At 42.5% G+C, this 72089-nt stretch overlaps 1 protein-coding gene across 2 annotated transcripts; it reads right to left on the bottom strand.

Annotated features, from left to right (window-relative positions):
- Positions 1 to 13721: 13721 nt before the first annotated feature.
- OGDH (oxoglutarate dehydrogenase) lies at positions 13722 to 69614 on the bottom strand. 2 transcript variants are annotated; one of them, XM_075207250.1, is made up of 23 exons: positions 69513 to 69614; positions 57988 to 58243; positions 40261 to 40449; positions 32711 to 32804; positions 25612 to 25727; positions 25308 to 25462; positions 24450 to 24596; positions 24175 to 24265; positions 23902 to 24081; positions 23681 to 23809; positions 23255 to 23434; positions 22141 to 22293; positions 21863 to 21965; positions 21528 to 21656; positions 21299 to 21449; positions 19981 to 20108; positions 19225 to 19403; positions 18613 to 18684; positions 18157 to 18282; positions 17674 to 17746; positions 16812 to 16975; positions 16378 to 16532; positions 13722 to 15289 (listed from the first exon to the last, which is right to left on the bottom strand). In XM_075207250.1, exons 2-23 carry the CDS (start codon positions 58207 to 58209, stop codon positions 15169 to 15171), a joined length of 3057 nt encoding a protein of 1018 aa, XP_075063351.1. In that variant the 5' UTR covers positions 58210 to 58243; positions 69513 to 69614; the 3' UTR covers positions 13722 to 15168. The 2 variants fall into 2 exon arrangements, with proteins under 2 accessions (XP_075063351.1, XP_075063350.1); XM_075207249.1 differs by lacking the exon at positions 32711 to 32804 and adding an exon at positions 32369 to 32471.
- Between the last annotated feature and the right edge of the window lie 2475 nt (positions 69615 to 72089).

Here is a 72089-nt window from a genome sequence, read left to right as displayed (position 1 = left end):
CGCAGACATTGCAAATTATTTAATTCACAAACTTCTTTCGTTTCTTGTTTGAAACATTTTTTTATTGAGATTATCAGAAGAATTTTTTTTTTGGTGGGGACAGAGGTACAGAAGCAAAAGAGAAAGGAGAGGTAATGCAGGGTATGGGACGTACAGCGCAATTCAAAATATAGTAATAAAAACAAAGCTGTATGGGAAATGAATCTGACAGACAACATCAAACATTTGTCTTTACAGACGAGAGGAGAAGGTATCAACGCAAACCTACCTTAAAAAGGTATTTTCCCTAGTGAAGGATGAAGCAATGTCAGTTCTGATGCACATCTACGTCTAGGACTCCAGAGTTATGTTGGATTCCCAGCTCACATTCCCAAGCAAGCTCTTGAGAATCTGTAGGCAGAGACCTGAGAGGGATTGGTGGATAAAAAGCCCCTAGCAGACGCCTACAACCAGCAGTGGGACTCAAGCATAGCCCGCTGGGGAGGAGTGTGACCGCTGCAATGCTTGATGTAGAAGTGAAGCAGTTGAAAATATTGAAATGGACGTGTGTCTGGGATGTGTTAATTATCCCTAATGTCTGCAAAGGAAGGGAAGCCACCATAGAGGAGTAATGTCCATGTCACACATAGCACCATCCATTCATTCTGATCTCTGTTCGCACTGGTCTGAGCTGAGCATGCGCACACCTGGTAGTTTCAAAACTCCTTGCATTCATGTGATTGGCTAATTGCCTATCAGCCCTGTCTATTTAAAGCACCTGCCCCCCTTACCTGGGTGCCAGATCTTCAGGTTTCCTTACCTGTTAGCATGTCTCCTCCTCTAGATCCTGTTTATTGCTTCCACCTCGTTATTCGTTAGATTCAGCAACCACGTTACATATCATTGCGCATCACCTCTGATCCTTCTCCAGGGCTTCCAGCTCATCAGGACCTCAGCACTCTGACATATCTGCATTAACACCTTTATCTCCTGTCCATCCATTTAGTCTCGATCATCACCCCCCTAGAGGACCACGACCTGCGGTTAGAAAGTCGCTAAGTTCATATCCCCTTGTGGGGACCCCTAGTGAAAACCTCTCTTCTGTTAGACTCAGTGCCTCTCTGGTGGTAGTATCCACCTGAGCAGACTTCAAGGCCCATCCTGACTCTGAATCCGTGAAGTAAGATCTGGTCAAAAAAAAGGGATGAACCATTCACCAAGGATATGTTACAACACCTTGTTGGCCGAGTTGAACAGCAGGATGCCACTCAACTCCAGATTCTCCAGTGCCTGCAAGCCCTAGCTACTCGCTTGGACTCCCTACAAGCTGCTCTGTCAGCTTCACAGCCTTCTGCTGCCCCTGAACAGTCTGCTCCTGCATCTACTTCTATACGTTAACCAATTCCCCAAAAGTTGACTCCCGTTTCTGTCGGGGATTCTTGAATCAATGTTCTATCCAATTCGAGTTCCTCCAACAGAATTTCTCCACGGATCGCTCCAAAGTTGCCTACATTGTCTCACTCCTGTCCAGCCAGACTCTAGCATGGGCCTCCCCACTTTGAGAGAGGGATGATTCTATTCTTCTGCGGCTTTTATCTCAGCTTTTCGAAAAACAAATTATGAGGCAGGTCGTGTTTCCTCAGCCACTTCCAGTAAACTCAGACTCCACCAAGATTCTCACACCCACACCCAGGAAGTGATTGAGTTCCGTACTCTTTCCTCAGAATTACGGTGGAACAATGAAGCCCTTGTCACTTCCTTCTGGCAAGGTCTCGCTGATCGAACAAAAGATGTATTGGCCTCTCAAGAATTGCCTACAACTCTGGATGCTCTGATCTCCCTCTGTCATCGGGTGGACATTCGCTGCCGGGAAAGGTCCTCAGAGAAAGAGTCCTCTCAGTGCTCCTACTTGAACTTAACACCCCGTTTTTGAGCCTATGCAACTGGGGTGCTCCTGACTTTCTCCTGAAGAAAAAGAAGGATCTGTAACAAACTTTTTATTTAATGTGCTGAACTGGGACACCTGCTGGCCTCTTGTCCTAAACGCCAGGGAAACACCAAACCCTAATCTGTTCTCGGAAGGTCAGGTTAGGGACATTTAAATCCTCCCCTAAACTTGGTAACTCTTTGATCTGTGCTATTCCTGTTACCCTTCATGGACCCTCAGGACCCTTCATTTCTTCCTCCTTAGCAGAATCCTTGTCTCTACTCACCTCCTCTTTACCAAGCCCTGTGGTTCTCACGGCCATTGACGGGAGTCGGATCTCCAGTGGTACTATTCTACAACAAACTGAACCTCTTACCCTCCAAATAGGAGCCTTGCATTCTTAGATCTAATTTTTTGTCCTGGCAAAAACCACTAGTCCAGTTATTCTGGGCCTACAGCAGCATTCACCTAAAATCGATTGGAACCATTCTCAAGTACTAGCCTGGGGTACTTGCCATTCTCTTTGTCTCACACAGGTGAAACCGCTATTTGCCTCCTCCACTTGTTCTAAGACCCCCGAGGTTTTTCTTGCACCTCAGTATGCTTCCTTCGACGATGTGTTCAACAAGGGTAGGTCAGAAGTTTTGCCTCCGCATCGTCCTTGTTACTGTCCTATTGACCTTCTTCCTGGTAAGACTCCTCCCAGAGGTCGAGTTTATCATCTGTTATTTCCAGAAACTCAGTCCATGACAGAATATGTCAGTGAGAATCTCCAGCGGGTTTTATCTGGTCCTCCAGCTCGCGCTGTTTTTCTTTGTAATAAAGCAAGACGGTACCCTACGTCCCTGCATCAACTATAGGGGTCTTAACACCATCACCCTCAAAAATCGATATCTTATCCCATTGCTGATGGAACTCTTCGATCGCATTAAGGGAGCCCGAATTTCCACTAAACTTGACCTTAGAGGTGCTTTCAACTTTGATCAGAATCTGTGAGGGAGATGAGTGGAAGAGCGCCATCAACAGAGACGAACATTGTGAATATTTGGTAATGCTCTTTGGTCTCAGTAATGCTCCAGCGGTATTTTAGTTTTGTCAATTACATTTTCATAGACCTTTTCTACTCTTCAGTGGTGGTTTACTTGGACAATATTTTAATCTTTTCCCAAGATTTGCCCTCCCACCGTTGTTATATAGCTGAATTACTTTCCAGACTCCGGGCTAACCAACTGTACCTTAAGCTTGAAAAGTGTGTATTCGAGACCGCTCAAACATTTTTCCTGGGTTATATTGTCTCCGGAGAGGGTCTGCAAATGGACCCCGAAAAAGTTCAAGCCATCATCAATTGGCCTATCCCCTCAGGACTAAAGGCCATTCAGCGGTTTCTGGGGTTCGCCAACTACTATAGACAATTTATCCATGACTACTCCTTCATTGATCTGATCCGGAAAGGAGCCGACACCAAGACCTGGGGGTAAATGTATCATACCCCGGTTTTCTCAACTCGCTGGAGATCGGCGTCTTCGCAGCTTAAATTTAAAGCGGCGCTGCCTTGTAAAGGGAAGGTATGATACATTTACCCCCTGGTTTCCAAGTGCCATATCCGCCTTCACCACCCTTAAGGAGGCATTTTCTACGGCTCCTGGTCTTAGACAGCCCAACACCTCTCTGCCGTTTTTTGTCGAGGTAGACGCCTCAACAGTAGGAGTTGGGACAGTTCTATCCCAGAAGTTTCCCCCAGAGGAACAATTCCATCTGTGCCCCTTCTTTTTGCGCAAGTTTCTGCTGACAGAGAAAAACTATTTCATTGGTGACAAAGAACTCCTGGCTATGAAATTGGAATTTGCAGAATGGAGGTACCTCCTGGAGGGGGCACGTTTCTCGGTCATTATTTTTACTGATCACAATAACTTGCTATATTTTCAATTGGCCCAGTGCTTGAATACACGACAAGCTCGTTGGTGTCTCTTTTTCTCTCGCTTTAATTTGCATGTCACTTTTCGAACCGGATCGAAGAACAAGGCTGATGCCCTCACAGGCATTTTCCAGTGACTCAGAATTGGCAGACTCCACTAACTGTCCCATCCTACATCCAAAATTTTTCAGTGCCTCCAGCTCCTTCACCACCACTTGGGAAAAACTTTGTTCCCCCTAATCTAAGTAAGAGACTTGGTTGGTTCCAATGTTCCCGATTTTCCAGTCATATGCTGGTTCCTCCAAACTCATTTCCCGTAATTATTGGTCTACTTTAAGTTCCGATGCCAATTTGTAGCAGCTTGCAAAACTTGTACACAACACAAGACCTCCCGTCAAGATCTTTCTGGACCTCTGCTTCCACTTCCTCTACCAACCAGGCCATAGTCACATTTATCCATGAATTTCGTTACTGACCTCCCTCCAAGCAAAAAAATTTAACACCCATTGGGGTGTCGTAGACAGATTCTCAAAATGGCACATTTTATTCCCCTTACTGGTCTTCCTTCTGCTTCTCTCCTGGCACATCTGTTCATTCATCATCAGCTATTTATATAGCGACACTAATTCCGCAGCGCTGTACAGAGAACTCACATCAGTCTCTGCTCCATTGGAGCTTAGTCTAAATTCCCTAACACACACACAAGCAGACATAGAGACTAGGGTCAATTTTGATGGCAGCCAATTAACCTACTAGTGGTTTTGGAGTGTGGGAGGAAACACACGCAAACACGGGGAGAACATACAAACGCCACACAGATAAGGCCATGATCGGGAATCGAGCTCATGACCAAGTGCTGTGAGGCAGAAATACTAACCACTAAGCTACCCATTTCCACCCATTATTGTTTCTTCTGACCTTTTGATCACTGGTACCTTAAGCCAGTGTGAACTGTCCTTATCAGGGCACTTGAGCGAATAAACATCACTTGCTTCAAGATCCTGCTTTCACAATTTCTTCCCTGCTGTATTTCCTGTATTCAGTTTCCAGTTGTTCTGAGGTTTGGACCCAGCTTTCCGGTACCACCACTCTGCCTGCTACCCAGCAGCTCTGGCCGGTGTGATCCAGCAACAGCAACCCTGGAAGATGAACAGCAGTCGCAGCAGATTCCATCTTAACTGCATTGGCACACCCGGTCCATGAGATATAAAGCAAATTCCATTTATGAAGATCAGTTACTATGTTAATAAAAAGTGCTGGGTGGTTCACTGATTACAACTGGTTGTTCAGTCTTCTAAGAAAATCTGGAGGATTTGAGACTATACTGTATTCCACTGAAATTTCGCTACCAGTTGACATTTGAGTTGAAGACGCAGATTAAGGTCTACTACTTCCGTTTTTGAAGTTTGAGATTTCACAAAGGAAAGGACCTCACACTCTAGATTTGGTAATGTTATGATAGGGTTTGTTAGTCAGTAAGATATCTGGCAATTACAAGGAACAGTGACCACGAGAATCCACCAATGCTGTACTTGGGAGGTTAAGACCCTTTGATTTAGGAATGAAACCTTAATACTGTAACTGTGTATTTTGTGATGTCACTATTTGTTTTTAACTGTGCAACATATAAATTGTACCCCTCTGGCTTTAGAAACCAGAGCATTCTGATTGAAGCTTATGCTAGTGCTAGAAGGAGCATGCGTATGCACACTAAACTTTGTTTTATTATACTTTGCAAATAAACACATTGTGCTTTGGAACCACAGCGATCGTAGTGGACAGTCTTCATTGGTGACGACAGTTGCGGACGTAACATCTACTTTGGGCATGAACTCCATTGAAATTAGTGGGAACCAATTATAGACTAGGACTGAGGTTCAAAAGTGACTGTATGATGTATCCTTTATATGAGAGGGTTTAACACAACACCCCATCAAGGTTGTCCTTTCACAGTTACTCATTTTAAATTAAAGATAAAATATAAAAAGTCTTATTTGGCTATTGGTAACTGGAGGAAACCAAATGATGGGGTGGGATGTGGTAGGGATAGTTCAACCTGGATACTATTGTGGAACCCGTGATCACTAAAATGGACAAAGCCTGCCTTCCTTAACTCATTGTGTTCCTTCTAAATCACATAAGCTCTGCCATTGTTACCCATGGGAAATATTTGCTGAGGCTCCAGCCAGAAATAACATAGCACCCCTTACAATTTTTACAGAGTATAAGAAAGGCACCATCACAAAACAAAATGTATATACATTTCACTTACATTTAAAAATAGAAAAATAAACCCATAAGTCATGACACTGCCCCTTTAAAAGAAGATCCTGGTACAAGACATTTATTGTGCACAAATTAGAACACATTAGGACATGCAGTGCACTGCCACTGTGCCCCTAGTCAGCATTTTAAAATGTCTCCATAAAAAAAGTTTGTGATCATTAGCTGGATTGCCACTTAAGGGGCTGTATTTATATTTTATATGAATATGTAAAATCAAGCACATTTACAGGTAGAGTACCACTAAATGAGTGCACTCCTAAATGCAGTCTGCCTCCTTTGAAGACCATTAGTTTTGCTTTTGCATTTGGCAGAGAATCCGGAGCATTACTTCGGCTAGGTAGGGTGGCAGTCAACCCCAACCCCGATTCATCCTATTTTGCTACTCCGTATTTGCTGGTAACGACAGGCCAAGCCATTTGCTTACCTGTGAACAGACACGGAACAGAACAAATATAGGCACATATCACAAAACTAGATGTAATTTGCATTGTGGGTCCACATTTTTTTTTTTTTTGGGAGGGGGGACACACACACACGCAAATTAACTATGGTGGGGTATTCATAATGTGGAGGAATCTGAAAAAGAGGATTTTTGTACTTGCGTTAAATCCGTTTCTCTGATTCCGTCTGGGGGACACTGCTTACCATGGGGTTGTGGAGGGGAGCACGGGAGTTGACACCCAACTAGTTACCTTTAGCACTATTGACAGACCCCTCCCCTCTACAATCCCCCCGCCTCTTCCTCTTCAGTTAATTAAGAAGCCCCAAGAAGAAAAGGCCAATCAACCAAGAGCACACAGAGGAAAAGCAGAAAGCAGAAGGGATGGATCGCAGTGTCCCCCAGACGGAATCAGAGAAACGTATTTAACGTAAGTACAAAAATCCTTTTTTCTCTTTCATCCAGTCTGGGGGATACTGCTTACCATGGGGACGTTCTAAAGCAGCCCCCTAAGGGTGGGACCGCTCTGAAAGCCCCGCTCGTAGAGCACTACGAGTGAAATTTGCATCCGCGGACGCAAATACATTAAACTGATAAAATTTTGTAAAGGTGTGGACAGAGGAGCAGGTGGCCGCCCTGCAAAGCTGGTCCTCAGAAGCCCCATTTCTCGCTGCCCACGATGCCCCTACCGATCTGGTGGAATGGGCCGCAAGTCTCTCTGGCACAGGACGGTTAGCCCTTATGTAAGCTTGCTTAATGGTTGTCGTAATCCATCCTGCAATAGACTGTTTTGCGGCTGGCCAGCCTTTTTATTAGAATCATAAAGAAAGAACAGAGAATCTGTATGCCTAATCTGGGAAGTTCTCTTAACATAAATATGGAGAGCCCTAACCACATCTAACTTTTCCATAGACTGCTGGTCAGAATGAGAGGGCATTGAAAAGACCGGAACCACAATTTCCTGGTTCAAATTGAAAGCCGAAACTACTTTTGGAACAAAAGAAGGGAGAGTTCTTAATACCGCTCTGTCCTCGTGAAACACCACATACGGTTCCCGGCAAGACAGAGCTCCCAATTCTGAAACCGTGTGGGCAGATGCAATCGCTAAAAGAAAAACGACCTTCCAGGTCAGACACCTAAAATCTTCCGCAAGTAATGGCTCAAAAGGAAGTCCTTTAAGCATATCAAGTACCAGGTTAAGATCTCATGGTGCTGTAGGCGGAACGTAGGGAGGCTGAATATGCAAGACTCCCTGAAAAAAAGTCTTGATGTCTGGCAAGTCCGCTAACTTCAGGTGAAAGAAAACTGAAAGCGCTGATACCTGAACTCTTAAGGAACCTAAACGGAGACCCGCTTCCAGCCCATCCTGAAGAAAAGCCAATAAGCGAGGGAGACGAAAAGAAGACGTGTGACAGGACTTATTTTCGCACCATCCGATATTGGCTCGCCAAATACGGTGATAGATGCGAGCTGAAACCGGCTTCCGAGCTCGCAGCAGAGTGTTCACTACACTGGGGGAGAAACCCCTAGCCCTCCAAAGCCTGGTTTCAACAGCCATGCTGTTACACTGAGCTGAGGTAAGTTCTGGTGACGAAGGGGACCTTGCAGAAGGTCGTCTCGCAACGGAAGACGATGTCCTTGTCCTACCGCCATGGAGATTATGTCCGCGTACCACACTCGACATGGCAATGAGGGAGCTATTAAAATTACCGCCCTGCCTCACTCGTCTGAGTACTCAAGGAAGCATAGGAATCGGGGGAAACAGATATCCCAACCTGAATTCCATGATATGGTCATCACGTCCACCGCTACCGCTAAGGGGTCCCTTGCCCAAAACCTGGGAACCTTTTTGTTGTGTCTGGAGGCCATGAGATCTATATCCGGAAGACCCCACCTCTGAACTAGAGACTGAAATACTTCCGGATGGAGGGACCACTCCCCTGGCATCATCGCATTGCGACTGAGGTAATCGGAATCACAATTCTTTATTCCTGGAATGAACACTGCCGAGATTGCCGGAACATATTGTTCTGCCCAAAGAAATATCCGAGCTGCAACTCACATTGCAGCTGCACTCCTGGTTCCTCCCTGTCTGCTGACATATGCCACAGCCGTGGCATTGTCGGACTGAACCCTGACTGGGTGGCCCTGAAGGAGGGTCTGGGCCCCCCAAAGAGCTAAAAGAATTGCCTTCAACTCCAACGTGTTGATGGATAGGGCCGATTCCTGTACTGACCAAAGCCCGAGGAGCCGGAGATGCAGGACTACAGCCCCCCAACCTTTTAGGCTGGCGTCTGTTGTGGCTATGATCCATGACCATGGAGCAAAGGACCTGCCCACCGACATGTGATCCTGAATCAGCCACCACTGAAGCGATTCTTTCGCCCCCGGAGACAGCGAGATCCTCGTGATCCAAACGTAGGTGGGATCCTGACCATTTCGTCAACAGATCCCACTGGAAGCATCGTGAATGAGCCCGACCGAAGGGGATCGTCTCGAAGGAGGCCACCATCTTTCCTAGCAGGCGCATGCACAAATGCATTGAGGGACTGGGAGAGGACAAGACCTGAGATGCTATACTCCGAATTGAACTGATCTTCTCCACAGGCAAGAACACCTTCTGCTGACTGGTGTCCATGATGAGTCCTAGGAAGACCATGCGTTGGCACGGAACCACCTGGGATTTCTTTAAGTTTATCAGCCATCCATGGCTCTCGAGGACCGCTATGGTGAGGGATAAGTGCTGATGCAAGCAAATCTCTGAGGAGGATTTGATGAGCAGATCGTCTAAATAGGGCACGACCTGAACCCCCTTTAAGTGAAGACACTCTGCCATCACCGACATGATCTTCGTGAAGACCCTTGGAGCCGTGGAGAGGCCGAAGAGAAAAGCCCGAAACTGATAGTGGGAGGCCCCCACTGTGAATCTCAGGAGAGGCTGATGACCGCTCCAAATGGGAACGTGGAAGTATGTGTCCTTTGTCTATGGAAGCCATAAACTGATCTTTCTCTAAGCCGTTTATTACCAACCTCAGGGACTCCATTCTAAATTTGTCCACTCGTAAGTGCACATTGAGGTCCTTTAGGTTTAAGATGGGTCGAAAGGACCCATCCGGTTTCCTGACCAGAAAAAGATTTGAATAAAAACCCTTTCCTTTCTGGTTGTCTGGGACCCTGCAAATAACTCTTTGCGAAAGAAGAGAGGCGACACAACCCTGTATCGCCTGTCTTCTTTGTGGATCTCGGGGTAGCGGGGTTACAAAGAACCGATGTGGTACTGGACCTAGCAGGTCTATCATGTACCCCCTTGATATAATGCCCCGAATCCAAGGGTCCTGGGAGGACGCTGCCCACTGTTCCTGAAAGAGACAGACGTCCCCCCACTGGCGCCACCTCCTGGAGAATAGAGTGGCAGTCAGGACGCAGGCTTTTCCTGAGTTTTGGAGGCCTGGCGCCTAGCTGCAAACAAGGACCTACCTCTGACTGAGAAGCCTCGAGCATTCGGTTGCCTACCTCTGAATGACTGGCCGCTAGGAAAGGAGGTCCCCCGAAAGGACTGCCTAAAGGAGCTAAACCGCGGGGCCCGGACCCTACTTGCGTGCACCGGCAAAGAAGTGCTTTTGCCACCCGTTGCCTGGGAAATCATAGTATCTAATTCCGGTCCGAACAAACCTGCTGCTGAAAAGGGAATGGTTTCAAGGGATTTTTTAGATTCTGAATCCCCCCTCCCAGGATTTCAGCCATAACGTTCTTCTTGCTGAAATTGATGCACCCTGAATAGAGGAGAGACGCTGAGTTCTAAACCGCCTCATAAAGGTACCCCGATGCCTCTTTCATATGTAAAGCTAGGGGAAGTAATTCTGAGCTCTGTAAGGCCTCTGCCAGTTGTTCTGTCCAAGCTTCCATGGCTTTAGCAACCCAAGCTGAAGCAAATGTGGGTCTAAAAGAACCCGCTGCTACAAAAATAGATTTTAATTGAGATTCCACTCTGCGGTCAGTGGTGTCTTGCAGAGTTGCTGAGCCCGGGACTGGTAGTAGAGTGTGTCAGGCCAAACGGGCTACCGGAGTATCTACTTTAGGGATTCCCTCCCAGCGAGCCACGTCCTCTTCCTGCAATGGATACAGGGAGGAAAATCTCCTTGGAACAGAGAACCTTTTGTCAGGCTGTTTCCAGGCTCCCTCTGCAATATCTCTGAGTTCTACAGAAGGAGGAAACTGCATAACCTTTCTTTTGGCTTTCTTAAAAAGACTTCTGTCTCTAGGACTAGGATCCTTCATTTCTGGGAGGTCCAACGCCTGTCTCACTGCTAAAACCAAATCATCAATATACTGATATCTAGCGTTTTCTTCCTGTTCCAAAGGTTGAACCTGGTCAGGATTAAAATTATCTTCCCCTTCCTCTTCTGAAAATCCCTCAGAATCTGCTGACAGGACCATAAAAGGATTAGTGGATCTAAGCCGATTTCTATTAGCAGGGGGCAAGTCTGGGGATTCAAGTAACTGGTTTAGCCTGTCTAAACCCTTTATAAATGCTGAGGACCATGCCGGTTCTGTCAGAGCAGGAGGCTGATCCGTAACTGAAGAGGAAGGTCCTGCTAGAGCCGTTACAGTAGAAACTGTGGCAGCGGGAAGCCCCAAGGGTGTAACAGCATTATTAGACACCGCGGTGGCTGCCACACTTGTCAGTAACTGCGTAGATTGTGAGATAATCTGTGCTAAAGAGGAAACCGACTGTGTCAGAGAAGCCACCCAGGCAGGTTCCTCCGTCAGTGGAGCTGGAGTGTGCTGGGTTTGCGCAGAGAGGGCCCACCCTTCGCAGTCAGAGCAGAGCGCCAACGGGTCCTTCTGCCCACATGGTAATTTAACCTTACATCTAGAACATGTAAAATATTTAGCCATAGGGCCTTTTCCTGTCAATTTTACAAAGGAAAGGCATACCAAAACACACCATAGTTGAGAGAGATTGAGAGAGACAGTGAAGAAAACAAGCAATCAACTAATCTACAATAAAAGTTGTACTTGTACTTTTTTTTCTGTGAGACAACAATGTGATAAATTTGGCAAGTAGGAGAACTACAATATAACCCCTACTAGCCCACTTTATAATCAGACCAAATACAGTAAATGGTTAAATAAATCAGATACTTAGCCCACAGGCCAAACAAGGGAGAAGTCCAACAGCAGTGTCCTGGTGCCTGCTCCCACTGATATGTCTCCTTTCCCGGGCTTCTCTTGGCGCCAAAGACCGGGCTAGTCCAATTTTGCAGAAGAGCTCTATGTTGTCTTAGCTCCCCCCCTCCGATTATACTGTCTCTCCTTTGACTTTTTTCACTGGTTTCCTCGTTACCAAAAAATAAATAAATGAGTATGCGGCAGAGTAGTGGAGACCTCAAAGAGTTGAGGTCTCCGCAGCGATTCTGTACCCCGATGCCCCCTCCTATCTATGAGGGGGGATCTTGGTATTGCCCCCTTCTGTCCTCCTCTCTCTGTCCTGTTCCCCCGCGGATCCAAGATAGCCGCCGGCATTTGTTATCCGATAACCGGCGCTCTTTGCCTGCAGTGGCAGCGCCGGTTATCGGGGAGGCTCCTAGAGTGACAGCGGTCCAGAGAGACCGCTTGTCACTCTGTATTCAGGCACCCTAATTCTCTGCCAGTGAGAGCCTCTGGCTCTCATCTGACAGAGTAGTGCCTGCGCTGCTATATGCTCTATGATAGAACACACTCCCAGGTCTGCCACCAAAATAAGAGTCCTATAGGAAAAATTAACAAATTAAAAGTTAAATAAGAAAATAAATAAAATTTAAATGAAAAAACTAGCATTTAAATAACACACAGCCCAACTCCTTGGGCACCTAGAAAAAACTGAAGAGGAAGAGGCAGGAGGATTGTAGAGGGGAGGGGTCTGTCAGCAGTGCTAAAGTTAACTAGCTAGGTGCCAACTCCCGTGCTCCCCTCCACAACCCCATGGTAAGTAGTGTCCCCCAGACTGGATGAAAGAGAAATATAGTTATATCTGATGGCACACCTATACAATTTGATAGATACTGTATTCTATTATTTATCTAGAATGTAAAAATATTTTTCTTATCCGTTAACTTGCTCTGAACCGGCAAAGGACATTTAGTTACTTGTCATTGGGTTGGCTTTGTGCCATGTTGCCATTTATGGTGGCCAAGTGCTCTGGCATGCAGCCACATACCAGACAGCTGGCTGTCTCCGGGTTCCACAGACCTGGTACCCAAAGTGAACACTATATAACCACGCCATTAGGAAGCCTAGACTTCACCATTGAATACAGGAAATCCTATAACGTTACTCGTGGTCCAGCACTGTTAGATACAGGATACCTTGCATCGAACATTTGCTGAGCTGGTGTTAGACCTCATTTACACTAAATTGATCAATGTTGACAAATAGGAAACCTGTTTTTAAAAAAACCCAACCCCTAAAAATTAAACAAGTTTTTAAAATGTTGTCAATTCTGATTTTTTTCTGTACAATGACCTAAATACGAGGAAGCTAAAAACTGAATACTCTTCCATGCATTATGCAACCTATTTTTATAATAGCTCTCTATTCTCTACAGATGGGATAATTACTTGTGATCACATCAGATACAATACATAAAATGACTACCATTGAGCATATTCTACTAATGTAACGTTTTATTGTGGCGTTAGCTAAACCACACTTGGTATTTAATCATTACCATAATTAGAGGCGGAAGTGGAGAACAAAGATGGACAATACTAGCAAGGTTAAGGTGAGATTGCAATTCCTCCTTTTTTATAGAACACCCCTCTGCTGTGAATGGATATCTTAAGTTGTACCCATATAATTTTCAATTGTTTATCATGAAGCAGTTAGAGAAGTTACTATAATTAGGTTACTATCCAAAGTGGCTTCTATGATGCTGGGGTCCTGTAGTGAGATATGAAGGCCCATTGGACACAGTCAGACCCTTGTACAACACAGAAAGCAACTCAGAGATTGTAGTGGGTAGTGCAAGGACAAATATCTAAAACGAAACATACACCTGTAAATACCATCCGTTGAAAATATATCAATACTTAAAAACAAAACAAAAAAAAAACTAATTGAATCCTACCAATAAATAACTCTTGGGACAGTACCCAAGTAGTATAATGTTTTCAATTAAAGATTTTCCATTACACTTTTTATGTATATATATTTTTTATTTATTTTAACAAAATAAATAAGATTGATTTATGTCAGTGGCCTCTTTATTGTATTTTTTTTCTTTCTTTCATTGCCTTCTTGCTCCTGGGTAGGGTTCAGAATTTGGCACATGCAATTGGAATGGGTCAACTATGTTCAATTCAACCAAATGAGTATCTGTGTTACTAGAGGGTGGCAAAGAATAGATCATCTAAAGCAAGCAGCAAAGGATGCTGGGTAAAGTGTCCAATTTGAAGGTTCGTGGGTAAGTGATTAACTTGTGAATCACTAGCTTGTGCGTTCAGAAGCTTATATATCAGCATGGCTGTGGATAAGAAATAGTGTGGGAAACAGTGGTTTATCATTAAAATGGTATTTAACTGTCTATGCGTTACACATAGCATTAAAGGCAAAATATTAATAAAAATGGATATTAAGGTGCTTCCAAAGTGGAAGAAGGTGGCAAATAAAATACCCCCCCCCCTCCATGTTGCCAAAATAAAAACATAATTAAAATGACTAATTGTTAAATTATTGCTATTCCCAACAAGGCCGTGCGATTGCTGTCAGTTTATCAACTACAATTTTGTCTAGAAAATACAGCTGAGGGAGTTATACAATTATCTGACGCCAAAAAGTGGTTCAATATAATGCAGTCATCTGAATTTCTCCATGAACAGAATACACCATACTTTTAGTAGAGAAAGTGATTCTTCCCATTTAATACATAGACCAGATGTAGGTAACCTTTAGCGCTACAGATGTGGAACTACAAGTCCCAGTACGCCCTGGCACTCTTTGGGATCATTAGGAGACCTTTTAGAGTGAAGGTGGGGCTGGGGGAGATTTTGCACCAATATATAGATCACAAGTAGGCAAGCTATGGCTGCCCAGCTGTTGTAATCCAAGTCACAAGTTACTCCATATGGAAAAATAGGATCACACTGCTATTTTGAGCCCAGATTACTGTGTTTACTACAGCAAGGGAAAATAAAACTTTTTTTTTTACTTGTATAAAACACAGGCATAAAAAATACGTAGCCCAAAACCCATCAGTCTGTAGCCGGGATCTTGTAGCTAGTTAGTGCCTATCAGGAACAGCAGGCAATGAGAGGGATTTTATGCCAATCATCTCATGGTTCTCTCTCTTTTTTTTTTTTTTACGGAATAAAACCAGAGCCCCAGCACATGTCATATTTATAAACATGTATTCTTTAGGTGTACTTTGATTATCTTTGTTTTCTTATAAACTAAACAAAACTGCTTTTCATTTTGCCCCACTAAAGTGATCTAATAGTGGGCAGTTGTCTAGCAGCAGAAAGCTGCTGTAAGTGTACGTATTCTCTGGCCAGGTAAAGCAGACACGGAGAGGAGAGGGATGTCCTCTGTGAGTGTATGGATGGAAGGTGGGGAGTGCAGATAGAGGGAAGAACCGTGGCCAGACTAAGAGAAGCTCTTGTACGAATCCAGATTGAAAGCCGTGTCCAAGAGTCGCTTTAGTTCTGTGGTGTGGGTTTTCTTGTTGCCGGTGGCTGGAGCAGCTGCGGGGTCTCGACCAGCGTACCTGGAGCACAGAAAAGAGACAAGAGGTGTAATTAATGTGTATATGGACGCTGTGTATTACAAGCATATCACAGAGCTCAGACGCAATGTGCCCTGGAGGATATATATTATTGCAGAAATTAGGAAGCATTCAGATTAGCCTAGTAAATAGTTTGAAGTGGATCTGGATACAGTCATTTATATTACAAACCAATATATTTCCTATCCACGCACAGGAAACTAGTGACATGATTGGCATCACTCGCTCATAGTGAATGGATTATTGCTTCATCCACAATTATAAGTGACAGACTAAGGAGTCGGGTAAAGGTTCAACCTGATGAAGTACGTAGAACAGAACCTCAATAATTACACAAAAGTATATTTTCGTTGCTCCTGGGATTTCTCAGTCTGGTCATCATTCACTAGCTCATCTAATAGTGGAATAGTATAGCAATTTCCAACTTTACATTTATATACACAAATCTTCCTTTTACAAGGGGTTCTTATCCAGTGGCTCATAGATGGGCTGCATTGTGTCTATGAAGAATATGAGCACTGTGCTATTTTTCTCTTTCATTTTGTTACTTTGAATTGACAACTTATATTATTGCTGTATTGTGTCACTCAACTCTAGTGGTGGTGGTGTGTGATGCTATTGTGAATGGTCAGGTCTCATTGGTTAGAACTAAAAAGATTTCATGTTGTTAGTAGTGACAGAAAACATATCCTGTTATTATGATGGCAAAATGGTTAAACTACAAAGTGTAGCAAATCAGTTATTTCAAGCACCGACTTGCAATTATAATCATAAAGCAGTCCTTGAAAACATGACAAATGTCAAACTGCACCAGCTACTTGATCACTTCAATATGGTTTCTGCTTTGAATTATCTCAATAAAAATATATTGAAACAGAAAGACAGTAAATGTCAACAGGTGAACGGTACAGACAACATGCCGGGCAGACTGGGTTACAAGCTGGGTATAAGTTATTACTAGTTGTTTCAGGCACATTATTTAGCTCAGTAATACACAGGTTTATATGAAGTAGTGAAGTATCTGCAACATATTAAGGTACTCCATGTATGAGGAGGGATCATGTGCTCACCAGACAGGTTTATTGCGTTGTATGGTCGTACGTAATCTTGGTTTCACGTAGTCATAATAACCCTGGTTTTTGTGTTCCTCTTGGCACCAAACAATGTCTGCATTGGGGTACTTATTCACTTCCTGCTCCAATAGGTCAAACGGGAATGGAGACAGCTAGAGAGGCGAGAGAGAATGACAGGAATGTACACATTTAAATAAACAGACCTCAGAGCCATGTAAGATAACGTGTTCCTTAAGACAATGGTGTGTAAACAATATTTATCTGGGACCCAAAGAGTCAGTGTGCCACTGTTCAGGGACCCCAAAAGACACTGATCCCAATGGATGTCTGGCACATCTGACAATCAAGGGATCCCGACTCAAAGGTTGTGCACCCCTGCCTTAAAAATGTTAGCCACAGACTACATATATGATAACGCAAGGCATTCTCACCTGCTCCACACGGGTGATAGCCACCTCAGTCTCCATTCCTCGCGTGCTGCGCTCTTTGGTCAAATCATAGTACACTTTTCCTGCGCAGAAAAGTATGCGCTTCACCCCAGCAGGATTCTGGGAGGCTGGCCCTGCTTCTGGGATTATCCTCTCAAAGTGAGTGCCTGCAGTAAAACAATGGTGGGCTGTATCACTTCATAGTAACAGATATACAGATCAGATCATATCCTCACTGTTAATGCTACATGCTCATGCTCTTTTCTTATAAACAAACAAATGACCACATGACTGGTAATCATATGCCTATCAGGAGCAATCGGTGATACTGTGACCTAATGACCAGACAGCTGCTTGTGCAGAAATCTGTGAATGTCACACAGACAATCCCAAACAAACAGGAGGTAGGGAATTTAGGGGAAGTCACTTCACCCCAATTTTTTAGCTTACACTAGATAAAAAAAAAAGTTATTCCCTGTGAAATCAACTTCAAAACACAAAAAACTGGTCTAGTAACCAAAATAAACCCTCCAGTCATTATGTGGTTATACAACAAATCTAAAACAGACAGGATATAAACATAAGGCTACATTTTACTGTGTTATAGGAGTATAGCTTCTCCTGTATTCTCCTTATTAAATGTCTGCATTATGTTAGCCACCTTCTGCTTCAGACACCAGCATGGTGACCGGGCCACACAACATTCAGCATAAGGAGACCTCACTACACTAAGGCCACATGAACACCAGCCTACTAAGATCTAGAAGAATGAGTTGAGGACCAGTTATAGAGATTATGACCTTAGAGGCAACTAAAAATGCATAATAGCCGTCATAACCACCTAATGAAAGACACTGCATCTTACCTGCCAACATGTCATCAAAACTTGACCTGGCTTCAGGGTGACGCAGAAGGGACTTTGGAGTGAAGATGATCAGCTGTGAGACGGTAAGAAAAAGCAGATGGAAGAAGGGACCATAGGTGAACAATGATGGAATTATATAATCGAGTAAAAGAATAAAAACAGAAAATATACATACATAGGCTACTGAGTAAATTACAGAAAGGCAATGTTAGCAGTAGTACAGGAGGACACGTCAATGATATTTAAACGGGACTTCAAGTTGAATCCACCACAAAAATATTGTACTATACTTAGTGAATGTTGCTGGAAGGTATGTATAAGCCAATAAGCAAAAGTCATCTGAAGGTGAATACCCATCAAAGAACTGTTATGATTAACAACATTTTAACTTCTGCAATTTATTTCCTCAACTTGCAATTATTTTGTTTAACACAGGTTATTCACATTGCACATTAATAGGTAAGGAGAGACGGATTGCCATACCGGTTTACGGAAAGGTAGCAGGATCTGTCTGCGGAGAACATGGAAGTAATTGGCTGGAGTGGTGCAATTCACAACAATCCAGTTACAGTCATACAGCTGACGGACAGCAAAGTCCTCGGAAATTTTCTGTTGGTGAATGAAACAGCGAAAGAAATAAATCACACTGCGGACTGAAAGCATAGACCACCATTTACACTCTTCTCCCCCCTTCCCTACTTCTAGCAGCGTATGGCAGCCCCCCTTCATATCTCAGTCCAGTGATACAGCCCCCACCCCTCCTTATCCCAGTCCAGTGATACAGCCCCCACCCCTCCTTATCCCAGAACTGTGATACAGGTTTCCCCCTCCTTATCCCAGCAGCACTGTGATACAGGTACATCCTATATACAATGTAACACAGGAGGCAATCTCCGAGTAGCATAGTGCAGGGATGGGTAATTAATGAAGATGACTTACGGGGTACACATCTGGGTCATCATTGCACATCTGCAGAAAGCGCTCAGGTCTAGCCGAGGAATGTTCAGGACCCTGAAGTATAGACACAAAGAAGAGTTACACACACTGTGTAGAACGTACCTTCATACATTTACTCACATTACATTCTCAACACCTTATCCAAAAATGGCTCCAGAACACACCTACATATAGGTGTACATATGGAGAAGGCTATACAGAGAGAAGTAACACTAATATGTAATAGAGACATGGGAAAGTAGGCAGTAGAAACCACGTCAGGTTTCAATCACTACAAGCTTGGAATGGTCATAATTATACACTAATGCAAGTGTATTAAGATATTTTCTAGTAGGTAGGAATACTACGCTATATATAAAAGCAGTAGTGGCCATGTTCTATGAACAACCCCCCCCCCCCACAATACAAACATTACTAGGTGCACTCTACAACATACTTCAAGAATTTGAATTCCAGTTACACGTTAATGTTGAATCAAACACACACACACACACACACACACACACACACACACACACACACACACACACACACACACACACACACACAGAGTCAACAAGCACACACACAGTACGCAGTGAATCCCGCTCTTACCATGCCCTCCATGCCATGGGGTAGTAGCAAGACGATTCCATTCTGTCGCACCCACTTAGCCTGTCCGGGGGAAATGAACTGATCGATGATACACTGAGCCGTATTGTTGAAATCTCCAAACTGGGCCTCCCAGAGAACCAGTGCATTTGGACTGGCCATGGCAAACCCAAGCTCAAATCCTGGTGGAGAGAGTGTAACTTCATCAGCGTGCACCAACATAAATACCACCCACTTCCATTCAAGAGGACTTGTCTAATTCATAAAAAAAAAAAGAAGTAATTCATATAAATCACACAATAGAGTAGCGCTTGCTATATTGAAATCCTGAGCAGCTTCCGGACAGCGCTTGTGATGCTGGGGTTGTGATATATGAGCAAACCTGCCAGGAAGGCGCGCCAGTTCAACAAAGAGGCCGACGTACAGCATTTGCATATAGTGCACATCAACATATCGTGCTCCTCTCAGAGGGAGGCTCAGGAGAACCTAGTGCACAAAGCTCTATGTAGAACTTCACAACCTTCTTTGATTCCATGTAGTGCACACCATCCGTGCACTTTACACTACACACGTGTTCCAAAACCCTTTATTCCACTGACAAACACCAGCCTTTACTTCTATATAGACACTAATAGCATCATCTCTATGCATAACCTTATGAACCATTAGGCTCCTATGTACACTAACCCTTCTCATTTTGTTAGTACACTGTAAACCCAGAATCACTTGTATAAAGTGGATCCCTGCGTCACAACTCACCCAGTACGCCATACTCAGACAGCGAGCTGTTGCAGACTGTGTATGGAGCTTGGTTGGGCCACAGGTGGTTCATAGGAATACAGGTTCTCTTGTCTACATTTTGGTCATGTAAGACGTGATGCCGATGGCTGAAGAAGAGAGATGGGGTGAGTATGAGGGCATATACATGCAGTAATACAGCAACATATTTAACCTGACCGAACTCTGCTACTTGAACACTTCCTACACCAATACATGTAACTAATATCAGACACAAACTACTAAATATAGAACATATAAAGGTCAACAGGTATAAATATTGTCAATCTGCTGCAATAAAAAAGTGGCTCTGACTATGAAGAGATAATAATGTGTTATCTACCTGGTACAATTAGATGTTGTACAATACAAAATCTGCATTGGATTGCATTAAACTGCAACAGACCCAGTTTATAAGTGTCATTTTCGTACGTGTTTCCTATGAAAACATTACATGGGTATATTGTTTGCTTTGTTGAATATAATGCACCTCTGTGTAAGTGAATGCCTTTATTTTAATCAGAAAAAGAAAAGCTCTAAAAAACAGTAGTTACATTCATATTTTTAGCATCATGTCAGTTCAGCTTTCTGGTTCAAGTTGATGATTAAGAAAGAAAAAAAAAACAACTGAATTTTATTAGTAGAACTAATGCTTTAAATATGAATGAGAATAATTCATTGTAACCAAATTCCACGAAGTTTGTTAACAAGTGACCACTTGTTAGCAGGCAATAGTAGATTAACTGCGGGCTTTGGTTTTATAACCAAGGCAATGTTTTTTCACGTTGCAGCTTAGAGGCATCTGTACTCTACTTTTTACAGCCCCATCTTTATTCTAATGCTGTCACTGACAACTAAAGAGTCCCACCAAAAGGTAGGGGGCCAAGTAAACTGTCCCTCTGAGTCCCAAAGCATGTATACAGATCGCAGGGTGTGAATAAACCAACACTTTCATATTCAATGACAGGGGAATACTGGCTATCCTGGCAATGTTGGAAGAATATGGGAGGTCCAGATCAGATCTTCCCTGCCTATAGAACTATTAGATCCAGTAACTCGCATGCAAGATAGCACCAGATCTAATACTATTAGTGTGAACGTTTTACAACTAATTTAATATTCATTACATAGACTGGAAGCACAAGATGCCACACAATGTTTTTGGTTTCTAGTAAACTGATGAGCTGTAGTCTCGTGAACACCGGTTCAGACCACAAAGTGGCATTCCCTTACTATACAGTCTTTGGTATAAAACAACTGCACCATCATTTGTATAAAGGAGAGAACATTGCCACAGTACCTGAAAGTGCCCCTCTCTACGTCTTGCCCGCTCAGACGTATGTGGATGCCTTCCTTCAGGAGTGACCCAAATGCCATATACTCCCCCAGGGCCCAATCAACAGCCCTGTTCTTCACCATCTCCCCTCGAGCTTTCAGTATGCGGCTGAGACCTGGGGACAGACAGACAGTTAGTTTACATGTACAGATAAACAGTTTTCTGTGCAGACACAGAAGTCATAAGTAAATACCTCCATGAATAGTAAAGTCCTCTACGGGGACCGAGCTGGCCACACTTCCGATGTGTGACAAATCCTCCTCACTGAGCCCTGTAGAAGGACAGGACATACTGCGAGGCTGGCCATCCAGAGTGAAGAAACCTGTGTAACAATATATGTTAATGGTACCTCAATCCAACTTACATCTAGAACACAATCCTCTAGTGCTAGGACTACTGAATTTGTGCTGAGCAATTCGCTAGCCATTATGTGTTCTGTTCTGCTACAGCAAGACTCAAATTAAAGACAGACATGAAATCTTTGCACTCTGTATGACACTGTGGATAGACAGAAGGCTGCATACATACCAGGCCATGGGGAGTCCAGCCAGTGCTTAATATGAAGGATCTTCTTATCTTTGGAGTGGGTAAGTGCCTCCTCGCAGATTTTGTCATACTTCGCTATCTCCTCCTGTAATGTATATTCTGTGTTACCTCTCTCATAACTCTGCCTGATGAATAAACCTACACCCTGCCTCCTCCTTCAGAAACGGTCAACGTTTGTAGATATTCTCTTTTCATCCTACAGCTACTGGTTCTTTCTTGTACACTCCAAAGCCCTTTACTAAAAAAACAAAAAACTGTACCTCGTATTCAGGCTGGTTGACCACTCCTTGTGACACCAGAGTCTCTGCGTATTTCTGCAGCACAGGCTTCTGTTTGCGGATCTGCTTGTACATCAGAGGCTGTGTAAACATGGGCTCATCCATCTCATTGTGTCCATTGCGTCGGTAGCACACCTATAAAAAACGAAACGCCTGTGAGAACACAGCTGGCACAGCCAATATTACATGATGACACTGACATTATCACACACACATTTCATATAGGAAAATGTTTAGGGAGTGGAGTCGTTTACAAAACTTGTGCCTGTTTGTTCACGGCTTGCCCCTCGGTCTGAGAAATAAACAGTCTTGTTTACTCAACATTTGGACTCCTCCTCCTCATTAAAAGGCCACTAAACTTAAAACAAATTGATTTACATAAAAAGCTATTAACATTCACACATATATGAAATCCTATGACGAAACGCGTTGGTGTGTGGCTTACAGCAAATTTTAAACGTTGAAGTTTGCTGCTCGTGTCCATCAAAACAACAGCTACATCATACAGCTTTCGCTGTGATATGCTTGGCTTTATAGAATTTCTGCTACATGTCCAGTTTTCGGGGGAAGGGAAACTAGATTGTAAGCTTCAATGGGACAGGGATTGATGTGAATGACTACATATCCTCTGTCCAGGGATGTATAATTGGACATGTTCTATATAAACAATAATACTAATGCCACCCCAGAGGTGATATTAATATCAATGACTTTGCAAAACATCTGTGGCAGCAGCAAAACAGGGGAACTCCTTCAAGGTTCCGAGAAATTAACTGCTCATTGTTCAAGAGTTAGAAAGTCTAATAGAACATGAGATAAGAGTAGTAGTGTATACTTCACATTACCTTTAAAGATAAAATACACAATCATTAACACAGCAATAATTACATTAGTCACCCAAGTTGTATTGCAGAGTACAATTTGAAGTGCATAGAACCGCTCACTCTTCTGTGCAGAAAGAAAAATACATGATCACGGAATCAGTGCCACATTAAGCGATTTCCACAAGTCCACAATATGCAATCATAGTTTAGAAGGGTCTGAAATCTGAATAGGTTAGGACAGTTTGTGAGGTGAATACAGGAGACCCACGTACCAGGTCCACTACCACGTCCTTGTGAAAAGTGCTCCTCCATTCTGCAGCCACATTACACACATACATCACAGCCTCGGGGTCATCAGCGTTGACATGGAAGATTGGAGCATTGACAACCCTAGCCACGTCTGTTGGGTAAGGAGAGGAGCGTGCCATTCGAGGATCAGTGGTAAAACCAATCTAAATGTAGAAACACATTGCACTTAGTGATAAAATAGCACAATTACAAATAAAATAACATACGTGGCTTTCCCGATGGCTTATTGAATAAGTCCGAATGACTTTAGAGGACATAGTGGAAGGTTGAGTGGAAACATGGAGAATGCCTACTCTCATGAAACACTACAAATAAAGGTTGGTGGCAAATAATGTATGTATCCCTTATGCAACATACTCTTCCTGCAGACCTGCCAGAAACCTTCATACCTGGTTGTTGGCCACCACATGCACAGTGCCGTGTGTAGTGTAAGACGGGAGGTCACTCAAGTGGAAAGTCTCATATACAATCCCTTGTCCTGCGAACGCAGCATCTCCGTGTAATAGGATAGACATCACCTGTATTATTACCAGACAGAGGAAACGTCTGAGTACCAGGAGTCATAGTGAACCAAAATTCCCGCTTACCTCCTCCATGTCCCGTCACTCACCTTTTTGCCCTCTGTATCGCCGCAATAGAACTGCTCAGCTTTAGTTTTGCCTTGAACGACGGGGTCGCATGCCTCAAGATGGGACGGGTTGGCAACCAATGACAGAGTGATGTTTCTGTCCGTTACCCTGTTTATTCTTCTGTGGTACATTCCCAGGTGGTACTTGACGTCCCCAGAGCCCTACAACAGACACAAGAGCAGATATTACACCGCTCAGAAAGGCTATTTGCCTTCCCTTATCCTACATACAAGGTCAACATTAGCAAAACTTACCTCATCTGCAGCTTCCAGCTTGGAGTCAAACTGACAGAAAATCTGCTCAAGCTCCTTCCTGATCACATTGGCCAAGACATTAAGACGACCTCTGCAGGACAAACAGAACAGAGGAGGTGTTACGCAGTGAAAATATGGATTCATGTGCGACATACGGAAAATGGCAAATGTGAATGTACTGGGAAAGTTGGTGGACACGAGAAACAAGACTACACACTAGTCAGAGAATGTCACACATGCAGTTCCCATGGATCCATAGATAAATACATAGGTACCTGTGTGGCATCCCCATGATTACATAATCCACACCATTCTCACTGGATTTATCGATGATGGTTTTCAGGGCAGGTATTAACACTTCACAGCCCTCCAATCCAAAACGCTTCTCAGAAGACCATTTACGGTGAAGGAACTCTTCAAATCTGCATGTAAGAATCAATATTACGCCAAAACAAATGACCACTGACGAAAAAAAACCCAAAAAAAACAGGAACAACGCTATTACTCATGGGGCACACTGTAGTCCTAATCTCTGTACCACTATATACTCATAGCTAGTCCTCTTTATGCTCCTATCCATATCCTTTCATTAAAGCCATCATGGCTTCCTTTTAGATACCAACTGCTGCTGTTGGTCCTTATTTAGTAATCTAAGCACATCAGGGGTAAATTCTAGTCAAATAATAATTCCAAGCTATACATCTAAAGGACTGTTATCACAAATAGAGAAAGGTCCCTGAAAACTTAAATTGCAGAAAAAAAGTCAAGTAATACAAATATGTAAACATATTGATATTACAAAGTACATTTCTCTAATTCACAAATATTGAAGAGCAAGTGATTGTTGGTACTGCACACAAGCTGCTGCATGCGCCGCAGCTAGGAACTTGATGGTATATTAGAATTATTTTTTTTAAAATTCAATAAAAAGTAGAACATGCTTTTCTATTGTTTTTTGGCAGTTGAGCGAGACTGGACATCTGTAGTCATTGTTACAGTACAAAGTTATTTCTTGCTATTAGTAGAAAGCTGGAGTAATGAAAAGAGATTCTCATCCCCTCTTATCTGGGGTAGAGATCAGGCCATTGTGCTAAAGGACCCGGACACACCCACAATTACATTAATCACTGCACCTTGTTGACCGAACAAGCCTGGCGAGCAGAGTGCGTTTCTCCTCATTGGTGAACTGCATGATCCCCGGAGTCTCAAACTTGTGCCGGATCCACTGACATTGCTCCAGGTCATTGATAAACATGAACTCCACTCCAATGTGCTGGCAGTAAGAGGTCTGCACACATAAAAAGCAGATGGAGCAATACATGCAAAAAAGGGGTACTCCATATATAGAACAAAGCAAGGGTCATGTATTCTTTTCTTTTTTTTTTATTAATTGGGGCAGGGCAAAATCAACTTATAAAGCAGGTGATCTCTACTCACCTCTAGCCTCTTAATGATCTCTCGAAGGGGCAGTGCTGTCTCATTCCCTCCAATGAATGTAGTGGTTGGCAGATGGAAGACTTTATCCAGGTCAGATTCCTCCAGCCCGTAAAACCCTGCGAAGTGCAGTGGTCAGAGACAGACAAACGGAGGAGGCGTTCCAGAAGGAGAAACATAGTGCAGCCAGCCATGCAGACACATAATGGAAAGGGTACAGTGGCATTGGTGTGATATGCAGCGGGATAGGGCAGGGGGATGACAGCAACACACAGGACAGGCGATGGTACATATGGTTCCATTGGAGCATGATTCGGGTTTGGAAGAGAGCGATGATACGAGAGGTAGCGCAGTGGAAATGACAAGAAGCAGATGATGGGAGCAAGCAGGATGGTAGGTGGTGGAAGGGGTAAAAGACAGACATTAGTCTACAATTCACCTGAATGTACATCTCATTTCCAACCACAGCAAACATTTTCCATTACATTAGAATCAATCCATACAATCTCCAACTTCACACACTCTCAAACTAAACATTGGTAATGTATTACTGATGATGTAATGTAGGCACATAACACCTACAACTGATGTGTTAAGTCCTCTGTATAACATGTATCCATGTGACCCAACTGTCCAGAGAGCAGGAGAAACCCAGCACCACTTTCATTTTTATACAGAGCTCTTTCATGTTATCCGGATAGTAAAACACTGTCTGATGACAGATCCCAGCATGTCATGTTCACCAAACCTCATTATTATGTAATGTACTTTAAGTTTTGCACTAACCAAAGACTTATTAATCCTTGCAATCAGGAATAGATAGTAAGCATTCCTTCCAGTATACAGAATACGTCAATAGAGGAAATTTCTCAAATGGGGCAACTGTTTGTTAAGATATTCCAATCTCCTACATAGTTGGTTTTAGATTTACCCCACAAGATACAATGAAACTAAACCTACCCATCTACATGCGGCGCCTTATAGCACCTCCCCCACCCATCTACATGCTGCACCTTGTAGCACCTCCCCCACCCCAACTACATGCGGCGCCTTGTAGCACCTCCCCCACCCATCTACATGCGGCGCCTTGTAGCACCTCCCCCGCCCATCTACATGCTGCGCCTTGTAGCACCTCCCCCGCCCATCTACATGCTGCGCCTTGTAGCACCTCCCCCGCCCATCTACATGCTGCGCTTTGTAGCACCTCCCCCGCCCATCTACATGCTGCGCCTTGTAGCATCTCCCCCACCCATCTACATGCGGCGTCTTGTAGCACCTTCCCCACCTACATGCGGCGCCTTGTAGCACCTCCCCCACCCCATCTACATGCGGCGCCTTGTAGCACCTCCCCCACCCATCTACATGCTGCGCCTTGTAGCACCTTCCCCATCTACATGCGGCGTCTTGTAGCACCTCCACCACCCCATCTACATGTGGCGCCTTGTAGCACCTCCCCCACCCATCTACATGCTGCGCCTTGTAGCCTCTCCCCCACCCATCTACATGCGGCGTCTTGTAGCACCTCCACCACCCCATCTACATGCGGCGCCTTGTAGCACCTCCCCCACCCATCTACATGCGGCGCCTTGTAGCACCTCCCCCACCCCATCTACATGCGGCGCCCTGAAACACCTCCCCCACCCATCTACATGCGGCACCTTGTAGCACCTCCCCCACCCATCTACATACGGCGCCTTGTAGCACCTCCCACACCCATCTACATGCGGCGCCTTGTAGCACCTCCCCCCACCCATCTACATGCTGCGCCTTGTAGCACCTCCCCCACCCATCTACATGCTGCGCCTTGGTAGCACCTCCCCCACTCATCTACATGCGGCGCATTGTAGCACCTCCCCCACCCCATCTACATGCGGCGCCTTGTAGCACCTCCCCCAACCCATTTACATACGGTGCCTTCTAGCACTCCCCCCATTAACCCAAGGCTACATACAGTGCCTTCTAGCACACCACCACCCCCAAGGCTACATACAGTGCCTTGCAGTCCTATGTGGAAACTCACATCTGCACCCAGACACACAAGAATTTACAAGGACATAACACAATCTCAACCTTGAAATACTTTAAGTGCTAATTACAAACAACTATGTAATTATTACTACATAAAAATCTGTATGTCCAATAATAGCAAAGGGTATCTGTGAACTAGAAGATAAACTGGATGATCTTACAGTCATTAAGTCTATAAGGTGATGTTTAAACTAGAGTGGAAAGAACTATTAGAAGAGAAGCCCAGATATACTGTATGTCAGACCAGTGAGCTATGTAGAGTAGAGCAATACTACTGTATTTATCATCCTTGTTGTACTACAAGCATTTATGTATCCTTCTTGTCAAAAGACTCCTATTAGATGATTTTTCCTGTCACCTCCAGTCATAGAACAGAAAAGCCTCAGCAGCAGGTAGGACTCCTAAAACACAGACATGTGCCCATGTGGAGAGGGGGGGGGGGGGGGGGGGGGGAAAGAAGGCAGGGGAGGGCTGTTGAAAGTTTTCCGTACCTCCCACAGTGAGAACACGAAGTCGATCCAGAAATGCTGACAGGTCTGAGTGGGTTAGGAGAAGAGGTTGCAGCATAAGGGGTCAGGTGTTAATGGGGAGCAGAGTGCAGCATGGGGAAAAACAGAGAGGAATCTTTAAATCTAGAAATTCAACACCACAAACAGGGGTGGGGACAAGCCGTCAATGTGACAATCTGAAGGAGGGGAGAAAAAGAAAAAGGAAAAAAGGAAAAAAGGAAAAAAGGAAAAAAAGGAAAAAAGGAAAAAAGGAAAAAAGGAGAAAAAAAAGCACTCTGGCACACTGCCATGCTCCCAACCTGTAATGGGCACACTGCGTTGTATACTGCCAGACACCCCACTATGTGCTTAGTTACAGGCTCTTCAAACACCCTCACACACATATACTAACAGAGGTGGTAACAGAAACACAAGAGCAAATTATGGACACAATGTACATGTAAAGGAAGGATTTCCACAGGAGCTTCAGTGCCCAAATGCAGCTTCAACTTGATGATGTTGCCTGAATAGTGATGTTTGATGTAAAATCAAGTTGCTATCATTTATCCACTACAGTCTATAAAATGATAGCTAGAATCTGATTGGCTGATATGGACAACACCTTCACTTTTCCTTTTGAGAAGTCACCATCAGGACACACCTTAGTAGAAGCATTACATTGGACATTTGGTGCTTATCCTGTTGCTTGCATTGTATTTTCAGCCACCTGTAAGCAAACACTGAAGTCAGGTATCCCTATAGTGTACAGAGTGTCGGGGTGGGAGACCCGACCATGGTATGAATGGGGAACAGGTTCTTAAAAATTCTGCAGTTGATCTTATTTTGTCTTCTTTTTAATACACCATCACTTGTTTTCCCATCAATGATGCAGCATTCAAATGATTTAATTTAGAAACTGCTGGAGACAGCTGTGCTAGCAGATATACTCACCTTGTGTGTTAGTCCATGACCCCAATATATACAAATGTCCCATATATAATATGCTTGTATTGTATACCTATAGTCATTATTCAGTGTCTAATGCTTTCCTAAGGGACAGGGGGTAGGTAACCTGTGAAGATGTCAGCATGCCTTGCAAGTTACAGAAGCACAGATCGCCCAAGCCTGCTGAAAGACAACACTGTGCATTGTTTATAGCTGCGATCCCACCTTACAAATTTAAATAAAGGTCCCCCTTCCTCTAGCTAGAGCTCTGCGGGCGACTTATGCAGCTGTTTTTTTTTTTTGGGGGGGGGGGGGGGGGGGGGGGGGGGGGGTCTCTGTCGATTCTGTAATACACAGTCATCAAATCGGGATCTAAGAAATGAAGAGGGAGTACCAATCACAGGCCGCAATCACTACATGTACCAGCCCCTGGGGCTCTGGCCAGGGGCAGGAGAACCTTAGTAAAGATTGTCAGCAGGTGGTAGTGCATCTTTAAAACCTCCAGAAGTGGACTGGAAAATGCTTTATGAAAGCAGGTACGTACACAGGAAAATGTGACATTACCCATAGCAACCAGTCTCATGTTTTTACATTTTACATAATAAAAGCATCAGTCTGATTGGTTGTTAGCGGTTACAGTATAAATTGAACCTGTCCTTTTCTTGTTGTTTTACAAACTTGCTAGCTAATAGAAGTGATTCAGAGATAACAAGAATTTTAGTGTTCTCATTCACTTTAACAGATGGATAGGGAAATCTTGTTTTTATCAGTTTATATAGAAGCATTTAAATCAGGATAACCACCAACATTATTTACTTAAGCTGGGTAGACACCTATGCAGTCTTACTTCAGATGCAATTTCTGTAATGATTTCACCAACGATTAAAAGTCCTGATGAGCAGCTGATTCATACGTACACACCTACACGATTTACCTTCAGATCTGTGCTCTTCATCTCTCATAACCATCTGCTGAAAAGATTGTGACTCTGCACACTCATCGTACACTATACAGATATCTGCCTACACTGCTGGTCATGAGTGCGTACACACTTCCACATTTGCCCGACATCGTTCCATCGTTGATTGTGGTTTTTAGAAAGTTTATAAAAGCAAATCAACAGGTGTGATATGATAAAACATGATCGTGGGAGCATACACACTCTTGAAGTATCTAACCGAACGGTCATGAATTGTGTGATCTGTACGATAATTCCTTATGTGTGTACAAAATATCACTGCACTAGGTCATCACACCCCGACACATAATATCTAATTCATAATGTCACATAGAGACAACATTAATTTCTGGGTGGTGCACCCAAAACACTTATTGATACATGTATAGAAAGTAAAAACAAGAAAATGAATATGTTCAACATGGGGCACTCTGTGAGTTGCTTAGTAGCACCAATAAAAACTTATTTTATTAAAGTTATTAAAAGAAAATTCCCATATATTCCTGAATAATCACTCGTAGCGAAGTAATTAAAAACGGCAAAACTAAAAAAGTGCTGTGAAAAGTGCAAAGTAAGTGTTTTAAAATGGTAGATAAACTACCATGCCTCGCTATGGTGTAGGATACCTTATCAAATATAATGTTGAATAACAAAATTGTAAGTTATTGTTCAAATCCATTCGAAAATATTGACGTGTAGACAATAGTAGAAATCGGTTAAATCAATTCAGTGATACCAGTCATTATTTCAGTGAACTAACTACAGTGTGAACCAATATGTCTTTACCATACACAATATATAAAAAAAAAAAAAATGGATTCTTGCATATTATGAAACACTGTTAGTCTTGACGCATACAAAGGCATATAGGTGGTTGTATATCTTTTATTCGAGAATTATTAACAATAAATATTTCAACATACAATTTTAATAATAAACAAGGGATTATGTTTTAATTGGTGCTACTAAACAACTCAGAGTGCCCCAATGTTGAACACATTCTTTTTCTCCTTTGAGTTTCTATACGTCTACCCAGCTAACACTGTGTCACTTGCCCTAGTTTAAGCCAATTAGTCCAAGTGTGTTTTTCAAATCACCACTAGAATATTTACTAAATGGTCATTACATTATTCAACCAATCAATCATTCTGTAAAATATATGATCCAGTGCGTGATCTGACAAATATTCCGTCAACAGTGTGATTAGTACAGACTCAGGACAGATGAAGGAGCGGACTGTCTTATCTCCAAGGTCTGGTCATTATTATTTCTTTGAAATTAAACTTATCAAAAACCACCCATTACCTAGAGTGCGCAACATTTACAAGAGGCTCCAACACCACCTTAAGACACTATTACCTTGGTGTGCTTACAAAAATGGACATGCTTTAATAGAGAATGTGCTAGTATTAATGGTAATGTAGGTGGTTTAGGAGAATAATAGCTAGAACTAGGTTGATTACAGTAGAAAATAAGGAGAAACAATGCAAACACTGTCCCAAATTAGCGGAGGAGGGATATAAACAATGGCCAATCAGCCAAGCAAAAACAAAATACATAAAAATACAACTTTGTTGCTGTTACAGTCCTACAACCGACAAAAGTTAAATGAACAAATTATTTACATGTTCTCAGATCAGTAAGCAAACATATATGTACTCATGCCCACACACCACATGCTCTACACCCCAAGCAGGCACAACCAAGGCCCCAGTCTACTGCCCGCGCACACACCCATAACATGCCATATGCGGTTAGTTGTGTATACTGAGTGCACTAGTCTACATTAGCAGCTTTTGGCGTGATAGCAGCTCGAGCTTTGTGGCCTAACAGAGTCATTATCACCAATTCTACACTCAGAGGTCCAACTAACAGCTTTTTTTTTTTTTACACTTGGGACAGAACCGTAGAGCAAACATACAAACTGGAGGGATCCGTGCAAGGCCCATTTGCTTTATTTTCTCCAGAAACAAATATGAAATATATTTGGCAACATTAAAATTATGGCTGACCACAGTAGACTACTACAATTAGATGCAGTAAAAACTGGCTTTGTATATAAATTCTGGATTTTTATTTAGAGGGAAAAAACAAAACAAAAAACTCAACAACAATGCTCAATGACGCACAGCAGATCCTGCATGGACTTTTAGGAGTCAGAAGACTGGATTAAGTGGCAGCCATAATATGTAGGCCTATACCTGTACATTTTAACACCACAGGAAAGCAGCTGTTAGTTGTGATCTCTGCTGTTGGCGGGAACGGGGGACAGACAGACGTGGGTTGGGGTGAGAGGGAGACGCAGAAGCAGTGCCATACTAGTAGAACTATTTGCCCTCACCGAGTTTGTCTGAGGATGTGACAATGTCAGCTGGCACACAGGAATCCAGATCTGCATCCAGAATGCCAAGTGGGTCAAGCTGGGCAACATGGTGCCCACGGATCTACATAAAGGAGAGGTGCCGGAGGAGGATGGTGGAAGGGGATAGGAAAGGAGTACGTAGTGGTAAAACACAGAAGAGTAAGGGAGGAAGTGGGTGGGGGAATAAGAGGGAGAGTAGATGATGGAGTAAAAACAGAGGAATATAGAGGCACCACATAAAATAATAAACACAAGAGGAGAGGGAGAGAAGGAGGAAAGCAGAAGAGAAAAGTTACAATGAGTTGATACTGTAATCCTCACCGACATTCGGAGGACCGACAATTACTGGAGCGTCATCAAAATTAACACAGCTAATCCCGAGAGGGTCAAGTTTTGCAATGTGGTGACCCCTTACCTAGAAACAATGACACAAACTGGTTAATGACTCCTCCCCTCTCCCCACAGACAGACATTATGTAATCATTATGTGGATGGAAGGAACTGTCTCAGCAATATACAATTATAGTTTCATGCTGTGGTTGTGCACAGCTTATATCCTGAAGTTCCCACATTCAGCCATTTTCAGGCATTGTGAATACTCAGCAACATGTTCCTTGAACAATTATAGAGTACAGTGCTTACAGGTGCATACATTCATCAATGACAAAAGTAAACTGCTAAAGATAAAATTCAATAAAAAAGTTGTACATACAATAGGCACCAGACATTACTCATGTACAAGCTTAATATAGTTTTAACGAAAATGTGGGCAAATGCATCAATGGAAACTATAGGTTATGTTAAAGGAGGAGGAAAAAAAACACCAAAAAACTGTCAGGGTCATTATCCTGCCGTTTAACACCTTGGAAATATGAATCCCACCTAACATTAGGTTTACATATTTATTTCAAATAAAAAATTTAAAATACTGTATGTTATGACAACATAATTATAGTAAATGATTACCTCAAATAAAAACCAGCTGCTGACAAAAAAAAATGGTGAAAAAAATAATTTGATGTGATCTTTCTCTTCCTGACCTGGGCTTCTATATCAAGATATAGTTTCAAAATATTGTGATCACACACGGATACAGGTACGCATCTGGTCAAATAGCACTGAGCTACTGCAGAAGGGCCGCCAATTACAGAGCTGGACTAGTAAGCTGGGTTAAGGCACACAGATACACAAAGGATTACTGCTTCCTATAGTCCAGCTCTATACTGACAGTGATCCTTCGTGTATGTGCGTGCCCTCACTCTGACAGTATAGAGCTGGACTAGAGGAAGCAGGGTGAGGGCACACAGATACATGAAGGATCACTGTCAGTATAGAGCTGGACTAGAGGAAGCAGGGTGAGGGCACACAGATACATGAAGGATCACTGTCAGTATAGAGCTGGACTAGAGGAAGCAGGGTGAGGGCACACAGATACATGAAGGATCACTGTCAGTATAGAGCTGAACTAGAGGAAGTAGAGTGAGGGCACACAGACACATGAAGGATTATTGCCAGTATGGAGCTGGACTAGAGGAGCAGAGTGAGGGCACACAGACACATGAAGGATCATTGCCAGTATAGAGCTGGACTAGAGGAAGCAGAGTGAGAAGGCACACAGATACATGAAGGATCACTGTCAGTATAGAGCTGGACTAGAGGAAGCAGAGAGAGGGCACACAGATACATGAAGGATCACTGTCAGTATAGAGCTGGACTAGAGGGAGCAGGGTGAGGGAACACAGATACATGAAGGATCACTGTCAGTATAGAGCTGGACTAGAGGGAGCAGAGAGAGGGCACACAGATACATGAAGGATCACTGTCAGTATAGAGCTGGACTAGAGGAAGCAGAGAGAGGGCACACAGATACATGAAGGATCACTGCCAGTATAGAGCTGGACTAGAGGAAGCAGAGAGAGGGCACACAGATACATGAAGGATCACTGTCAGTATAGAGCTGGACTAGAGGAAGCAGAGAGAGGGCACACAGATACATGAAGGATCATTGTCAGTATAGAGCTGGACTAGAGGAAGCAGAGAGAGGGCACACAGATACATGAAGGATCACTGTCAATATAGAGCTGGACTAGAGGAGCAGAATGAGGGCACACAGATACATGAAGGATCACTGTCAGTATAGAGCTGGACTAGAGGAAGCAGAGTGAGGGCACACAGATACATGAAGGATCACTGTCAGTATAGAGCTGGACTAGAGGAGCAGAGTGAGGGCACACAGATACATGAAGGATCACTGTCAGTATAGAGCTGGACTAGAGGAGCAGAGAGAGGGCACACAGATACATGAAGGATCACTGTCAGTATAGAGCTGGACTAGAAGAAGCAGAGAGAGGGCACACAGATACATGAAGGATCACTGTCAGTATAGAGCTGGACTAGAGGGAGAAGAGTGAAAGCACACAGATACATGAAGGATCATTGCCAGTATAGAGCTGGACTAGAGGAAGCAGAGTGAGGGCACACCGATACATGAAGGATCACTGTCAGTATAGAGCTGGTTTAGAGGAAGCAGAGAGAGAGCACACAGATACATGAAGGATCACTGTCAGTATAGAGCTGGACTAGAGGGAGCAGAGAGAGGGCACACAGATACATGAAGGATCACTGTCAGTATAGAGCTGGACTAGAGGAAGCAGAGTGAGAGCACACAAGATACATGAAGGATCACTGTCAGTATAGAGCTGGACTAGAGGAGCAGAGTGAGGGCACACAGATACATGAAGGATCACTGTCAGTATAGAGCTGGACTAGAGGAGCAGAGTGAGGGCACACAGATACATGAAGGATCACTGTCAGTATAGAGCTGGACTAGAGGAAGCAGAGAGAGGGCACACAGATACATGAAGGATCACTGTCAGTATAGAGCTGGACTAGAGGAGCAGAGTGAGAGCACACAAGATACATGAAGGATCACTGTCAGTATAGAGCTGGACTAGAGGAAGTAGAGAGAGGGCACACAGATACATGAAGGATCACTGTCAGTATAGAGCTGGACTAGAGGAGCAGAGTGAGGGCACACAGATACATGAAGGATCACTGTCAGTATAGAGCTGGACTAGAGGAAGCAGAGTGAGGGCACACAGATACATGAAGGATCACTGTCAGTATAGAGCTGGACTAGAGGAAGCAGAGTGAAGGCACACAGATACATGAAGGATCACTGTCAGTATAGAGCTGGACTAGAGGGAGAAGAGTGAAAGCACACAGATACATGAAGGATCATTGCCAGTATAGAGCTGGACTAGAGGAAGCAGAGTGAGGGCACACCGATACATGAAGGATCACTGTCAGTATAGAGCTGGACTAGAGGGAGCAGGGTGAGGGAACAGATACATGAAGGATCACTGTCAGTATAGAGCTGGTTTAGAGGAAGCAGAGAGAGAGCACACAGATACATGAAGGATCACTGTCAGTATAGAGCTGGACTAGAGGGAGCAGAGAGAGGGCACACAGATACATGAAGGATACATGAAGGATTATGGGCAACTCAGTGGCCTAGTGGCCTAGTGGTTAGCACTTCTGCCTCACAGCACTGGGGTCATGAGTTCGATTCCCGACCATGGCCTAATCTGTGTGGAGTTTGTATGTTCTCCCTGTGTTTGCGTGGGTTTCCTCCGGGTGCTCCGGTTTCCTCCCACACTCCGAAAACATACTGGTAGGTTAATTGGCTGCTAACAAAATTGACCCTAATCTCTCCCTCTCTGTCTGTCTGTCTGTGTCTGTGTGTGAGTGTGTGTCTATATTAGGGAATTTAGACTGTAAGCTCCAATGGGGCAGGGACTGATGTGAGTGAGTTCTCTGTACAGCGCTGCGGAATTAGTGGCGCTATATAAATAAATGATGATGATGATGATGAAGGATCACTGCCAGTATAGAGCTGGACTAGAGGAAGCAGAGAGAGGGCACACAGATACATGAAGGATCACTGTCAGTATAGAGCTGGACTAGAGGAAGCAGAGAGAGGGCACACAGATACATGAAGGATCACTGTCAGTATAGAGCTGGACTAGAGGAGCAGAGTGAGAGCACACAAGATACATGAAGGATCACTGTCAGTATAGAGCTGGACTAGAGGAGCAGAGTGAGGGCACACAGATACATGAAGGATCACTGTCAGTATAGAGCTGGACTAGAGGAAGCAGAGTGAGGGCACACAGATACATGAAGGATCACTGTCAGTATAGAGCTGGACTAGAGGAAGCAGAGTGAAGGCACACAGATACATGAAGGATCACTGTCAGTATAGAGCTGGACTAGAGGGAGAAGAGTGAAAGCACACAGATACATGAAGGATCATTGTCAGTATAGAGCTGGACTAGAGGGAGCAGGGTGAGGGAACACAGATACATGAAGGATCACTGTCAGTATAGAGCTGGTTTAGAGGAAGCAGAGAGAGAGCACACAGATACATGAAGGATCACTGTCAGTATAGAGCTGGACTAGAGGGAGCAGAGAGAGGGCACACAGATACATGAAGGATCGCTGTCAGTATAGAGCTGGACTAGAGGAAGCAGAGTGAAGGCACACAGATACATGAAGGATCACTGTCAGTATAGAGCTGGACTAGAGGGAGAAGAGTGAAAGCACACAGATACATGAAGGATCATTGCCAGTATAGAGCTGGACTAGAGGAAGCAGAGTGAGGGCACACCGATACATGAAGGATCACTGTCAGTATAGAGCTGGACTAGAGGGAGCAGGGTAAGGGAACAGATACATGAAGGATCACTGTCAGTATAGAGCTGGTTTAGAGGAAGCAGAGAGAGAGCACACAGATACATGAAGGATCACTGTCAGTATAGAGCTGGACTAGAGGGAGCAGAGAGAGGGCACACAGATACATGAAGGATCACTGCCAGTATAGAGCTGGACTAGAGGAAGCAGAGAGAGGGCACACAGATACATGAAGGATCACTGTCAGTATAGAGCTGGACTAGAGGAAGCAGAGAGAGGGCACACAGATACATGAAGGATCACTGTCAGTATAGAGCTGGACTAGAGGAGCAGAGTGAGAGCACACAAGATACATGAAGGATCACTGTCAGTATAGAGCTGGACTAGAGGAGCAGAGTGAGGGCACACAGATACATGAAGGATCACTGTCAGTATAGAGCTGGACTAGAGGAAGCAGAGTGAGGGCACACAGATACATGAAGGATCACTGTCAGTATAGAGCTGGACTAGAGGGAGCAGGGTGAGGGAACACAGATACATGAAGGATCACTGTCAGTATAGAGCTGGTTTAGAGGAAGCAGAGAGAGAGCACACAGATACATGAAGGATCACTGTCAGTATAGAGCTGGACTAGAGGGAGCAGAGAGAGGGCACACAGATACATGAAGGATCGCTGTCAGTATAGAGCTGGACTAGAGGAAGCAGAGAGAGGGCACACAGATACATGAAGGATCACTGTCAGTATAGAGCTGGACTAGAGGAAGCAGAGAGAGGGCACACAGATACATGAAGGATCACTGTCAGTATAGAGCTGGACTAGAGGGAGCAGAGAGAGGGCACACAGATACATGAAGGATCGCTGTCAGTATAGAGCTGGACTAGAGGAAGCAGAGTGAAGGCACACAGATACATGAAGGATCACTGTCAGTATAGAGCTGGACTAGAGGGAGAAGAGTGAAAGCACACAGATACATGAAGGATCATTGCCAGTATAGAGCTGGACTAGAGGAAGCAGAGTGAGGGCACACCGATACATGAAGGATCACTGTCAGTATAGAGCTGGACTAGAGGGAGCAGGGTAAGGGAACAGATACATGAAGGATCACTGTCAGTATAGAGCTGGTTTAGAGGAAGCAGAGAGAGAGCACACAGATACATGAAGGATCACTGTCAGTATAGAGCTGGACTAGAGGGAGCAGAGAGAGGGCACACAGATACATGAAGGATCACTGCCAGTATAGAGCTGGACTAGAGGAAGCAGAGAGAGGGCACACAGATACATGAAGGATCACTGTCAGTATAGAGCTGGACTAGAGGAAGCAGAGAGAGGGCACACAGATACATGAAGGATCACTGTCAGTATAGAGCTGGACTAGAGGAGCAGAGTGAGAGCACACAAGATACATGAAGGATCACTGTCAGTATAGAGCTGGACTAGAGGAGCAGAGTGAGGGCACACAGATACATGAAGGATCACTGTCAGTATAGAGCTGGACTAGAGGAAGCAGAGTGAGGGCACACAGATACATGAAGGATCACTGTCAGTATAGAGCTGGACTAGAGGAAGCAGAGTGAAGGCACACAGATACATGAAGGATCACTGTCAGTATAGAGCTGGACTAGAGGGAGAAGAGTGAAAGCACACAGATACATGAAGGATCACTGTCAGTATAGAGCTGGACTAGAGGGAGCAGGGTGAGGGAACACAGATACATGAAGGATCACTGTCAGTATAGAGCTGGTTTAGAGGAAGCAGAGAGAGAGCACACAGATACATGAAGGATCACTGTCAGTATAGAGCTGGACTAGAGGGAGCAGAGAGAGGGCACACAGATACATGAAGGATCGCTGTCAGTATAGAGCTGGACTAGAGGAAGCAGAGAGAGGGCACACAGATACATGAAGGATCACTGTCAGTATAGAGCTGGACTAGAGGAAGCAGAGAGAGGGCACACAGATACAGGAAGGATTATTACAAGATATTCTTGATTTTGCAGACACCAAGGAGGGCGGCCCTGGAGTATTGGGCAGTATGCACTGACACAATGAAGATCATTGCTAGTGAAGAGCGCACACAATAGTGTGAATCTATGGATTTAAAATGCTTGCAAGAGTGTTGAGAATTCTGATGCCAGGCTTTCTATACAGGAAAATAAAACATCTCCAGGATGTAAAGAGATTATTATGGGGAGCATAGGACATAAAACAAAAAAGGATTTGGGGTTAGGTTTAAATCTTTGTTAAAATGTAATTCACCCTCTTGTGGGTACAACCCACTGTGATTCTTCCCCATGCCCCTACTCCTGCAACACCTGGCACGCTTATTGACAGAGCTGGAGCTAATCCGAACACTCTGAACACACACCCAGCTAAATATACCGGTCTGTCATATTTAAAGGGCAAAGTTCACATACACTGTTTTGGCATATATTGTGAACAGAGTGAATAAGGACAATATCCCTGCAAGTAGAAAAGATGGTGATGATGAACAGTTCAAAATAATGAGCTGTCATTTAACAAGTGATTTATTGTAATAGTGTCACTGTGATTCCTACGTCTTGGCTCCAGGGGACAACTGGCCTAGCAATCAGGTCGCTTGGAAAAAGGCAAAATGGGAAACAAACCAACAAGTTTATCTCGTATGAAAATGCATCTTTTAACAAACATGCATTGGGGAACACTTACAAAACAGAGGACAGACAGGGTGCAAAAGGTGCTGTAACATATTGCAATCAATTCAAAGTTTGCTTGCATTTTCTTAACTGCACTAGAACGATGACAGGGCACACACACTAGTGTCTACACTCAGGGCCCACTGAATGCAGTTATGTACACAGCACAGTAATTACAGCTTAAACAGATGCAACCAGTGAGACTCATCGACCTCTGACCCATGATTGCACCATGAACATTGCTTGTTCTATTTGTGGTGCAGTCAAAGCTTGCAAAAGTGTTTGTCGGTACTAACAGAGATCCATAAATTCCAATGGTTACATATATCCAAACTGCTGTACACATTGTCCAATCAGCTCCAGAGACACACTGACAACCAGCCTGCTCCGAACAGTTTGATTAGTTGTGGGAAGTTTCGTGCAGTCAGCAATACTGAAACCACACAATTCTCAGGAATCGCAGAGGAAAACAGGCTTGTGACACTTAGGAGGTCAGAGTTTACATACCTGGTAAGCCCGGATGAGGGACTGCACAGCAAGATGATCTCCCACTAGCTTATCTATATTTGGCTGACCCTGAACTAGAGATTGTGCCTGTGTGAATGCAGACAGGCTGCTACTGAGGGGCGGGGGGCTCTGGTAAGCAGTTCCAGGTGCTGCTCCAGCATTGGCGTTTCGGAAGAAGATGTCCCACGACTGTAGAGGAGAAAAAAATAAATAGAAAAATAAGATTAATTAAAGAGTATGACAATGACACGTGCTTCCTCTTACATTAAATGGTTTGGAACAGACTGTAGTAAAACATCACTGCAGCTGAAGTCTGATACACGGATATCACAGTGTGGAAGAACTGCTCAATACTTAACAATGAATCCAAACCCAACACTTTCACTTGTTTTCTAATAACAAGGTCAGGTTACATGTAGGAATTAAAACATGGGGAAATCACAACACATGATTTATACCAGTGCTCCTATGCAGGTAAAATAGATTTTATTTTGTGGTTGTAGCAGGTGGCCTTTAAAAGTATTTCCACTGGCTGATGACTTCTGTGTATAGGCTTGTATATGCCAGAAAACATTACTTTGCTTTTTTATTATAGCTTCTATTATAGCCATATATTTATTGAAATCATGGCAGAGCTGTTTATTTCTATCGCTCTTGGACACCACATAGCTCTGCTGTGCACTCAGCACTGGATATAATTGTATTTAGATCAGGGGGTAAATGTATGAACATGCGGGTTCTTCAACACCCGCGTGTTCGGCGATTAAATTTCAAGCGGCGCTGCATTGTAAAGGGAAACTTCCTTGAAATTTAATCGCCGAACACGCGGGTGTTAAAGAACCCGCATGTTCATACATTTACCCCCTGATCTGTGTTGGATCACAGGACAAGGAAAACAAGTACATCTGTCACTTGGTATGAAGACATTGTTGGGAAGCACAGAAGGAAGCTAGGAGAAAGCAATGCATTTAGAACAGGATGTATAAGCCAACTAATTAAAGTCACCTGAAGGTGGACCCCTCCCCCTCTTTAAATATGTATACAATGCCACCTAGACAGATAGGAGAGCCTTCTCCGTTACCCATCACAGGGTATTTATAAATTAATGTATGGTAAGTAGAGATGGGCGGGTCCGGTTCTCCGAGAACCGAACCCACCCGAACTTTGGGTATCCGAGTACCGAGCTGAGCAGCTCGGTACTCTCCCGCCCATTCCGAATCCAAATCGAGGCCGAACGTCATTGTGACGTCGTCGGATCTCGGGACTCGGTTCTCGCGATACTTCAACTTTATAAATACACGCCTCCACAGCAATCCATCGCCATTTGACAGAGGGAGAGAGCAGGGTGTAGTCATAGGCTAATTAGAGCAGGGACAGAGAATACCATATTGTTCTTGCAATTGCTCTAACCAAAATCGCTAGTGCAGAGAGGAGGATAGAGGTTTATTATTTTTTCTTCATATTTGGCACTCCCCAGCGCTTTTGGGGTGTCCCCCATAATTGTGCATTAATATTTCTGGCTGTCAAAAGTCATATCTGTCAGCATTATCTACTAAATAATTTGTAGCACACCTCAGTGTTTTTGGGGTGTCCTCCCTAATTGTGCATTAATATTTCTGGCTGTCAAAAGTCATATCTGTCAGCAGTATCTACTCAATAATTTGTAGCACTCCTCAGTGTTTTTGGGGTGTCCTCCCTAATTGTGCATTAATATTTCTGGCTGTCAAAAGTCATATCTGTCAGCAGTATCTACTCAATAATTTGTAGCACTCCTCAGTGTTTTTGGGGTGTCCTCCCTAATTGTGCATTAATATTTCTGGCTGTCAAAAGTCATATCTGTCAGCAGTATCTACTCAATAATTTTTAGCACTCCTCAGTGTTTTTGGGGTGTCCTCCCTAATTGTGCATTAATATTTCTGGCTGTCAAAAGTCATATCTGTCAGCAGTATCTACTCAATAATTTGTAGCACTCCTCAGTGTTTTTGGGGTGTCCTCCCTAATTGTGCATTAATATTTCTGGCTGTCAAAAGTCATATCTGTCAGCAGTATCTACTCAATAATTTTTAGCACTCCTCAGTGTTTTTGGGGTGTCCTCCCTAATTGTGCATTAATATTTCTGGCTGTCAAAAGTCATATCTGTCAGCAGTATCTACTCAATAATTTTTAGCACTCCTCAGTGTTTTTGGGGTGTCCTCCCTAATTGTGCATTAATATTTCTGGCTGTCAAAAGTCATATCTGTCAGCAGTATCTACTCAATAATTTTTAGCACTCCTCAGTGTTTTTGGGGTGTCCTCCCTAATTGTGCATTAATATTTCTGGCTGTCAAAAGTCATATCTGTCAGCAGTATCTACTCAATAATTTTTAGCACTCCTCAGTGTTTTTGGGGTGTCCTCCCTAATTGTGCATTAATATTTCTGGCTGTCAAAAGTCATATCTGTCAGCAGTATCTACTCAATAATTTGTAGCACTCCTCAGTGTTTTTGGGGTGTCCTCCCTAATTGTGCATTAATATTTCTGGCTGTCAAAAGTCATATCTGTCAGCAGTATCTACTCAATAATTTGTAGCACTCCTCAGTGTTTTTGGGGTGTCCTCCCTAATTGTGCATTAATATTTCTGGCTGTCAAAAGTCATATCTGTCAGCAGTATCTACTCAATAATTTGTAGCACTCCTCAGTGTTTTTGGGGTGTCCTCCCTAATTGTGCATTAATATTTCTGGCTGTCAAAAGTCATATCTGTCAGCAGTATCTACTCAATAATTTTTAGCACTCCTCAGTGTTTTTGGGGTGTCCTCCCTAATTGTGCATTAATATTTCTGGCTGTCAAAAGTCATATCTGTCAGCAGTATCTACTCAATAATTTTTAGCACTCCTCAGTGTTTTTGGGGTGTCCTCCCTAATTGTGCATTAATATTTCTGGCTGTCAAAAGTCATATCTGTCAGCAGTATCTACTCAATAATTTTTAGCACTCCTCAGTGTTTTTGGGGTGTCCTCCCTAATTGTGCATTAATATTTCTGGCTGTCAAAAGTCATATCTGTCAGCAGTATCTACTCAATAATTTGTAGCACTCCTCAGTGTTTTTGGGGTGTCCTCCCTAATTGTGCATTAATATTTCTGGCTGTCAAAAGTCATATCTGTCAGCAGTATCTACTCAATAATTTGTAGCACTCCTCAGTGTTTTTGGGGTGTCCTCCCTAATTGTGCATTAATATTTCTGGCTGTCAAAAGTCATATCTGTCAGCAGTATCTACTCAATAATTTTTAGCACTCCTCAGTGGTTTGCGCTCAGAATGGATTCAAAGCAGTCCACATATGATCTAAATGAGCAACCAGGTTCTGTCACCAGTCCTGATGTTAGTGTTCCCAGTACGTCATCTGGCCAAGGCGATGTCAAACAACAGAGTGTTTTCAAATTAGTGCAAAAAACAAAAACCAAAAAAAAATTTACTGTATTGAAGCGAAAAAGAAGTGTAACTGAGCAAAAGTTAAGTGACGATAAAAAAAAAATTGCAAGCATGCCATTCTACACACGCAGTGGCAAAGAGAGAATGAGGCCTTCACCTTTGGCTATTAGTGGCAGATCCCAAAAAGTTACCCAGGCTACAATTGGTGCACAACTACTGTTACGCGTCAAAGCTGAGCTGCAAGATACCAGTGAGGCATTACAGGAGAATATTTGCTCTGATTCACAAATGACAACAATCCCTGTGGAGAGTCCATCCAACAGTGGGATGTCTAATCGTGAGCATTCTGCTGATGTGTGCCTTAATAGCCCGAGTGTAGCCGGTGATACCCAAATTGAGGATGCCACTTTGGAATTAGAAGAGGATGAGGGGGAGATTTGTGTAGGCGACGAGGGCGCTAATGAGGATGTTGATGAGGATGAGGTTGTTTGTGTAAGTCCTGCACCAGTGGCAGCAGTTCTGGCACGTGACAAGAAAAAGGCCATTGTCATGCCTGGGCATAAAACAAAAAAATCCACTTCTTATGTGTGGAATTATTTCTACCCAAATCCAGACAACAATTGTATAGCCATTTGTAGTGTATGTGAAGCCACAGTCAGTCGAGGGAGGGACCTTAACCATCTTGGAACCTCGTCTATGTTACGCCATTTAACGAGAGTTCATGGCAAAGTGTTGGGAAAAGCTGAAAGTTCTTCCCAAAAGAATACAAGCACTCCCTCATCAGCTAAGACCCTCCGCTCACCGACATACCGACGGCTACAAAATACACCCACCACACCATCCTCATCAATATCCTCAGTAGCGCTCGGAGTTAGCCCGGCATCCCACTTAAGGCTGGATGACTCCGGCACTATTATTGATTCCTCTGAAGAAAGCGTTAGTCCTGCTGCTGCTGTTGCTGCTGCTGGGGGTGAAACGTCATCCCAGAGGCAGGTGAATAAAATGAGCAGTCCTACATTTCAGCAATTAACTGTGAACCAATCATTTGCGAGGGGAAGCAAATATGACAGCAGTCACCCAGTCGCCAAGCGAATCACAGACGCCATGGCTGCAATGTTAGTGTTAGATCTGCGTCCAATCTCCACAATAAACGCAGCTGGTTTTTCACAGTTAATTGAGGTTTTGTGTCCGCGTTACAGAATTCCATCGCGACACCATTTCTCCCGTAAAGCTATTCCACAACTATACCAAAAAGTGTGTAAAAATGTAGAGATTGCGCTGAAAAATGCCATTCTGCCCACTGTTCACTTAACCACAGATATGTGGACAAGTGGAAGTGGCCAAACCAAAGACTATATGACTGTGACAGCCCACTGGGTTGGTCATTCACCTTCACCAGCAGGAACAGCAGCAGCATGTACACCACTACGTAACATTTGTCACAGGCAGGCCACTCTTTGTATCACCGGCTTCACTAACAGGCATACGGCTGACAATTTGTTACGCAAACTGAGAGATGTGATTGATGCATGGCTTATACCACTCGGACTCTCCCCAGGGTATGTCATTTCAGATAACGCCAACAATATAGTGCGAGCATTACAGCTGGGTGATTTCCAACATATTCCCTGTTTTGCTCACACCATCAACTTGGTGGTGCAGAGCTTCCTACGAAATAACCGTGAGGTGCAGGAGATGCTTTCGGTGGCCCGTAAAATTTCAGGCCATTTCAGGCATTCAGCCACAGCATGTAGGAGATTACAGCAGCTCCAAGAGCAGTTTAACTTGCCCTGCCACCAACTTAAGCAAGAGGTGGTAACTCGGTGGAATTCCACCCTGTACATGCTTCAGAGGATGGAGGAACAGCGCAAAGCCATCCAAGCATATTGCACAAGTCATGACATTGGGAAAGGAGGGGGGATGTATTTCACTCTTGCACAGTGGGGAATCCTTTCAGTGCTGTGCAAGGTGCTGAAACCATTTGAAGTTGTGACATGTGAGGTCAGTGCAGACTCTGCTAGTTTGAGCCAAGTCATTCCTTTAATTAGACTATTGGAAAAGCAGCTTGAGAAAATGAAGGAGGAGCTGAAAGCAAGCAATTCAGCAAAGTATGTTGGCCTTGTCGATCAAGTACTTAATTCGCTTCACAATGATCCTCGAGTTATTAAGATCTTGAACTCGGATCAGTACGTTTTGGCCACTGTGCTTGATCCAAGGTTTAAAACCTACATTGAGTCTTTACTTGTAAATGAGCGAGATGTGAACTTTTGCAAGGAGCTATTGCTCAGCAAGTTGGCCGCTGAACTGGGCCTCGGCTTGACGACGTGTCCTCCTTCACTTTCTCAAGCTGTTGCTCGTAAAAAATTAAATTTCCAAAAAAGAAGCAGGGAAGACACAGGGGGCAGACGAGAACAATTTAACATCTGGGCTGGTTTGAAGGATTTTTCAAAAAAAAGTGTCACTTTGCCCATAAGTCCATCCAATATGAGTATAAACATGCAAAGGATGGTGGAGGATTACTTTCAAGAGGTAGTTGATATGGAAATGTCAGACAGTCCCTTTCCTTACTGGGAAGAAAAGCAGGCCATTTGGAAACCCATGTACAAACTTGCTTTGCAATACCTAAGCTGCCCACCCTCCAGTGTGTACTCTGAACGAGTGTTCAGCACAGCAGGGAACTTAGTCAGTGATCGCCGTAGAAGGTTACTTCCCAAAAATGTGGAGAAAATGATGTTTATAAAAATGAACTACATCTTCCACGAGGAAGGCCTTCACCATCCAAGACATCCAAGCACTGACTGTTCTCTAATGGCGGATTCAAGCGGCGATGAATTGATAGTCTGTGATGATGACGTACACACTGATGAGGGTGAGGATGAAGCTGAAGATGATGCCGATAACATCTTTTTAAAACTTTCTATGTAAGTGTAGGGTGCAATCTACCCCCAAAGAGGAAAGGGACTTGTGGCATTTCCATATCACATACCATCTTGAAAGGCTGCTGTTAGGGCAATTTATCCTTAAGGGTAGGGTGTCATAGACAGAGTGACCCTAAACTGGCTTTGTCCATTTTTCATAATATTGTACAGTCTATAATGGCTGAATTTTTTAGTATTTTATACAAGTGGAGGGGGGCCTAGAGAGACAGAAACCAAACTGGCTTTCTCCATGTCAATTAATATTGTACAGTCTATAATGGCTGAATTTTTTGGTATTTTATACAAGTGGAGGGGGGCCTAGAGAGACAGAAACCAAACTGGCTTTCTCCATGTCAATTAATATTGTACAGTCTATAATGGCTGAATTTTTTGGTATTTTATACAAGTGGAGGGGGGCCTAGAGAGACAGAGTGACCCCAAACTGTCTTTCTCCATGTCAATTAATATTGTACAGTCTATAATGGCTGAATTTTTTAGTATTTTATACAAGTGGAGGGGGGCCTAGAGAGACAGAAACCAAACTGGCTTTCTCCATGTCAATTAATATTGTACAGTCTATAATGGCTGAATTTTTTGGTATTTTATACAAGTGGAGGGGGGCCTAGAGAGACAGAGTGACCCCAAACTGTCTTTCTCCATGTCAATTAATATTGTACAGTCTATAATGGCTGAATTTTTTAGTATTTTATACAAGTGGAGGGGGGGCTAGAGAGACAGAAACCAAACTGGCTTTCTCCATGTCAATTAATATTGTACAGTCTATAATGGCTGAATTTTTTGGTATTTTATACAAGTGGAGGGGGGCCTAGAGAGACAGAGTGACCCCAAACTGTCTTTCTCCATGTCAATTAATATTGTACAGTCTATAATGGCTGAATTTTTTAGTATTTTATACAAGTGGAGGGGGGGCTAGAGAGACAGAAACCAAACTGGCTTTCTCCATGTCAATTAATATTGTACAGTCTATAATGGCTGAATTTTTTGGTATTTTATACAAGTGGAGGGGGGCCTAGAGAGACAGAGTGACCCCAAACTGTCTTTCTCCATGTCAATTAATATTGTACAGTCTATAATGGCTGAATTTTTTAGTATTTTATACAAGTGGAGGGGGGCCTAGAGAGACAGAAACCAAACTGGCTTTCTCCATGTCAATTAATATTGTACAGTCTATAATGGCTGAATTTTTTGCTATTTTATACAAGTGGAGGGGGGCCTTGAGAGACAGAAAGCAAACTGGCTTTTTCCATTTCTTTACATATTTAACTATAAGTGTAGGGTGTAATATACATTCAAAGACGATGGCTGCATTGCCAATATGCATAGATGGAGAGGAAGACAATCTGTTTTGTGTGTAGAATAGGCCTACCAACGAAGAATTAAACTGTTTTTTTGGATGATTTATTACCTCAACAATTAGATTACTTGTCTCTAAAACAGTTGGAGCACTAAATTGGGTTAATTTAGGCCCAAAAACATGGATTTTCCCAAAAAATAGCAAAACAAAACCAAACAAAACCAAAACCAAAACCAAAACACGCAATGGCGGTTTTGCAAAACCAAAACCAAAACCAAAACACGACGGTAATCCAGATCCAAAACCGAATCCAAAACCAAAACACGGGGGTCAGTGACCATCTCTAATGGTAAGTATCAGGGCATCACAGTAGAGTATATAGTCAAACGCACCACACAGAGTTACATTAGAGCATACAGTCAAAGTAATGGTTACATCCCTGTACACTGTTCTCCCCCCTCCCCATATATATATAAATATGTATTGTTGTGTGTAAAATGGGAAATCTGCTGAGTGACCATCATGAATATATCATACATTACAGCTGCTGCTGCTTGAGCTACATGAACAATTTACAATAGTCCTTAGATGTCATAATGCAGAGTGTAGTGAATGTACAGACAGAGGAAAATTACAAGGACTTAAATCTCTCTCCAAAACTGAAGAGGACACACAGACAGCTGGTTTCAAACCACCTTTAGGAGGCATGTGTTGGAAGAAAACTGACCTTCTATAAGCTCTCTGCTGCTCCTCAGTTTTACATTACCCCAGCAGGGACACAAAAACCGTTAAAAGAAAAACAGAAAATTAGCTTTCCTAGGTGGACTGGTCTATGTCCACCTAAAGTGTTGGAAAAAAATATATACATTTATTTTTAAAGTAAACAATGATCCCACTTTCTACTTCTGCCATAATGGAACACAGTTGGAGGGCCCACCCTAAATGGGAAGGGAGTAATGCCCACGAATGAAAACCCATCTGGAAAACCTTGTAGCCAAAGCAGTAACAACTATCTTGTAAAACTTAGATGAAGTATGCAAGTACGACAAGGTTGCAGCTCTGCACACTTGGTCTGCCGAAGAGCCATCTAGATGTGCCACATGACCGGAGATTGACAAGCAGATCCACAGACAACTCACAAGGATGGCACCAACAACTCCTGGCTGATATGTAAATCAGAACCCATCTTCAGAAAGAAGGATGGGACAGTACAAAGAACCACCTGATCCTCGTGAAACACAAGGTAAGGGAGCTATTAGCACAGAGCTCAGATCACCATAGGGTAACAAATGAAGACGTTCAAAAAGGAGCCTCCTCCTGCAGGACATAATAAAACAAGATTGAAGCTCCAAAGAGAAATAGAGTGAAACAGTGGCCAAACATGACCTGCACCCTGTAGAAACACTAGTGTTTGGAAGCAGTGGCAACTTGTGCTGAAAGAAAAGAGAGCAGACAGCTGTACGTAAGCAAAATCATGGTTAAGAATCTTTCTAGTCCTACCGAGAGGAAACAAAGCAGAAGGGTCCTCCAACCTCTGATGCATGTGGGTGCAGGAAACTTTCTGCACTTCAAGAGCCAATATAACAAGTTAAAGTCAGCTACTGAGAACATTGATGAAAAAAGGGGCACCAAGATGCGAGATCTAGTTGAAGATAAAGTTGCTGTGGCTTGTTGAGATTCCACCAGTGACTCATCTGAAAATGCACCCCAAGTGACTAATCGAAGGAGAGAGAGGATGCTTTCACTTACAGTACTTCCAAGCTCTTAAAAAAAATGAAAATCCGTAATTCAGACTGGATCTAGGACGCCCTCCCCACATCTCCTGCCAGTAGGGGGTTGAGAGGAAACGAGATCCACAGAACGAGCGAGAGATACAAGAACCTAAGTGTCATCCGCTATGTCACAGAACAGAGGTCAGTCTGTTTCTTCCGGCACCTATGTATTCTCTGTGCAGGCTGTGGATCACTTGATAGTTGCCAACAAGAATTTATGCCAAGCGGCTGTGGAAAGCTGAACAGTTCAGACAGGCCGCAGAGCTGAGGCGGGCTGCTATGGCAGACTGAAGAGTTCCGACAGGGTAAGGTCAGGTATCTCTGGATGTGTTGCAAGGATGCGGGAGACGTTTTGGTAGCCCTCCTGGCATCTAAGAGCCCATTTCATAAACAGTGTCGCGTGCAAGACACAACTGGGCCTGTACTCCCTAAGCACCCGGTCATACACCATTATTATAATAAATGCACAGGACCTGATGGAGACCTGCATCATTGTGGTGGAAATAAAGAAGCAACTTTCCTTGGGGGCTCACACCCCTGATTTCTCCTTCTGCATCCTGGAGTCGCCATCTTGGGATAACCCATAGGACTGTGTCCCTCGATAGAAGTGAACTGTGTCTTCTCAAATTACTTTTAGTACTACTGGAGAGGTAAGGTGAAGTAAGGCTTCCATTCAAACCTCCATGCCAGCATCACTGCAGCAACCAGGGCAGAAGAACCCAAATAATGCATTAATAGCCGTCTCCTCAATATCCCACCCAAGATGTTCACTCGTCACTCGGCTGAGGCCAAGGACAGAGACAGGGGATGAGGAACTACCACTTCGGGAACAAGCCAATCCTGAGGATAGCTACATGGCGCCTTCTAAAGGGTGCTAGAAAACCCCCAAAGGGGACAGTCGAGTCTGACCCTTAGTAAAAGGTGCCATCAGACACTTCATACAAAACTGAAACAGTATGTAAGAACGAAAAACATAAATAAAACACAGGACCCAAAGTCCCCCCACCCATGCTGTTTTCCAATTATCTAATGCACTATCACTTTGCTTTTTATTTAAAAGAATCCAGGGATAAGCACAAAATGTTCATAAAACACCCATACAAATCATGTGGTAAAATAGAAAAGTCCAGTCCTTCTGCAGTGTGCTAGAAATGACAGCTCAGCAGGCCTACTCCTGTCCTATGGGGAGGTGGTGGTTCTCTGGGCAGGCCTGTGAGCTTAGCTGTAGCCATCTGTAGTACACTTGTGTGTGTAGGTACAGTGGATAGCCCCTTACTTAATTGTTCTCAACAAATAGTCACTCCCTTGTTTTCTGAGCATTCAGCAAGGGGGGGAACTGGAGACTTTCACCCAGGCAGGACTTTGTCTGCAGGCGATACTGTCAGCAAAACACCATTTCCTGCTCTGTTTGAGAACACAAAGTCCTAGCGTATGTGTGACGTAACCTCCCTTGAGAGGCGTTAAAGGAAAACCGACGCCAACAGCTCATCCAAAGTGAAAACTCATTTTTCTAACATACACAAAAAAATATTCATCATTGTCATCATTTTAACAAGTCAGATTGTATTAGGGAAACAAAGACATTGTTTAAATTAACCAATAGTTATCAAATATTGCAGAAACCAACATGAAATTATCTTGTGTAATTTATTTGCTGCTTATTTTACATTTTTTAATGTAAGTGTAACTCACACACTGGGTAATTAATGCAATTAATTGTCTGACATGAGTTTATATATTTGGATTGCACTCCATGACTTTACCCTCCTGATAAAATGGCTTCACTTGCAGAGAAACGCATTATAATTGCTTTTTACTAGGACAGCCTTTACATCCACTAGAAATGCACTTCTCTGCCAAAGTGAAACTGGTAGGTCAAAATGGATCCCATTAAAAGTAGCGGATGAGGCACAACCTTTAAACCTTCTAATTTGGTGAGAGAGAAAAAAATAAAAAAAACATCCAGTGTTTCTGCCGAGTGAAATTGGTTGAACGCCTTACTGCAAAGCAAGGAAGTCCTCTACAAGTGAGCGCTCGCCATCGCTTTTTCTCATTGTATTAATCTCGCTCTGCAAATGACATCTCATTTTTGCTCTGGTCCTCGGAGCACCGGTACATTTATTGTGTACTTAGCAAGAAAAGGCCTCACTCTACATAACCTCCATCTGTCTATGCCAACGCCACCATGTTCCACACACTAATGTACTTTGGTACAAGTCAAGGTGTGTGAGGTCACCAGAGATTCTGTGACACACCTCAGCTGTTTTGTGCCTGGTACTTAGGCTCCCTTTCTGCAGTCTACAAGGTCCACTACAAAGAGCACTAACCAACTTGCTTAGTGGAGTGAAAAATCTCTGAAATCTATTCTGAATATGAATGTAAGAATAAAGATAATAAAAGTATGATGTCCACAGGCAGCTGACATGTTTTTTATTACCAAGCTGGTATGAAGACATCCCACTTTGCTGACAGATCAGTCCATAAATAATGGTTAAGCCCAGAGTACAATGCTAAGTAAAAGACCCAGAGGTCAACTAGAGGATGAATGTTCTATTTTAAGAAGTCACGGGAAAGTATGGGGAAGGTGCTAAGATAAACGACTTCGACATACTTGGACTGTAATTACAGTCAGTCCAATCATTAGTAATTACTCAGCTTAACCGGCTCACTCTCAAGGAAAAACAGCAATACATCATATGCAATACAAATAATTTTACAAAACGCTGGATTTATGGAGTTTTCTCTTAGAATAAGAGGAATTATATGTGATCACAGACCGAGGTATAGGAAAGGTTATATGAAAGTCACGTCTGCTTCTATTGTGGTATTGTTTGGTGCTACCAAGTGACATTGAGTATCAGGAGACAGCATGTCCTCTGCCAGTTGTCAATCTGCTACCATGTGAATTCTCATGTCCTCCCTTACAGTTTTTCCATCACTGGTCACTGCGGCAGTTAACCCTTTCAAACCCCACAACTGTATGCAATGAACATCCATAAACATAGGTGGTCCCCTGGGTGTGGGTGTCAGGGATTTCCCAAAAGGATTGGTCTCCAAGCAGATGTAGTCAATTGCACTCTCAAATCAAACACAAGCGTGGAAGCCGTGCAACACATGGGAGTGCTGCCCACCCGCTCCAGCTACTATCCATGCCGGAACACTCTACTCATCCATACAAAAAAAAAAAAAAAAGAAAGAGGGATGCCGTGTTCTCTTATTAAAAACCAGTTCCTCTACAGTGATGTCTCATTTACAGGCAATCTCGCTTTAAAATCTTGTTTTACTTGTATTTTGGACAGATCTATTTTTGTTCCACATCTCTAGCCAATAAGTGTGGGGAGACTGTCTTCATTTCGGTACTACATTGGCACCAATACTTCTGGTCTATCTGTTCCTAAAGACCTCTACGTTTATTTCCCTTTCCTAGACTGTTGGAATGCAGAATATTTTTCAGACCTGACCCTGAAAACCAACCCCGTCTGTGTACAGATCTCTGAAGATGGCATAGACAAAGGTGAATAAATAGGAAGGATTTCTGTTTAGACACAAGAAAATAAGTTCTGTGTACAAAACACAATGAAAAATTAGAAGAAATTGCCTGGGGGGTGTGAGCAACTCATTGGGTTGACAATGTTACAAAAAGTTTGAAAATCCTTGCAATAGGAATAATTTACATGTACGGTATAATGACTAGATATTAGTAGTGAAAGTGTTAACAGCAACTATGCTGTTGAAGGTAAGCCACATAAAAGAGTTGCTGACTGAATAGCTGGGAGACTGAAGGAAAGAAAGCCAGCAGTAGGAGAAATCACGGTAAACAAGTGGTTAATGTTTGCATGTTAGAGAAGTGACCCAACCCCTCTCCTAAGTGGCTTTCCCTGTTCAGACTGGAGCCTCCTGACATGCTATTTATTCCAGCAATAACTGGCCTATACTGGGTGACTTGCAACCCTCAGCATGCACAGAGCCAACCAACAATGGTAGTGTGTTCTTTTTACAGGAGCCGTGTACAACTGATGCACCATTAAAGACAATATCACTGCACTGACTCATTCATAGGACTACTGAAAATAACAGCAAATTGGTCTGCATAAAAAGTGAATGGAGATTTGCTGTGCATGAAAAGGAGCACATCATCAGTACTCCCATCAATAAGTCCACTGAATACTACAGGGAGCAGTAAAGTGATCACTAATAGAGCTTCCAGCGAGTTAGTTAACACAATATTAAACATCCAAAAGGACCACAATGACAGATAATGATCCTACTGAAACAAATAGAATCAATATCAGGCATGTTTGTAAGTGTAATTGCAAGTAGGAACATGGTCAAATGCCTTCAGATATCTTCTGACCACACAAACAGGCATCGGTGATGCTGAAAATGATCTGACTGCAGCTTAGCTACAACGACGAACAGGCGTATTGCCACAATGGAACGCAGTGTTCAAGGCTATCGTAGCACATAACGGAAAGGTCCAGGAAAAAAGGGGTTATAGTATCTGAATCTATACTTTTATTTAATGTCACATTTCCAGTATCAGTCGGCAAGTCTCCCTTCACATAGCAGCGCTGAAACTTAGACTGCAGTCAATGCACCATGGTCAATAAAACTACTCAAACAGTAAACAAAACAAAAAGGTCAAAATGTAAGATAGCAAAATCCCACTGCAACAAGGGATAAACTTCAATTTACTGAAAAGAACTAGCAGGATGTTTTTCAGCATTCCCCTGTGGATGGACCATTATTCCAGCTGACGCCAGCCCTAGACTGAAATTTGGGTATAAGTGATATTTGATCCTGTTCTTTGGGCATGTGTTGCAGTAGTCCAAAGTGTTATTATAAAAAGCTTAACCTTCAGTTCACTCTCCCCAGCCCTGTGATGCCTGGGGCACAGAGTACATGTGCAGTAGCAATGTGAGCTGCATGAGAAAACTCTGGGGTATCCCTGTAAGTAACCAGTGGGTGCTTCAGTGCAAAAACAAAAAAACAATACTATAACTCTGGTGCTGAAGTGGGCACACGCACAACATGATTAAGTGAACTAATACTTTGCAGTTGTATTTTCTACAAAAATATTGTCCACATGCAAAAACATTTTTTGTAACGTCATATGCTAGAAGGCTTTCACATAAGACTCCTCCATCACTAGCCAAGCTGATGACACCATTTAAGCATAGTTCTCCAGGCAGCACAGCCATGAATTCCTGAGACAGGTAATTTCTAGTCTGATACAGACATCAAGAGAATGCAGCCTAGCAACACAACTAATGACATCACTGAGGCAGCTATGATGTATCACTGTGATACTAATGAGGGACTAGTTAATGTATTGGCTGCATTCTCACAAGCACCCACAATATGGCATCCTCCAATGTCTATAGGTAATGAGGACACAAAGGGATTTGGTAACCAATTTCATTCAGATTAGTCCTGTCCTCACCGCTGAGGACCAACATTGTTTAGCATTGATTTCAGTGTCTAAAGATAAGACGAGTTCTGTCATTCTAAAAAGCAGAGATATGACAGGACATGCAGCACTTCCTCCCTACAATCGGAACAGTCACATGCTGCAGCCTGTGTTCCAGCTTGTCTAATCCAGTTTACTACCCTGCTGGAGAGATGACCTGCATGAGAGCACGCATGGAAAGATAAGAGACATTACTGCAGATGGAGGCTCCATACCGCACACTACTAACCTACAACCTTTATTCCTCAGCAGCTACGTGGCCAATGACCTATATACATACAGCTATATATATTACTCTTTGACAAATGCCAAGAACACAGCCCTGAACAATGAGATGGGCACCAATACACGTCATACAAATCATGAAGCTGGTAAATTAGTCTTGCATTATACTTACTAGTAAAACAACTACAATCTTTCTAATAAAGGACTAGTTCAGTTTTGTGCATCCATGTGACCTGTTATAAATGTGCAAAGTTTCAAAACACAAAGAAATAGGAGAGAGAGGTGAGAAATGACCTTCGACTTCTTCCCTTCCCCCATTCTTGTTTGTGGTCTCTTAGGAGAAAAGCAACGATCTCATCAGATTTGCAATAAAAGATCTCTGCTTGGCACATTATATCCCAGGACATATAACATGGAGCTTTCCAAATATCATGAAGATCCCATAATAAACACCATGAGAGTTATAAGTGAGCAACAGCTGATAAGACCTTGGGGGAGGTCTAAAGTGGGCAGCCAGAACGGACATGATTAAATGCAGTGCTGACCAAAGCCGGCCTGATAGGCAGATTTCTGGATGTGTCATAGATAAACAGAGTATAGAAGACAGCAAACCCTCCATGCTATGTACTACAATAGAACCAGTCACATGATTACCAGCAAACTATTTCCACACAAAATCAAAGGATACCAGGAAAGTTCCAGGCTTAGGAACTGTGGGTAAAGTCTGCACTGGGCACAAGGATGCAATGTGAGAGATTAGGCTGAATATATACGGGACCTAAAAGGTCCATGTATTGGGGAGTCGTGCCCTGCGTAAACCAGGACATTTGTCCTTCTCCTCTGAGCGCTGCTGCGTCATGCTACAGTCAGAAAAAGATCAATGTACGAGGCAGCAGAGACCTCTGTAATAAGCTCTATGCTCTGACCGCTGGCACCTGCATCTAATTGGTACCAAAGACTGCGCAATGGCTCGCATAGTGGAACGCCAAATTAAAGCTTGCCGATAGGGGATTTGCTCTCTTTGATCAAGCTCCTCAGCAACATGGAAGTTCTCAGAGGGGAACGGATGTAACAAAGGATGAGGGAGTTGATAGGACGACAGGTTAATGAGGGAGGGTAAATAATGATGCACAATTGTGGTGTTAATGATTGATGATCCCATTATGATAACGGAAGGAGAGACCTATGGGTTAATGGGATGAGAGGATTAATGATGACCGTGCATGAAAGGGATAATTTGTATGATTATAATGATGAAAGGGAAACGTTAGGATAGAAATGGAGATAGTGATGAAGAGGACATGTTGATAGGGTGATTACTGAGAGGGTTCAATAGGATGGAGAAAGGGAGTAAGTTGTGATGGCAAATGGGAGGGGGTGAATTGGGTTGAAGTGTGAGAGGGAGCAGAGAAAAAGAACTTGAGGGGGGAGGGGATACACCAGGGAGATGAAGAAGAGAATTGAGGTGGGATAGAGAGGGGTTATCATGTGGATTCAAGTGGGTCCAATGTCTGTAAAAATTGGAAAAAAAAAATTGAGCGCTATGTGTACAGTCCACTATTTGAGAGAAAAAAAAAATAGTTCGCATTTTTCAAGATAATTTGGCCACTAGGTGTACTGTTCAGGTAAATGATATGCTATTTATGTCCACAATGCAAATATGTAGACAAGAGGCTAATGTTTACATGCTGAAAGGGATTGCCCGCTTTTGTCTGATATATTGAAAAGGAGGGAATAAATTTGGTCAATCTGCGCAGTGGCAGCCTTCACGTACCCGCTGCAGTAGTCTCCTGTCTGCGGGTATCAGGGGGTCCAAGGGGAGGGATAACCCTGTTTACTAGGTGGGGCATACAGAGACATGATTGTTCAAAAGCGACAAAAAGAACATTAACATAGACTCTACACTTGCATTGAATAATGGGAGAATTCTTTTAGGTAGGGATACAAGCAGTTCAGTCTTAAATTACTTATAGTCAACTGAAGGAAGAAAGTTCAACCAACTACCATCCATGAAAGCATGTCTTGTAAGTGCTTCCATAAGCTGAGCAATTGTCATAGTGATACCAACAGAGAATCAGCTGACCTCATTTGTAATGGGCTAGAACATGGCTCACACATCAGTGCACAGTACCCATGGGAGCATCCCCAAAACCACAGACACATTAACAGTAAACAGGGAACACTTTACAGCTATTCCTCTAAATACATTGGTTGACGGTTTTCTAACAAATGCTGACTAGTAGGTGATCTTTCAACCTTGAAATGAACACGATAATTTTATGATTTTTAGCAAATATCTTTAAACATTACAAATGTGGTGTTATATCCTCCAAATTGTGACATTACACGTATAGCAATATTAAGATGAACTGATCATTGAAAGGGTATTTAGATATTCTGCAACCAGCTGTATGTGTCACTCAGACACCAGACAGTGACCTCCCATCAGAGAGAGACTGCAATGAAAACATCCTTCTCCTGCATCCGATGTCCAGGCATTCTTCATTTATACTTCTGTTTCTCCCAATACATTCCATTCAGAAAAGAACTGTGGAAACACCAGACGAGGCCTATTGTTGTGTGTGGAGAGTAGTCATAAGACCACCAGGTTCCCTCCTTACCTTGTGGACACTCTTGGGGTTCTCCAGCCATGCATAGTACATTTCATCCACATAATTAGAACTAGTCCCACTGAGGAAAGGCTCTGCGGCCGCAGGTGTACTAAGGCACCTAATTGGCTGAAACGTCCTTGGGGCCGCAGGCCGACTGTGTTTAAGTGATCGAACAGTCTGAGAGGCCGTCAAAGGCCTGAGTTTAGCAGCACAAGTCCTTATGTTAAACATGTCTGTGTCTTTGTGGTGAACCGATTACCAGAACCTGGGGAGGGAAAAAAAGTGAAACGTTATTAGCGAGAGTCAATGACAACAAGGCGTTCATATGTGAATGCACCATTATAAAAAGTAGTAAAGCAGTTCTACCAATCATTGTTGTACCGTGTATAGAAACAAATATAAGGTAAGCGCTCATCAGAAAATGCAGCTCCTATAAAAATAACAGTATATATATAGTGAAAGGGCGCAATGAAATTTGGAAAAAACAGACAGTACAACGATGAATGTTTAAAACTCTTTTGGAGATAGTGTAAAAATATATTCAGATCGGCGTCACAAATGGAAATAAAAAACTGATTCTTACCCTAGAAATCCCTATTCATAGCGGCAATCCTCAGATGATGAAAGTAGATATCGTACAAATACACAATATAGATGATAAGTCCGCTGTAGCAAAAGTCTCCGGACTCGTGCAGCCGCGTCTGAAACGCGGAAGTGATAGATTGACCCGCACAGGTACGGTGGCGGTAGAGGTTCAAAAGTGTAAGAGTGTAGAGTTGTAATCCAACGCGTTTCATCCGAATAGGACTTTCTCAAGGATGTATTAGAAGGGAATTAGAGGGCTTTTATAGGTCTTGCCTCTTCCTGATTTGATAAGTACTTTAATAATGGAAAATAAGTGCAAATAAGTAAAAAGTGAAAAAATAAAATAAAAATGTAAATGAAAATGAATATATATAAAAAAATATATATGAATAAAAATAAAAATAAAAATAAAAATAAATAAATAAAAATAAAAATAAAAATAAAAATAAAAATAAAAATAAAAATAAAAATGAAGATGAAGCATCAGAACAGATATTAGCTATATAAAAACTATATAGTTAAAAATGAGCCTAAATCAAAATCACTATTGAGGCCATATGGCATGAGAGTTCTCATCATATAGATCCATTTTGTTTCCAAACGTGAGATGTTTTCGAGATAGTTGCCACCTCTCCAAAATTTATTGACATGTTGTATTCCCAAAAATTTAAGTAATTTCGGATTACATTTAGAATTGTTGATAAAATGATTAGAGACACTGTGGGTTTTGAGTCCTTTTTTAATATTGTAAAAATGTTCAGCTATTCTTGTTTTGAGGTTGCGTTTTGTTCTACCAACATATTGGAGGCCACAAGTGCACTCCAACATGTAAATGACTCCTTCCGTGTGACAGCTGATGGCTTGTTTGATGCAGAATACTTTTCCATTGGATGTAGATTTAAAATGAGTGATAGCTTGAGTCTGAGTTACATTGCAATCCTTGCATGTTTTACAACTTAAGCAATAGTAAAAACCTTTTCTCTCTATATTGCTTGATTTTGTTGGAGAGAGAGGAATAAAACTTTTGGTTAGTATTTGTCGTAAATTTTTGGCTCTTTTATATATAAATCTGGGATTACTAGGTAGAAATTTGATAGCTTCCTGGTCCAGTTTCAAAATATGCCAGTGTTTACGGATAATGTTTTCAATTTCTCTAGAATTACTACTAAATTGGGTAACGAAAGAAATTTCTGGAGCAATGGTTTTCCCTTTGTTCTTCTTATCTTCAAGCATAGTGATTCTTTCTATGCCTTTCACTTTTTCCAAAGCTGAGGCGGAGTGCACTTGTGGCCTCCAATATGTTGGTAGAACAAAACGCAACCTCAAAACAAGAATAGCTGAACATTTTTACAATATTAAAAAAGGACTCAAAACCCACAGTGTCTCTAATCATTTTATCAACAATTCTAAATGTAATCCGAAATTACTTAAATTTTTGGGAATACAACATGTCAATAAATTTTGGAGAGGTGGCAACTATCTCGAAAACATCTCACGTTTGGAAACAAAATGGATCTATATGATGAGAACTCTCATGCCATATGGCCTCAATAGTGATTTTGATTTAGGCTCATTTTTAACTATATAGTTTTTATATAGCTAATATCTGTTCTGATGCTTCATTTTTATTTTTATTTTTATTTTTATTTTTATTTTTATTTTTATTTTATTTTTATTTTTATTTTTATTTTTATTCATATATATTTTTTTATATATATTCATTTTCATTTACATTTTTATTTTATTTTTTCACTTTTTACTTATTTGCACTTATTTTCCATTATTAAAGTACTTATCAAATCAGGAAGAGGCAAGACCTATAAAAGCCCTCTAATTCCCTTCTAATACATCCTTGAGAAAGTCCTATTCGGATGAAACGCGTTGGATTACAACTCTACACTCTTACACTTTTGAACCTCTACCGCCACCGTACCTGTGCGGGTCAATCTATCACTTCCGCGTTTCAGACGCGGCTGCACGAGTCCGGAGACTTTTGCTACAGCGGACTTATCATCTATATTGTGTATTTGTACGATATCTACTTTCATCATCTGAGGATTGCCGCTATGAATAGGGATTTCTAGGGTAAGAATCAGTTTTTTATTTCCATTTGTGACGCCGATCTGAATATATTTTTACACTATCTCCAAAAGAGTTTTAAACATTCATCGTTGTACTGTCTGTTTTTTCCAAATTTCGTTGTACCGTGTATGTTTGTGGTTATCAAGCCCGTGCTGTAGTGCTCACCAACAGTGTGCACTGCACTTTTACAATAGCAGTGGCGATAAAGGAAGTGAATAATCGCTGCCGCTTCAAAATCACACAGCAGGATGTAACGGACAATCAATTTATGAGAAGATGCTAAAGCCCTTCCTTTACACTCCACTACTGACTAAAACCTACACCAATTAATGGTTGGAAAGAAGGCCTAGAAACAAACAAAAAGTGACTTAAAACACCACAAAAATACAAACTTGTTCATGCAGACAAAACGCAAGAAACTTCCGCTCAGGCATATTTCCCAAATCTTTAGAACTAGTTAACCCTAAATATTTTTTATACTGGCATCAAAATACATGCGCTTACTAGCATTTTTTTTATACAAAACAGGGGTTGGGGTGTCACTGAAACACTTTTTAATGTCCTTGTACAGACTTATGTTCACACTGGAGTGGATCGACGCTATACTTGCGCTGTTTTTTTTGTGTGTGGACTATGCTCCATAATTTGCGTTCAACTAGTCAAACACATTTAGGTCAATGGAGTGTCCTTCATTGACCTCCCCAATCGCAAGCACTCATTAACCAACGCAAGGTCGAATGCTAGTTGGTATACAACCTAAGTGTATTTGCATGAGGGTCACTTTTTCCTATGTAACATATTCCATGTATGTCAGGTGTAAGTATGCAGCCAGGAATAACCATGTAAAACAGACATGGCCCAGTGCACTGCATGTGACCTCGGACACGTGTAATAGGTTCTCCAATGCAGATACTTACATCTTGTCAGCATAGTCTGCATTGATAATGGTACATGCAAGAAAGTGCAGGTCATACTTCCTTTATAACAAGCACAGTAAGAATCTATAGCATTTTAAAGAAACAACAGACAAAAATGTTACGTTAAAAACGAATCTTTACAGAAAATTACAAATTTTTCATATATTTGCAAATTATTAAATGAAAAGGCTAGATCAACATTAAACATCAATCAGGTTGTAATCAAGCAAAACGGCTGCTTCCTGCAGGTTGAATTTAGTACCCTTTAAGGAGTAGAGTGGTTAATGAGTGCCTGTACTTGCATAAAAAGACTGAAGATGGGAGAAACTAAATGATATATAAATGTAGCCAGCTTGGTTTATTTTTGGGGTGTAGTTCCCCGGTTTGAATCTTACCTATAGCAGTTTATGAGACAGATCCCAATAGCTATATTGTAAGCCAAGACTGCTTTATGTCTTTCAGACATTGAGGCTGCTAGCACCCAATCCCCACTTAGCTCAAATTCAAAAATGGTTGGTATTGTGAGGAGAGATAAACCCCCAAAAAACTAGTTTTCACATTTTTCAGCACCCAACCAAACAGCGGTTCCTTCAACATCAGATATCACATGACCTCTTGGCTCTCCCTGTCACACTGTTTCAGGTGAGTTGATTTGGTGGCATCACTTAAGTGCCTTCAATGGTCTTGGTGCTCGAAATACCAAACAAAGCAAAAGACCTGCTGAAACCTTTACCCACCCAGTTACGTTTTCTCCCTGGATCTGGGACCAAGGTAGATCACACTTTAAATATAGATACTTAACTCCAGAGAAAACATGGTTCAGCCTCTTCAGTATGTGGAAGAAATTGGGAGCAAATTGGCGCTATCCTCCACATCTAGTGGACCCGCCCCAAGATTTTAGCTTTCATTTATCATGTAAGATTATAAAGTGTCCCACCTAAAGGGATCATTGGTCATTCCTGTTGGGCCTACCAATTGAAGTAATTGACAGATTCTAAATGCTTGCGTCTGTTAGTAAATCATTGGAAACATAATGATTCACCACATTGGCTACTACACCACAGCAAAATCTGGCATATGGCTGCCATGGGGAAATGAATCATTATCAAAACAATAAAACATATAAATGTGCCAAGATTTCTAGTTAATAGATAACATGTAAATCGGCAAAAAAAAAAAAAAAAAAAGGATCTTTTGTTCGGATTTGTTATGATACACACACTCATTCCCACCCACCTCCATTTTTCCACACTAATAACATGAATTATACACTTGTTCACTAGTACCATTATTCCAATATATCAATACTGGCACACAGCTGTAATACATGCATTTCTGGTGATTGTCTATACAACTGTAGTACATGTGTTAACTCTTTGAACGGGAATACACTTTGTATTAAAAAAAACTATGACAAATAATTGTAACTGCTGAAAAATGATGTTCTTTCCTTTGCACAAAGGTTACACAGTATTGGAAACACGTGCTGTAATGGCACACTTTACCAACCAGAAAGTCGCAGAGTTCTGAAGGGATTACACACTCCTTCTGTGTGACATGACAAAGAATAAGAGTGCTGTTCCACTGTCACACAAGAGCGCTTCAGCTGTAAAAGCCCCATTTGTGGCAGTTTGACAGTTGAATCGCTCTCATATGATGGGGAACATACTCCCCATTCAATGCAATGCCACAGTATTCAGCGTTTAATCCTCCAGTATGCGACACCCATGTGCTACTGCACTAAAATAGCAATACACTCTTGTTTACATGCTTCCCTTAGTGTGATGATTAAATATGTGAAAGACAGCTTATATATCTGACCTTATAACTGTTTAGTCATAATAAGCAATTAATAAGGTGTATAGAAATATGAGACAGAAAAATACAACTGCCAGACCCCCAGGTGACTTATAGAATTGTACTTCAATAGATATTAAACAATGAAGAGTACAGAGACGTATTAGCATTGTGGCTTAATGACAATGCAAACTATCCACACACTAGGAACTAGAGAAATCACTGAGACACAAACTTCATTAGTTTGCAACTGATAATAAATTTTCCATTGTGAAATTATAAACAAATTACCCAAGCCATATTGAGTTTTTTTGTTTCACTTGTTCAGTGCATACACCAGTGATTCGCAAACTGTGTTCCGTGGTTTCCTGGGGTGCCGTGGCAATCTCATAAGGGTGCCTCGGCCAAGGCAAGGGATTTTGTGATAAATATTTTTGCTTAGGGGCGCATTGAATAAATTATGGAAACCCCAAGGGTGCCTCGAACTGAGAAAGTTTGGGGTCCACTGGCATACACTATAAAGTGATAATCAGTAATTTGCATGCACTTAATATTACATTATACCAGGCTCATTCTAGCCTAAGCACCCTGGCGCCATGGTTTACTTACTTACTAATCAATGTGACTAAAGGCTCAGTTTCATATACTGATAAGCCAGTTTCCTGACACGTATTCAGTCATTATATTTTCGTCAGGAGAAAAATAAGTGGCAAAGAAGTGTATTCCTTCACATCTGGTTTAGCTGGATTATATTTATACTGTGGAATGATCCATCCGCACCAGTTATTATCATATACCAATCTACTGAAACTTATGTGAGTCATCTGTCCTGATTATCAAATGATTATTAAAATGTGGATAATTTTCTCAGGGGGTGCTATAACTAGTAACTATGTTAGTTATTCCAAAGAAAAGAGCTAATGTATAGTTGTGCACTCTTTTGACACAATCATTTTTTAAAACCACAAAGGTCATTAAGTCCAATTTAAAATGTACTTTTTCAAGGTAGATTCCTTAAAAAGGAGTCCAATATTAAAGCCAAGAGTGTGGAAAGGAAAGAAAATGTGAGTAAAACAATAATACCGGTGTATTCCAATGTCAGTAATGTAGACAAACGCCCTAATGCAGGCTTGGCTAACCTGTGGCACTCCAGGTTTTGTGAAACTACAAGCCCCAGCATGTTTTGCCAATATATAGCAGCTTATTGCTGGAAGGGTATGCAAAGAATTGTAGTTTCACAACACCTGGAGTGCCAAAGGTTAGCCAAGCCTGCCCTAATGTATATACAAGCAGAAGATAATATCAATAAATATTATTGTTGGATTATATACCAGGGTAACCGATCATGTCAACATCAGAAACAAATCCCCAATTATTTTCTCACTGTAATAAAGTCAGCGCGTTTTATTTTCCTTCTATAATAGTAACATTTATTCTCTCTCGTGAGAAGAAAGTCCATTTGTCAACTGTTACTAAACACTGTGATGTGCCAGTTGGACTACATACACACAAGACTGAATAAAGAGCATGTGCATTTTACATGTGACTAAATAATGAATGCATATCGAATTATATACTGTGCCGTTTCTTATGCTTTCCAAATCTGTACACGGACTGTGTCCAACGAATGCCTGACTGTACCAATCCTGTGGTATTTGGTCAGATCTATTCTTACCAGTCCTCTATGACCAGCTCATGTTTCAGGAAAACACCTGTACACCACACAGATCCTAGAAACTGTGACTAGAATGTAACAAAGTCTTTCTTGGTATCATATGACAGGTTTATTAGACAACAGTACTGAACAAGGAACTGCAACCTGTTTGCTTGTGCTGGTCTGGCTGTACCAGGAGAGGGAACATGGTTCTGACCTTCAGGAAAGGACACACAGAGCTGAATGACATGGACCGGGCCTAAACTTACAGAGTCCCCTGCATAGAAAACTAAAGGACAAAGCAGTGTTGTCCTGTTCCTAAGACATTTTCTACCACAATGCCGCAAATTTCAAAGGCAAAACACAAGCAGTGGCTAAGCTGGGGAGAGGAACACTTCAAATAAATAAAAGAAAACGTTGTTTCCCCAAAATATTAAACTCCTTGCTCATCGAAACTAACAAACGAAAGTCCTCTACACTACTTAAATGAGGAGTCAGATGTGGACTGTGTAAATAAAGGAAGACCATCCTTGTCTGTTGCATTCTTCCTTTGCAGCAGTGAACCAGGACAGCCTTAAATAACAGCCAAAAGCAGTTTTGAGGTTTGTATTCTGCAAGGACTAGTAGAATAATTAACCTACGCATTATAGGGATGCACTAAATTTATGCTTTATCATTCAAATGACAGGCTTTCAGAAAATGATTTGGTGACACATTGAACCAAATATAAAGCCAAATTGCAAGAAGAGAAATCCCCAAAAAGGAAACAAACTACATTTTTTCCCTGTAATTTAAATTGATTAGCTAAACCCTAAGACTTTGGCTAACCCCAAATTTTTATGAAAACCCTTAGGACTTAGATAAATCCTGGACCAAATCCTAAATTTGGTGCAACTTCAATAAAATCAAGTTTGTTCTGTGAAGGGGATTTAAAGGCCTGAGCAACATTACCTAAACAACTAAGCACAGATCATTGGGTAAATATATCAACCTGCGGGTTTGAAAAGTAAAGATGTTGCCTATAACAACCAATCAGAATCTAGTTATTTATTTAGCACATTCCTCAAAATGACAGCTAAATTCTGATTGGTTGCTACGGGCAACACCTCCACTTTTTCAAACCCGCAGCTTGATAAATTTACCCCTGTATGTTCATTTGATCAACAACATTATTGTAGTATATTGAGGTGTTGGACAAATCTGCTGCACTGGAATATCATGATGTTCTCACGACCCAAGGTCTCATTGGGACAAGATCAGACTCTTTATCACTTGGGCAGAGAAGCTGCATCATTTTTGGAGTCATCATCAAGACACCTTAATAATTTTAATAGCCTAATGACCTGCATCTGGGTTGTTAGGATGCCACAAATTATATGGTAGCGTACATGGCCAGCATGCAACTCTAATCACATAAGTGACAATTACATAAGGCTGTGTGGATGTACAGCTACACAAGTAAAGGTTGAATAGGAACAATCACTCCAGTGGTACCTTTAAGATACCAGGGGGTAAATGTATCATACCCCGGTTTTTGCAACCCGCGGGAGATCGGCGTGTTCGCAGCTTAAATTTAAAGCGGCGCTGCCTTGTAAAGGGAAGCTTCGCCGATCTCCCGCGGGTTTAAAAAACCGGGGTACGATACATTTACCCCTAGATTTCCCCCTTGTTGCTCTGGAATGTGTTGCTCCCCTCCTCCAACGTAACTCAGTACACAATTCTGCCCCTTCCCTGAAGCATAAACTGAAACAGTACATGCCTCAATATTCAAGCCATGCCATAGTAATAACACAAGTATGTGGGCTTCTGTAATATCCAGTATTAAATAGTTTTAATGACAAGATGTATAAGGTTTTGTTTTTTTGCTCAGATCATACTTATGTCAGCAGTGTTTAATGTAATATTATAAAAACTGTGGCGTTCACAGGGATACTCCAGCCCACAGAGAAGTTTCAGAAGACACCTGCCAGGTATACATCCTGACCTATACAAATATTATAATGTTCTGTTTCTGTTCTAGAATTTCTGGCCAACCACTCATGTTAACAATGTTTTAGACTTCTTTTATATAACAGACTGTAGACGACTTCCATCTACTATGGTGTTCCTGAGTGCAATTTCATTTATCTACCCTCTAAGACCATGCATCAACATTCTGCTGATAACTGGGTCATCACCATCACTGACAGTACAAGGGTTGAGTGGCTTCTCAAGTAACATTATATGTAATATTAAGTATTGCTTCTTTCTTACTCCCATCTGTGCATCTTTATATCTAGTACAGATGCATTCTATGTTCATGTTTTAATGCAGAAACCGTAACAAGATACATTCTACAGAACAACTCTTTCCTGGAATTCCCTATAAAACTTGTCAGACCAAGTTCTACCCAGACCCGTGATCATATTTTGCCAATTTTACCCCAAGACAAGACAGTAATGAATGACAACCAACAATAAATAGAAATGTATCAACAATGTGTCTGGTTAGCGTATCACTTTATTTAGAAGCACAGAATAAACCTGAGGTGCTAGATATCTAACTAAATGGATATCTAGTGCTTTAGACATCTAACCAAATTGAACGCCAGCATACCATATTACAGGGGTGAAACAAGCCAGGAATACTGTGCATTGCAGTCACTGAAATGAGTAATTGTCTATTAACATTTGTGAATGTAGATGACATGGTGTATGTACTCGGTCACACACCTTGTACAACTGGCACAATGTATTACCTTGCACATAACATTATAGTACATGTATTTATATATTCAGGCCAATGACACTCACTGCAGTTGATTACAGACTACTTGTAGACTCATCATCTATATCTACATAGAACTGTTATAAAATACTGTAGGTAACTAATTCTCCTTTACAAAACTCCTCAGCACAATGCAAACTCTGCTTTCCTCTCTAAAAAATTTGTTCCACTTGTTCGTTTTTGGTAGTATAGTAGGTTATACAACATTGCATTATGGGGCAAGGGCATAGAATAGAAGAGATAACCTATAGTTCTTCAGCTATTGTGTGCTGGGATTGTTAGTTCTACAGAAGCTGGCGCACCATGGGTTGCCTATGCAGCGCATAGAGCTAGCTTTTTATATTTTCATTGATTTTATTATTTCATATAGATGGGCTGATCTTCTGCACAAATTAAAGAAAAATTATACAACATAGGTTTAATTTAAATTCTACTTTTCAGCAGGAACCATAGTGTGACATTTAAGAGAGGTAATTAGTACTTGTGACTAAATGGTGGCAATAACGAACAACTTTAGACCTAGCGCACTGCTATTTTGGAGAAATTTGTAAAAAGTATTCAAACATTTATTTTCATATTTATCGTGGTCTTGGTTTTTTTTTTTTTAATACAGACCCAGAGTTTACTGAAGTTCTAATGCAGTGGTTTTTTTTTCATTAGGAACGGGTATGACCTTGTTTCAGTACTTTACAGCAAAGCATGATGTAGATTTGCTTGTATTGTATATAGTGGGAGATTACATAGTGAAGGCTCACCACCAAATCTATATCACACAGTCTTATATAAAAGGGATACTGAATCACCTTATAAATGTAAAATCACACATCAGCTTATCAAACCAGATGACATTTGAGGTGAAGATTCATAAGGGGGAAGCTTCTATGCACTCCAAACTTCTTGTCCAAGAATCTATTCAAGGACACTTAATAAAATAATGGAATAACAGTATACATTCAACTATGCAGCAAATGTACAATGCCAACCATTTGTAGTACTGTGGATATATTGGAAGGTTAATATTCTTTTAAACAGGGCAACTGGTACAGTTTCTGGGACATCTATCAGGATTATATCCATATCTCCAAAATAACATTCTGTTTTAAGTGATAAATCCCAATTACTGAATGAGGATTATATGTTCTGATGCAATGCAAGTATCTAAGTAAGTGAATCATGGTGTAATATGGCATGTGAAGAATTATTTAACGTAGAATTGAATGTTATAGAAGCAAGCTCCAGCAAGGCACATTCCTATAGTGCTCACTTGTTAATTTTTGGCCTGCTGAATTGAAAACTACCAGAATAATGCAAGTTATGGGGTTGTATCTGCTGTAGTACTACAAGTTTCAGCATGCCCAAAGTAGGGCTTGTAACCTCGCAACTGGAAACCTACAGAACGTTTCCCTCTAGCTATATAAGAGTCCTATCTTACCACGTGATGTGGAGACCACCACTATGCACGGGCCCACCTAACTTGACCTCCCGCCTGCCCTGTACATACAGCCCACTCTGCAGCAGTCTAAGACCCGCCCATGGGCCTTGCTCTAAGCCAACGGCCGAAGCCGTAACATCGCGTCAGCCATAACGAGCCTTCTGATTGGCCCCACGCCTGAATAAAACCGGCATGGCATTTACACCGAACCGCCGTCCAAACACCGGCAACTGACGTCACAGCCTACGGTTACCTCCCCAGCCTCTAGTCCACCCCTCCGTGCCCGGCCGGCCTGCCTCACCTCGGCTTGCAGAATGCAGCCACTGCCGTCCGCTCCGTCCGGCTCCCGCCCGACGACTGGCAGGGAAGGCTGGAGGGCGCGGCCACCCAGAATTACATGCCCAGCCGGTTATTACGCACTTTCCACGCCCATGCAGCACTGCGTCACCCCCTCACACCCCTTCCCTTCTTGGCTGCGATTCAACACTAGTGCAACTTTATTAACAGTAACAAACACACCTGACTGGGTATAGTCAGCTGTTCCCCGAAGCACGTCTTGTCCTGCTGTCAGTGGGGGCAGGAATTGTGTGCTCTGACCTAATATGTGTGGTGCTGCAGCCTGTTAAGTATATATGGGTCACAAATGTCCTGGTTTTCCCATTACAGCACCTATTTGACCATATCAAAGGTCTATAAATGCTCACATTCATTTCTGCCCCCCCCCCCATAAATTTGACTCCCCAAATGTAAAGCACCATTAGGAATAGGTCTCTGTAACACATTTATATAGGCATGACTGACTGCTTAGATGAGGGATAAGGGAAACAAGGGCTAGAAGTGGGAGAGCTTATGTGTAAGTCACCTTTTCAGACCATGCAAGGTCAGGGTGTGTGTGGCAGGGATAAAGTCACCAGCTGACTGTGTCTGAGCAGTGATGGGCAATAGGTGGCCCCTTCACCTGTGGCCCCCAGTTAGTTCCTGCTTTATTGTTAGTTCTGTTTGTTATTACATGTAACATTTGTTTAAAATGCCTGCTGACGTTATTACAGATAGGTGCCTCTTTCTTTTGACTAAATATATTGTTTTATCTTATTACTGAGGTTAAGGGCAATGTTCTCTTTTGTAGGATAAAGGGCTGACAATGTGGACTCTGAAGTGTATCAGGCTGCCTATCGCTGGTATAAAGTGTGTGTTCTGAGAGGGAAACTCTAGGGGGTAAATGTATTATGCTCAGGTTTCAGCAGCTTGTCGATATTCAGCGATTTTGTCAGCAACATTTAAAACAGCAATGTGTTTAAAGGCCTCTAAATACGTTGCCGTTTTAAATTTTGCTGACAAAGTCTTTGAATATGGGCGAGTTCTTGATACTGAGTAATGCTCAGGGAGCTGCAAGCTGAAATCCGGGTTAGAATTACCGTAATAACGGTAATACTTTTAACGCTGCGTTACTTTTGCAAGTAACATGGCTAATTGAATATGCCCCTAAGAGTCAGGGAATGAGCTCAGGAGAGACCATATCCGGACTGATCATCATCAGCAGCAGCTATTTATATCTGGCAAGTTACCAAGGGGCCTATATATTAAACCTAATTTTCATGTCAATTAGTAGTTTTCGGGGAATAGACACCTATTGAAGTATTTGCCTCATCTATCAACATTGCATCGCAGCAGATATCATAGATATCTGCTGCTTTGCACTTTTTTTCATAATACATAGCAGTCCCCATAGATGTCTATGGGGACTGCTATGTACCGCAATTTAACAATGAATGGAAATGCTTTTACACATACGGTAATGTACTCCAGCTCAGGCTGACGTACATTACCGTTTCTGCTATTTTTCAGCACTGTTCAGCTCTGCTCTGTACAGCAGAGCTTTATAGCGCATGTGTGGAGGGATCACATGATCCCTCCCTGTCACACACTGCTCTCTGCAACAGTGAAGTACAGAGAAGTTTTCAGACGGAGCATGCGCTCAAGGCTTCTGTGGATCGCACACCAGCTTCGGGAACGAAGAGGCAGTGAAAAGATAATTTTTTTTACTTCACAGGAACAGTAGTTTATCGTGACTGCTGCTCCTGTTGAGATTTTTTTTAATAAATATGAGAAAAAGTTCAATCCTTATCAATGCAATTGAAAACTATTTTTCATTTTATACGGCTGTTGATAAATATGCCCTCAAATGTGGCCAGAGGCAAATAACGTTTATCAGTGCCCAGTGTGATGGACAATGTTGGAGTGATCATAACCAAGTTTGAGACAGTGGTATAAGACAGGATGGCAGATCCTAATGCGAAAATGCTAGGTCCTGTGCCCAAACAGCAAGTACATTCATAATGCAAAATAACCAAGAAATGTGCTACAGTTGAATGCTAAGTAATGTAATAAAGCTACCACATTTATTCCATGAGAAAGAGAGAGATTGTCTAGGGCAGTGGTTCCCAAACTTTTGCAGTTCGCGGCACCCACATTTTTTCAAGGCACCCCTCCAAAATAATTACTGAGCAGTCCTGTTTTAGAAGTAGTTGGGTCAAAAAATTGTAATAAGTATTTAGGTCACGACAGAAATACTTATTTAGTTGTATGCAAAAATGCCCCTCTGCATCCAGACACTCTGCCCCCTCTGCATCCAGGCACACTGCCCCCTCTGCATCCAGGCACACTGCCCCCTCTGCATCCAGGCACACTGCCCTCTCTCACGTTGCCCCCTCTGCCCTCTCCTCTGCCCTCTGTCACGCTGTCCCCCTCCTCTGCCGTTTGTCACCCTCCTCTGCCCTCTCTCACGCTGTCACCCTCCTCTGCCCTCTCTCACGCTGTCACCCTCCTCTGCCTTCTGCCCTCCTCCTCTGCTCTCTGTCCCCCTCCTCTGCCATCTGTC

Source organism: Mixophyes fleayi, chromosome 4, assembly GCF_038048845.1.
Source record: "Mixophyes fleayi isolate aMixFle1 chromosome 4, aMixFle1.hap1, whole genome shotgun sequence".
Taxonomy (NCBI): Eukaryota; Metazoa; Chordata; class Amphibia; order Anura; family Limnodynastidae; genus Mixophyes; species Mixophyes fleayi.
Note: the sequence above shows the minus strand (reverse complement) of the source record. Positions and strands in the feature narration are given on the sequence as shown.

Bases quoted from the DNA above. Each gene is read 5' to 3' on its own strand.
- OGDH (XM_075207249.1), bottom strand. From the start codon at position 58,209: ATGTTTAACATAAGGACTTGTGCTGCTAAACTCAGGCCTTTGACGGCC. The intron at 40,450-57,987 runs GTAAGGAGGGAA...TCTCCTCTACAG, and splicing joins ACCCCAAGAGTGTCCACAAG to TCGTGGGACATCTTCTTCCG. The intron at 18,283-18,612 runs GTAAGTCATCTT...ATTCACCAACAG, and splicing joins ATGACCCAGATGTGTACCCC to AAAATTTCCGAGGACTTTGC.